This window comes from Miscanthus floridulus, chromosome 6 (assembly GCF_019320115.1).
Source record: "Miscanthus floridulus cultivar M001 chromosome 6, ASM1932011v1, whole genome shotgun sequence".
Taxonomy (NCBI): domain Eukaryota; kingdom Viridiplantae; phylum Streptophyta; class Magnoliopsida; order Poales; family Poaceae; genus Miscanthus; species Miscanthus floridulus.
Genome location: NC_089585.1, coordinates 139597904 through 139655760, shown reverse-complemented (window position 1 = coordinate 139655760; position 57857 = coordinate 139597904). Strand labels below are relative to the sequence as shown.

General features: G+C 44.7%; 3 protein-coding genes and 4 pseudogenes across 3 annotated transcripts; 3 read left to right on the top strand and 4 right to left on the bottom strand.

Annotated features, from left to right (window-relative positions):
* The first annotated feature begins 1285 nt into the window (after nt 1-1285).
* On the top strand, nt 1286-5130 carry LOC136457130 (U-box domain-containing protein 43-like). The gene is made up of 3 exons (XM_066457173.1): nt 1286-2140; nt 2477-2777; nt 3227-5130. Exons 1-3 carry the CDS (start codon nt 1886-1888, stop codon nt 4681-4683), a joined length of 2013 nt encoding a protein of 670 aa, XP_066313270.1. The 5' UTR covers nt 1286-1885; the 3' UTR covers nt 4684-5130.
* A 49-nt stretch (nt 5131-5179) lies between these two features.
* Nucleotides 5180-8573, top strand: LOC136457128 (pyrroline-5-carboxylate reductase-like). The gene is made up of 7 exons (XM_066457171.1): nt 5180-6132; nt 6267-6315; nt 6504-6595; nt 7271-7343; nt 7599-7719; nt 7802-7907; nt 8188-8573. The coding sequence occupies exons 1-7, from the start codon at nt 5902-5904 to the stop codon at nt 8368-8370; spliced, it is 855 nt and encodes a 284-aa protein (XP_066313268.1). The 5' UTR covers nt 5180-5901; the 3' UTR covers nt 8371-8573.
* Nucleotides 8574-8877: 304 nt separating this feature from the next.
* On the bottom strand, nt 8878-11414 carry LOC136457129 (uncharacterized). Its single transcript, XM_066457172.1, has 3 exons — nt 11081-11414; nt 9949-10213; nt 8878-9278 (listed from the first exon to the last, which is right to left on the bottom strand). Exons 1-3 carry the CDS (start codon nt 11331-11333, stop codon nt 9029-9031), a joined length of 768 nt encoding a protein of 255 aa, XP_066313269.1. The 5' UTR covers nt 11334-11414; the 3' UTR covers nt 8878-9028.
* Nucleotides 11415-12700: 1286 nt separating this feature from the next.
* Nucleotides 12701-14802, bottom strand: LOC136459892 (cytosolic sulfotransferase 5-like; annotated as a pseudogene).
* Nucleotides 14803-17814: 3012 nt separating this feature from the next.
* Nucleotides 17815-39481, top strand: LOC136461355 (wall-associated receptor kinase 5-like; annotated as a pseudogene).
* A 4508-nt stretch (nt 39482-43989) lies between these two features.
* LOC136459891 (cytosolic sulfotransferase 10-like) lies at nt 43990-45001 on the bottom strand (annotated as a pseudogene).
* A 3097-nt stretch (nt 45002-48098) lies between these two features.
* LOC136459890 (zinc finger BED domain-containing protein RICESLEEPER 2-like) lies at nt 48099-50071 on the bottom strand (annotated as a pseudogene).
* Nucleotides 50072-57857: the final 7786 nt, after the last annotated feature.

Here is a 57857-nt window from a genome sequence, read left to right as displayed (position 1 = left end):
GGACGACTCCTTCGTCCACCAACGCCCGCCGCACCTCCGGCACCGCCAAGAGGTTCCTGAGCGCGCCGGCGCTACCGTGTCCGACGACCGTGCGGACAGGCGCTGTAGCGTGAGCGCGGCCTTCTCGCGCGCTACGAGGCTGCCGGACTCCGCCAGCATGACGAGCAGCGGCAGGACGCCCTCCGCCTCGTCCCGCTCCGCCCCTGGGAGCCGGTGGCGGACGTCCAGGTTGTTGATGACGGCCTGGTAGCAGGTGATGGTCTGGAAGCAGCGGAGCTCCTGGGAGAAGTCCGGGAGGCCGATGGTGTGGTGCAGGATGCGGTTGGTGCCGTAGTCGTTGGAGAAGTCTAAAGGGGCTGCCTACAATTTTACCCAATGCCCTCCACCCTCACGTGACGAGCAGATGCTTATTGATCCAACCTGGACGTCACATGGACATCCACGTCGGTTAAAAAACTGGAACAAAGCGGTATGGGTCAGGAATGCGCCACTGACAAAGATGATGAACCCAAAAACCCACTTTTAGAGTTGATGGACCTAAGTGAAACTTCGGTACAAGTTGATGGACCACTGTTGCATTTAACTCTTTATTTAAAACATTTCGTACCATTACGCCTGATTAGAGTAACTCGACGCACCAGCACCACTGCTCCTTGCTCTGCCCATGGTTTTGCCACAACCTGTATTATAGCTTTTAGGCTGTGGCTATAAAAGCATGCTCTTAAAAAGTATCACTAACAAAGCACATGAAATGCTTAGCGAAGATATCCAAAGCCGCCGTCTCTAACTCTAGCCCCACTTCAACCTTGATGTGTCGCTTTTCATTTGGAGAATGGTCTGAAAAAGAGTTCAGTATATAGCCTTACAAATAACCTGCAAATACGATTGGTTGTGTACATAACTCGTGCTGGGATAAAAATCCTGTTTCTAAAAGAAATTGTTTTGCCATAATTTATATATAATAAACAAAAAATGCAGAGGACCAATGGTGCAAAGTTGACGAAAGCGAGCACGGAGAAATGCAAAATGGGCTTCCGCTGTAGGGCTGTCTCGGCCTACTTGGCCGTGAGTCCATACGTACACAAGCTAACACATTGGGCTTTTCAACCTGGGCCTCCGCTCCAGGACGCCAATCAACGTCGCCGTACATGCGCCGTGGGCTCTTGGATGGCACGCGTCAATTTTGTCGTCTTGGGTTGGAGCTTCGACTCACGACGGTCGGCCCAGTCAGCACGGACGGACCAACCGAGGTGTCAGCTGACTTGGTCAAACTCCGGAACTTCGGGGCTGTGTGTGCTTGCGAAAGCGAATGACACGAAGACACATGGGCGAATCCGCCGTATCTTACTCGCGATCGCGACCTGCTACCTACTAGACAGTACACACCTGCCCAGGTTGCTCTGCTTGCACGCTCTGTGAATCCATTCAATTGCCGCCAAATCTAAATTTAACCGCGGTTCGTCGATCAGAAAAGCACGAGCAGAAAAGGTTAAAACATGAAGATATTCCACAGAGTGCCTGCCTGCCTGATTCGCACTGCGACCGTGATTTATCAACTGATGAAACGCCACGACCTCCCTTTCCCCTGCGGCTGCGTGTCGTAAAAATCGGAGGCCGCGGCCCGCGGGACAGGCAGACAGCGACCGACGACGCATCCATCCATCCATCCCCGGCCGCGGCCAGGTCGTCTCCCATCCTCCCGTCCCCCTCCGCCCATGGACGACTTGACCGCTTCGCCGTGCGCACCGCTGCCGCCCCCTTACTCCACCACTCCCACACTTCCTCTCGGTTCCCACCCAACAAAGCCACCGCCTTGGCAGCAGCGGTGACTCCCACCGCCTGCCGCCGCCGCCGCCGCCTGCTGATTGCTCACCTGCCGCACGCGATGGCGAGGGCCGCGGTGGACGTGGAGGACCTGCTGGTGCGCGTGAAGACCGGCGCGGAGGACGAGCTCGCCGCCGTGGCGCGGGAGGTGGCCGCGCTGGCCGGGGACGGCAGGCTCGGGGAGGACGACGACGAGGACGGCCTCCTCGTGCCGGCGCTGCTCGCGCGCCTCGCCGCCGCGGGCACCGCTGACGCCAGGGTCAGTGTCATGGCCGCGCTCAGGAGCCTCGCGGGCTGCGTCGCCGGCGAGAGCAAGGTGAGTTGAGTGAGGCCCACGCACCCGCCCCCGGATCCCCACTCTTCCTTTTCTTTCTTGCCTACGAAATACGAATACATACACGCCTGCGCGCTCTGTGTTCGATGCTATGCTCGTACGCTACTGCTTATACTAGTATAGTACTACCTACGCTACGGTAGTAAATTTCGAAAGGCTTCGGTTTTGGACGGTCGACCTCACCATTCCTCTTGCTGCACTTGTGAGTGCTGCCCTCTCACCAAGCTGCATTCAACTGATTATCGGACTTGCATTGCTTCTTCTCCATGATCTCTGTTCTGACAATCAGTACATTCACTTCTCTCGACGGCACCTCAGGAGAGGTTGGCGAGCATCGAGGCGCTTTCCAGCATTGTCCGCTCCCTGTCCAGAGACGTCGACGAGAGGAGGGAGGCGATCGCGGTGCTGTTGGACCTGTCGGACATCCCGCAGGTCCGGCAGAGGATTGGCAGGATCAAAGGGTGTATCGTGATGCTAGTCACGCTGAGGAATGCGCATGAATCTGGCACCGTGGACGATGCGGAGAAATTGCTCAGCATTTTGTCGTCCAACCCGCAGAATGTGCTGTTGATGGCGGAGGCTGGGTACTTCCTGCCGTTGATACAGTACCTCAAACAAGGTATTATGATCTGGCATACTATGTCTCAGATTGATTTTTTTTAGTGTGTGTGAACATAAGTTCTTATGGTTTTCTCCGTATCTTGAAGCCTTTTTAACAACACAAGTACCTACAATAAGGCAGTACAAATTTTCCATTTTATTGTAAGGTCCAGAAACTTCAACTCTTATAAGAACAATAGCCTCTCGGAGAAAATGGAAGAGATATTGCAAGTAAAACGATGCAAGAGAAGTAACGATTACTTCATTTGTCAATTTAACTACCAAGAATTTTGGTTCCGTCACTTCTGTTCAGCCCTTTCTTATCCATCAGGCTACAATATTCTGAGAAAAAAGTCACTAGATTAACTTCAGCCTATAAATTTGGAATTCAATGTAGAATTCAACTTTCTCCACTCTATCTAACCATATCATCACCTAATAAGCTTTGCCCTCCTATTTACTTTGCAGGTTCTGACATGAACAAGGTCCTTATGGCAACCGCTATTTCAAAAATGTTCCTATCTGAACATATGAAATCTTCCCTCGGCGAGGATGGAGCTATTGAACCCCTCGTGGACATGTTTAAATATGGAAACCTTGAAGCCAAGCACTCGGCCTTAGGCGCCTTGCGTAATCTCTCTAGCTCTCTACAAAATGCAGAAATCCTGATAAATTCTGGTGTAACAGGACCACTGCTCCAGCTCCTTTTCTCTGTGACATCAGTGCTCATGACCCTCAGGGAGCCAGCCTCAGCTATACTTGCAGCTATAGCACAATCTGAGCGTATTCTACTTCATAAAGATGTAGCACCTCAGATGCTCTCGCTTCTTAATTTATCGAGTCCGGTAATTCAACTTCATCTTCTGAGGGCCCTAAACAGCATTTCCGGGCACGCGAATGCTAAAAGAGCCAGAAGTAAAATTAGGCAAAATGGAGGGGTACAACTGCTTCTACCTTTCCTAACAAAAAAGAATGTGGATACCAAAATTGCTGCGTTGCATTTAATGTTCCATCTATCGAAAGATTCTTCTCAAGAATTGGCTGAACAGCTCAGGGAGACCCATCTAGATATTTTGGTAAAGATCATCTCTTCTCCTACTTCTGGAGACGAGAAGGCCGCAGCTGTTGGTATCCTAAGCAACCTCCCAGTGATAGATAAGAAGGTAACTGAGATTCTGATGCAGGCAAACTTGATTCCTACTCTGATCACCTTGTTTGAAGCAAACATCGCCGCTTCCGTGACACCTCAAAGAATGTGGTTGCTTGAGGGCATTGCCGGTGTATTTATTCGGTTCACAGTTACCTGGGACAGGAAGCTCCAGAGTTCAGCAGTTGGATATGGGGTGGTTCCTTGCCTTGTTAAGTTGCTTTCAGACGGATCAGTGGACGCCAAGTCTAAAGCAGCGACATCCTTGGCCCAACTATCACAGAGCACAATGGCGCTGCGTAAGTCAAAATCGCCAAGGTGGCTTTGGGTTCCTCCGTCAGCTGAATCCTACTGTATAGTCCACAGCTGCCAGTGCACTGTCAAAAGCACCTTCTGCTTAGTAAAAGCCGGCGCCGTCAATCCTCTGGTTCAGATACTAGAAGGTGAAGAGCGCGGAGCAGATGGAGCAGTGCTGGAAGCACTGGGTACTCTTATGCAGGACGAGATCTGGGAGAATGGGAGTAGAGTGATAGAGAAGGCATCAGGCATCCATGCTCTGCTGAGGATTGCCGAAGCCGGAGAGCTGAGTTCCCAGGACAAGGCGTTATGGATGCTGGAGCGGATGTTCCGGCTCGAAGCCCACAGGGAGCGGTACGGCGAGATCGCGCAGGCTTTGCTCATCGATCTTGCCCAGAAAGGTGACCCTGCCCTGAAACCGATGATCGGCAAGATACTGGCTCACCTTGAGCTGCTGCAAACACAATCTAGCTACTTTTAAGCGTGCAGGTGTTACTGCAGAGATATTGGCCATTTGCAGTTACGCTGGGCAATGCCATCTGACCGGGCAATGATCTGAACGAAATGGTGTACCAGATTGTGGGCCGTGACGTTCGAATCACTGTAACTTCAGGCTGTGTTGTTTATAGCAGATTGTGCGAATATTTTGCACAGCCTCCCTTGTTCTTTAACATTTGATGTTTGGTCGGTTCGAAATAGAACCGATCAACGTCAAATGTTAAAGAACAAAGAGAGTGTTGTTTTTTTTCCCCTTGTAGATCCAACGAGTTTTGCTTCAAAAGAGTGAGAATATGTAGGCTGTATATAGTTAGCCATGTGTACTCCTGTAAAGTTGTAAAGTGGTGACAATGGCAATAACTTAGATGGAGAATATATTGCCATTTGTACAGCAAACTCGTTCAGCAGAGAAAGTTGAGCCGTTTCCATTCGCATGTGAGGCGTTAATGACTCGTCGTGGCTCGTGAACGTCAGAACGTGTCATATCTGTTCTCCTAGATAGAGATGTGCGTTTATCTGGAGTGGTATGCTTTTCTGAGGCCGCACCATCTGATTGTGTGGGCCGTGAAGTGTGCATACCTGTAACTTTAGGCTATGTTGTCATAGCAAAATGTGCGAATATTTTGGCCTGTTCGGCTGGTATTAAGCCGGTTGAAGCTGTTTTACTGTGAGAGAAAAATACTGTAGATTCTAGCCGATAAGTTCAAGCGAACAGGCCTTTTGACGTTGGTTAGTTCAAATCTGAGCTAAGTGTGGCCAAATACTAAAGAACATAGGGAGCATTATTTTTCTTGTAAGTAGATCCAACGAGTTTTGCTCGGAAGAGGAAGAAGATGCAGGCTGTATTCTCCTAGATATGCTGATGATTTTGATGTGCACTACACATACACATGTCGCATGTTATCTGGAGTAGAGTATCGTGGCAGCGAACTCATGTCCTATCGAATCCGTCAAATCCGGTGCGGTGAGTGGCAGCCAGCGAGCCAGCTTTGCAGCCAGGCGCCCAGGCCCAGGCGGCGACGGCACCCGTCATCGGTCATCCGGTGAAGTTTTCCCATAAAGCCCCTGCTGAATCGCACGCCAGCCCGTCGTCCCCGTGGCACTTGTCAGTTCGCGTTCGCCACCATCCTCTCTCTCCTCCCAAGTCCCAAGCCCCGTCCAAAACCCCCCACCAATCCCCCAAACCCCAACCTTCGCAACAATGGCGGCGCCGCCTGTCCAGCCCGTGCCACCCGCCGCGGCGGCCGTGAACGGGGACGCGTTCCGCCTGGGTTTCGTCGGCGCGGGAAACCTGGCCGAGAGCATCGCCCGCGGCGTGGCGGCGTCGGGCGTCCTCCCGGCCTCCGCGATCCGCACCGCGCCCCACCGCCGCCCCGAGCGCGGCGAGGCCTTCGTGTCCTTCGGCGCGTGCTTGCTCCAAACCAATGCCCAGGTATCCCCTCGTCGTCTCCATCCCTCCCCTCTTGCTCTCCGGTCCTCCTCTCGATTGCGCTTTTACTTACTGGCACATCACTGTGGAAACTCATCTCATCTCGTACGCGAAATTTAACCCCCCGTTCGTGCTAGGTCGTCGACGACAGCGATGCTATCGTCATCTCCGTGAAGCCTCAGATCGGTAAGTGCCGAGTGTGTGTGTGTTTTGAGTTTTGCTTTCTGGATCCAAGGAAGTTGATTGTGCAATCTTATGATGTTTAATTAATTTCGTGATCCATGAACAATCCTTCGCTGTGTCCGATTTGTTCTCGTGGTATTTGTTTGTGATTCTACCCATTTTTTTAATCATGCACACACATCGAATTGCAGTGAAGCAGGTTCTACTTGAGCTGAGGCCACGGCTGTCAGAAGAAAAGCTTCTCGTGTCCATTGCTGCTGACATCAAGATGCAAGATTTGCAGGTTAATATGCTTTTGCCGTCTCTATTGACATGATTTATGCGGATGCAGTAGAACTAAAATGGTCCAATAGAGAATGCATTGTTTAAAATATTATTATTCCAGTTTACCAGGAATACTGATAACATGGTGGTGTAAATGGATAGTTCAGTATGTAAATCATCTGCTCATGCGCATTCCCAATCTCTTGATCCGGTCTGAACAGAATAGAAGAATTGCATATTGGATGAATCACACTATCATGATAGTTTCGTCCTGAATTTATATTTGCAAGGTTCTGTTTCCTACAATTTTATATTTGTAGAGGGATTCTTCTTGTTTTTATAAAATTGTTTTTATCTGTTGGGTGGAGCAAGGCCATGATTGGATTCTCTGAGTAAAAATTGTCATACACATCTACAATTTACAGTATGTTCAAACAATTTCCTAATACATCAATTGAATTTCTCATTCTATCTTTCAGTTAATTGGTAGTTCTTACTTTATCATTCAGTTTCTCAATATGATAATTGCCCCGAAAACTACAGAAAACAATAGTTCTGCTCTGTCAGTATTTCAGCTGCTCTACTATCTCAGCGGTCAGGGCTATTATATTATTGTTTTCTCTAGGTCAACACGTTGTATGCTGTGTTGGAATTCTATTTCCTGAGCCCCCACATCCTTCTCCTTTCATTTCAGGATTGGTCTGGTCAACGACGTATTATTAGAGTAATGCCCAACACCCCTTCAGCTGTTGGACAAGCTGCATCAGGTAGAATTTGCTGACAATCCATCAGCTGTTTTTAACCTATGAATAATACATGAAATGTGGTATGCTTTTTATGAATGAAAATTTGCTTGGCAATCTCTGTCATGGAATGACTGCTTTGTGTGCTTAACATTTATGATTATAGAAAATTTGGATGCACTGAAATTTTTTGAATTATCTTTCATAGTGCTATACTAAAGTAAATTATCAGGGGAGGTAACAAGATGAAACACTGTCTGATGTTTTTGCTTCTCACAGTCATGTGCTTGGGAGAGATGGCAACTCAGGATGATGAAAACCGTGTAAGAAAACTGTTCAGTGCCATTGGAAAAGTTTGGACAGCAGAAGAGAAATATTTTGATGCTGTAACTGGCCTGAGGTATGTAGTTGATTATGTATGTGAAATAGGGTGTCAACATTCAAGAGTGAAAATAATTCCTGTATTTTTAATGTTAATATAGTGGTAGTGGCCCAGCCTACATTTTCTTAGCAATAGAGGCCATGGCAGATGGTGGAGTTGCTGCTGGGCTTCCTCGGGACCTTGCCCTTGGTCTTGCATCTCAAACAGTGAGTGTTCATTCCATTAAGATATGCTGCGATCCACTCTTTGCATATGCTGTGTGATTCTTTTAAGTCACCATCTCCTGGTAGACGTTTGTATTCTTCATTAAACTGAGTTCCTTTATGCATTACTGTATCTTGGTTCAGTAAAACTGAGTTCCTTGTGCATTATACGTACTCAGTTTACTCCATCGTTGTCTTTTTTTTTTTAATATTAATATAGTGATTTCTGTTTATCGTCTGCTCTTTCTCATAGACGTTTTGGTCTATTATATATGTTGTTTAGGTTCTTGGTGCTGCAACCATGGTGAGCCAGACAGGCAAACATCCAGGGCAACTGAAAGACCAGGTCACTTCTCCAGCAGGGACTACCATAGCCGGGATTCAGGAGCTCGAGAAGGGCGCATTTCGTGGAACGCTGATTAGTGCTGTTGTTGCTGCCGCAAAGCGTTGCCGCGAACTGTCATAGAGTTCGATCCATATTCATTTTGGCGGATTTTGACAAGGATGCATTTTGTTGATATACATGCGTTGGTCTGCAAGGTGCAAATTGTTTGGAATATTAGATTAATAATGTATTGGTGGCTTTAGAGCGGCGAGATGTAATCATGGTATTTTGCAGAATCAAGTGACAGTTATGATGTTTCCTTGCAAAGCTTGGTGTAACCATTATCATCAAACGTCGAGCCTTAACCATCAATCTAGAAACTAGGGCAAATGTTTTATTCAAGAATGCCACTTTTTTTTTTAGTTTTTCTCAGCCCAGAGAATTAAGCGCGCATTTTACCTTATTAAGTTGTAATAAGGACATTCACTATTGAAATACGTGCATAAGCAGACACATCGGCCACAGTTTTATACTGCGGTGTTAACCACACACCGCAGCATATAGGCATATAGCGTCAGCTAAAAAATCTTCAAACAGTATTAAGGTTTATACTGCAGTGTTAACCACAGTATATAGGCATATAGCATCAGCTCAAAAATCTTCAAACAGTATTAAATTGGATCACAAAGTTGGAAATACAGGACCTTGACAAGATTTTCACAGCAATCTGACATACAAATCTCATAGTACCGTGTTACTATACAATCAACTTTTAAGCCTTTGGCTACAGCAGAAAAATTCACATGTAATTCCTTGAATACCATCGATCTTCTGGAGTCCATTTATCTTCGTATCTTCCAAGCGAGTATCCCACAGCAGGTACATCAGCAAGATGTAGGGGATCTGGTTCTATGCCATAATCAGTCAGTGGACGGTGCTCAAGAACCTTATCATGTTCAATAACAAAATCTGGAATTTCAACTTCTCCCTTTCTTATATCGCCCCAGAGATACTCCAGTCGACTAATGTACTTGATTTTCCAATATAACCTATAACAGAATAATTAACAGAGGTAAGGAAGTTGTTTGTTAATGTTCAAAACTGAATAAAAATTTAGCCACCAGCATTAAAAACAAAAGGTCAATGGATCAATAATATTCTTGGCAGCTCAGATGGAACGACTAGAAGAAAATTGCAGCATTCTACCTTGCCAACAATATCCAAATATTCAAGACTTGACAGTAAATAAAGAATAGAGAGCAGTAAACAAGACAGCAAGTAAATAAGAGTTTATTGTAACATTGCAGTCCATTTGAACTCTATTTTCTAAAAATAGGGACTGCTACAACAGCTGATGACACGCTTACTTGTCTGTTTAGAGACTGTACTCATTCTGGATAATGCATGTAATGAGTATTCAGTATACTGCATGCAATGAATATTCAGTAATGACTGTTTATTTCCATTTTCCACATTTACCTTATTAAGAAGAATGTAATTTGCATTCTACTTTAACTGTCTATAAACATATTTGTCTTACACAAAGAAAAGTGACCAGTTGAACTTTATTTGTGTACAATATATAAGCATGACTATTGAGTACAGAGAGGATTATATAGGCATGTAGCATCCTTGTTTTGTTTACAATGTACGAACAGCTTCGGTAGCTGCCAGCTTATATAACAGTAATGCCTGAGAACAAGATGAAAGAATACTGACCCTCCACTTAAAAATAGCCTACCAAGTGTGGCGATGGTCAGCCTGGAGCGAAGCCCAGGATGCAAGAAGTAGAAAACTTGAAGCCTTTCCTTGTATTCAGGTGGAAGCTCCTCATAAATGGTCCTCAAGATTGACATCCCAGGGTTGTTATCATCAGACTGTACAGTACTGTGCATGTACAAGATGCAGAATGGACCCACAGGCAATTCAGTGCGGAGTTTGTAGAACACATACTTCTTCAGACGTTCACCATCAATTACTGAAGCTGAAAACCCAAATTCCAAGTAAATGCCATGTAAACATTGACACCAAGAATAGTCTGGGAAGCAATAAAACTAAGCTTGTAGCAACAAACAACAAGGATAATGAAGCTATCGAGGCCTTATTCAGCTTGTTGGCTTGTTAATAGCAATAGTGAAAGAATAAAAAAACTGGACTGGCACTAGCCTTTTTTCTTTCTTCGTCTAATAGAAATCACGGCAAAGCTTTTGCCGTCCTTTCTAAAAAAATATAGTGAAAGAATAAAAAACTGATCAGGTCTACTGATATACTGGCTGGAACTAATAACTTCATACAATTCAGCAAACAGATTGACCATCCATCCTTAATTTAGAATGACCAGAAGAAAATATACACTTTGCTGGTAGAGGAGCTTCAATACAATAAAATAAGCTACAGCCTACATCAGATCTTGTACTTGAAACATGTAAATAGGTGTGGATGTTACGCTGGGAACCTAATTATGATAAATTCAATCAAACGATCCACATATCCGAATTTTGTTTTTGGATAACGCATATCCGAGTTAAAAAAGGTAGCATATGATCTATCATCCATTGAATAAAAGTTGGTTGGTACGTAGTCCTCAATCTGCAACACAAATCGTTACTGTAGGTACTTGCTGGATGGGATTCTGATTTCACCTAAAATTTCACTTCAAGTCAGATATAAACTATCAGCCAGGAAGAGATCTAGTTTGAACCAATCAATACTAGGAAGCTCACACCTAAATAAATCATCAAATACTATAAGCGCATGAAGCATCCCCAGTCACGAATTGACAAAAACCCCAAAGAGAGCGGTGGAAGGACTGCAGCTGTAAGGGGAGCAACTACGTGGTGGATTCGCGCACCCGGGAAGAACTTGCCGACGATGCGGACGATGGTTCGGCCGGCCCGATCGGTGCCCTGGACGCGCACGACCTGGCGCTCCTCGAGGTCGTAGAAGCAGGCGTCCGTCTCGGCGAGGTCGGGGAGGCAGTCGTGCCACACCTCGCGGTCGGTGGGGGCGAGGAGCGCGGCGCTGGCGTCAGTCGCGAAGTCGGAGCCCACCACGACCACGGAGAAGTCGTTCCCGCCGCCGCTGCCGCCGGAGCCCGACGCCATCGGTTGGCTTGGCTGCCGCCCGTAGCTTAGCACTCCGTCTCCGTCTGTCTGACTCGGCAAGCCGGCCGTCCATTTCCGACCGACAGCCACAACTCGGGCAGAACGAGGCTCTTCACTGTTTTGGGCCGTGACGCGATTTTGGACCGGAGGCCCAATGGTGGACGGAAGCGAGTGGGTTTTGGCCCATCTTTCAGAGCCGAACAACTACGGTTTCAGGGATGGCCATTTGCTAAGAACTCTCTATCTTTGCCCATGATTCTATTTCTAGGAAGTACGCCTTCGCTTAGTTAGTGTGTCCGATGATGTGGTTGGAGCGTACACCATGCTAGCTAGCCAGCGGGTTTAAGTTTTCTTTGATTTGAGTATGAATGTTTTCATCTTTTTGAAAACAAACAAAAACCTTATTTCTTCCTGTTGGAAGAAAAGAAGTCTAAATGAAACTCTAGGCATTATGCAAATTATTATCTTTAGGTTTGACAAATTGGTTACAGTGACTAATCGACATTGAGTGATACATTTCCTTTCTCCTTCCTATAGGAAGTGTTTCCTCTCACAACATTTCAACATAAGCATCAGCATAAGCCAAATTTCAGCATAAGCGAACAGGATGCCTCCATGCAACTTTACTTGCTCGCACGGCTCATCTTATTGGAGTATATGTTAGCACAGGACATATATTACTGCATTAAAATAATATAATTTTTAGAATTATCATTACGGAGAAAAAAAACCCAGTATGAGGCCGGTGCAATCAGACGAGGAACAATTTACAGCATCCAAGATGAAATCCCACGCGTTCCAGTACATGTAACAGGTATCACGTCTAAATCAGCCAGTAAGCTAACGACCTGAACAATCCGCCAGGGAAACAAAACTACTGGCCAAAGACACAAGCCTTACTCAGAAGGACAGCTTCTTCCCTGCAGCAAACAACTTCTTCAGGTCTGCCCGACCCTGATCCTCCAATCCTGCATGGTCCTCGCCACTTCACCTGGGGGTTCTACTCTACATTCCAGTCACCATTGTGCTTTGCTAGGAAGTCTGTCACCTTCTTGTCCACGCCGACACTCACCAAGTAGGCCAGTAATCTGCCCAGGTTTGCTTGCCATCAACTGCAGCTTTCTCCATACACTGATCGATGATTTATGATGAACTTTTTTGAAAGAAGATTTATGATGAATTTTATTAAGACAAATATATTCAGTAATGATACATGGCTTTATTTGGAATCTTACATAGTAATGCATATGGTTTTGGCGTGACAAGATGCCACAAACTATGGTTTGTAACAAAGTTATACAAATGAATTGTACAAAAATTAATTTCCGGTAAGATGATTAGATGCAGTCCATATTTTCCCTCCAACACTGAAGAAGAATGCTCACCATGGGTGGTATGATCTCCAACCAGCAATACCGATAAAACGAGTTGATCTTGGCATTCTGCAGTTCGCAACTACTATGAGCGCAGTGGCTCATGCCATGCTCGCAAAGGTGAATCCAGTCCCTTGCAATGCATCCTCAACGACCTTGTCTAGCCTCTGCGCCATCTCTGGCGTCATGTGATTGATCCAGTCCGCAGCAACTCCCTTCCTGAGGTAGCTTTCGTTCTTGACCCCTGACCTAGTGGTTCCATTTTTATTCACCTCCATGTCCTTCAACTTGCGCAGGCTACACAGCTCCACGATTGAGCTCACCACCCCTCCCTCATCCTCTTCCTTGGAAAATTCACATCCCATGAACTTTGCTAGCTTCTTGACGTGACTCACTGGTTCAAGCAGCATATCCTCGTACCTAAGGAACAATACCTTGTCAGGCCTCCTCAGGTTCTCCTCCCAGTACTGGAGAACATGCTGCCACTACGGGCCGGCCGGACAACGGCCTTCACAGAACAGCTCCAAAGCCTCCTGATCGTGAATGACTGGGCGTCAACTCCCCTCGTTGGCGCCGCCTTTCTGGTGAACAGCCAGTAGGAGACCAGCGCATCCTTGGGGTCCCAGAAGATGTACACGATCGGACCCCCTGAGCGCTCCTTTGAGATGCTGCTAGGCAGCAGGGAGTAGGGAAGGTGCGTGGCCAGCACACGCGGGGACGCGAGCGCTTCAAACTCATCCTTGTTCTCGTATGGTAATGGTGGGGAAACTGTCAATGATCAGAATACCAGCTCTTCTACACAGCAGGAGCCGGTTATCCCTCAAGTTCCTTCCAATATTATTGAGAATGAGTTCGATTCCACTTCGCCACAAGACCCAGCTGCGATAGTTAAGGAAATTACAATTGATGGTTTCATAGCCTCAATTTCTAAATCTGTACCGGTCCCTGTAATCCCACAACTACCAGAAGCAATTCACGAGAAAGAACCCAATGATCCTGAAATGGGAAACACATCTGAACCACCTCAAACCCCACCACCACCACCAAGACCCTATATGTTTACCCCACAACGTAAAAGCATTAGGTTAGCAAACAAGTCCAAAATCAAACAAGGAAAAGGAGCAATCCAAGTTGCAGAGGAGCTGCTTGTCAAAAAGCTAGGAGACTTATCGCCACCAACAACACAAGAGGAAGTTGATCAATTTGATTTTTATGCACAACATCTCGAGCGTCCACTCACCAAGGCCAACATGGATGCCATCAAGGTGCTAATTGAAGTGGGAAAAAAAAACAAGAAGAGGGGCAAGATAACCAAAGTGGGATATGGAAATATTCTCAATGGCTTGATGGAAGTACTCATCGGCAGCTAGGATGGGTTGTTGTGCTCGGTGCTGGTTGGTAGAGATAGTTATTTTTGCTAGTTGGTTCTAGGGCTTAGTTGTTCTTAGTTGCTTTAGTTGTTAGATAGTCGCCAGTGCAGTTGAGTTGCTACTTGGGTCGTTTTCGATCAAGTTGGCTCAGGTTGAGCAAGTACTGCGGCGAAGTTGTTAGTTGTTCGGACGATGTTTTAAAGTTGGTCGGGATGAGTGATGCACTCTCCCAGTTGGTGGTTTTTGGGCCTGGTTTCCACTCAAAAAACTGGACCAAACACTTGTATTTTTAATTTCTCCGTCTAATAAAAATTGTGGCAAAGCTTTTGTCGTCCCTTCGGAAAAAAATCAATTTCGAGGGACCTGACACAGTCACGAGGGTTGCAATGGTGCATTGGATGGTCGTCGTAGAACGGCAGGTGGATGGAATGCTTCAGCGTCGCGAAGGCGAGGGCCTTGAGCCAAGTGGTGCCAGACTTGGAGAAGCTTGCGAGGAACATGTCGGTGGTCTTGGCTTGAAGCAGGAATGGACGTCGGGGACGCCTGCCTTCAATGTTACCTCAGGCAGCCAAAAGCTGGCATACCGGCGAAGCGAGAACGGTGGCCGCCTGACCTTGAGGGGCAGCAAAGAGATTATCGCGGCAATGCTGGTGTGAGGAGTCGCCAATGGTGCATTGGTGCTGCCCCTTCTTGTGCATTGTTCTCTGACTGCCTGGAAGCCATCATCCTATTGGTGAATCTCAAACGTGAGGTCACTAGTGGTGCGTGCCCAGTCCAGTTGCTTGCCGCAGCCTGTATGTGGGCGAGGGTGCACAAAAAGGATTACACGAGAGAAAAAACTTATCTCAGTTTAAAGTTAACAGCGAGAAGTTAAGATATAGGTTACAGAGAAACCAAGTTTCACTGAAAGATGATGGTACACAAGTTATCATCATATGATCAGGAATCATTCAGTGAACATTACCACAGGAATTGATTGCATTGCAAGTCACTAACAATGGAGTAATACTACATCTCCAACTCACATTAAGAGGTACCAGGAGGTGTTGACACTCAAATTTGTCCAAGTGCTTATAGTCACCCAGTTTGGAAGGCCAAATGCTTAAATACACTCAGCTTGGATGGCCGAGTGCATATATTCACTTCGCTTCACTGGTTAAACACACATGGTTACTCCACTTGGTTAACTGAGTGTACATGGATATATTTAGGCCAGAGCCAGACAATATGATGTCTTCTGAGAATTATTTGGTTATCTAGAGTTTTGTTTGTCCTCACAAGAAAGATGTCTGCACCTTCCAACAATTATCAAGATGTTTGTATGGGATTTTCGGATTTTGTCTATCCTTTCTAGAGACAATGCGGCATTTTGTCGGTCCTATATGTCCACCTGCAGGGATTGTTGTCTGCTCTCTAGGGTGCACAAATGCTTGCTGCAGACTGCATGTGGACAACGGTGCACAAAAGAGAGAATTACTCGTTCTCGCTTCCCCAGAAGTCAATATTTTTTTTTAACTTTGATCAATTATATATAAAAGAATATTAATATTTATAATACATAATTAGTATAATTAGATAGATCGTTGAATATACTTTCGTAATAAACTTATTTGGAGATTTGAATGTTGTCTCCATTTTCTACAAATCTAGTTAAAGTTGAGAAAGTTTGACCTACACACATCCCATAACATCATTCTTTTTGGGACGGAGGGAGTACATGAGAATGCCTTATCTCAGTTTATAGTAAATAATTGCGAGGAGTTATCATGTAGGTAACAGAGAAACCAAGTTTCACTAGATGATGATACAGAAGTTATCACAATCTGGTCAGTAATCATCCAATGAATATTGCCACTGAAAAAATAAAGGTCGAAAATAAATGCAAGTTCTTCCTCTGGTTACCAGCGGATCGAATAATTAAGTGGGGAGGACAAGCGAATCCGGTCTGCCAATTGTGCATGACAAGGAATGAATCGATGACGCACGTGGTGGCGAATTGCTCTTACTCCAAGAGAGTATGGCAACTAATAGAGCAGCAAACAGGTCAGCAGAACACTCATCCACAACAACCCGTCAGCTACTTGAAATCATGGTGGTCTGATCTCGTGGGTACGGTATCGCTCGATCCGGAATACAGAAATCAGATTATCACCTACACGACATGGAACATTTGGAAAGAACGATGTCGCCGAGTTTACGATAACAAGGCGATGACGGAAACACAACTGGCGGCCTTGATACGGCAGGAAGTGGCGGCGTTCAGGCAAGCCATGGAGACGCTGGACATCTAGCAGGCTAGGAAGCCGTTTATAGCTCTGTACAGCTCCTTTTTAATTCCTTTTCATTCTTTTGTCTTGGTTGTTCTTCCAAACGCTGAGACAAGTATGTAAATGTTTCTTTCCAACTCTATAATGAAAAGGCAGAGCACCTGCTGTTCACCGCTCAAAAATATTGCCGCCGAAATTGATTGCAATGCAAGTCACTGGTGGAGCAATACTACAGCACCAACTCACATCAAGAAGTAACCGGGGGAATAAAAGGCCAACTACAAAGTGTTCAGGCTTTAAATTACAAGGTGTTGAGAAATTTTGCACAAGGCTGGTTTTTTTGTCAAGATTGGATTATTGCTCCAAAGTAGGCAAGCCGACTCAAGTCAAGGTCAAGCATCAGGTTATTCTGAGCTACATTTGTTAACCTTCCCGAGCAGTTTGACATAAGGAACAAAAATCTTACATGCGAGCTACCATTCTGAACCTTGTTCCAAGTTAAGATGAATAGGACCCAACTGCAATTTTTTTTTGTTACTTAGCAGCTAGCACAGCCAAAATCCTAATTGTCATAGCTCAACGTCAAATGAAGAACAGAATAAAGTGAATTGGCTTTGGGAATTTCTTCACAGCCCAACTGTCCATTTTGAACTAGAATATAGGGATTAGGCCAGTCTCAATGGGGATTTCATAGCCCTGTTACCAATGCATCCATATTTTAGAAATAGTGCAGAAGAGTTTCATCTCCATGAAACTCTCGGCCTGTTCGCTGGTTGGTTTCTGGGCTGGTTTGGGCTGGCTGGTGCTGGTTTATTGTGAGAGGAAAACACTGTTGGCTGGCTGGTTTGGGCTGGCTGAAACCAACAAGCGAACAGGGCGTCTCTCTACTCCCATGAAACTCTTATTATCTCTCTCTTCATCAATACGGTACCACATCAACCTATTTAATGCCCATGAAACTCCATTGAAACGGGCCTTAGGACAATTCTTGCTTGCAAGAAATTAATTAAACAGCTAATAGGATACTGTAACGGTGTCGCTATCTATTCACTGACTTAACTCTAATTTAGGATAACACGTGCGACCGTTCCGTTGTCAGTGCTTAATTTTTATACTATACTTTCTCCCATACTTTTTTTTATTGTTATAGGAGACTTCCACTCAACGGAAAGATTGGCGGTACGTGATTATTTATGAAAAAAAACCAAATGCAAATACGTTGACAAAACCTAGTTCATACCCTCACTAGGCACTAGCAAGTCCATGCACATGCCTCATCCTTATGGCATCATGTGTCCCCAACCGACGCCCCAAGTAGCAGCTAGCGAGAGTTTTCTTCAATCCGCATAGGCAAAGGCCTTGGAATGTATGGATCGATTATGGAACGGTGGGAGAGGGGGAGAGATTGACTGGAAAGGGATAGAGATTTTGCGCACTGAGGAAGAAGATGCCGGCGACGAGGCGGCACAGGATGCCGGTGTTGGTGCCCGGCAAACTGGCCGCGTTTCCCTCCCCGAAACGAACGAATGCAGCAGCTCTTAAGAGTTTGGAGACAGAGGAAGGCGTCCGCGGGCGCGGAGTCGTCCTCGCGGCCAGCGTGGGAGAGCAGAAGTTGGGGCCCGGCACGATGACTGGTGAGGTCGCCGGACGCCATGTCGTCGTCGGCTAGCTAGCGTCCGCTGCGCTGCCCCACAGGCACAGCTCTGCTCCGTCACGTGGTGCGGGCGTGCGGGACAACTGGGACAGGCCACCGGGCACATCTTTTTTCATGGGCCGCCGCGCTGTTTGCGAAATTTGCAGTGCAGTAGTTGGTCAGGATACAATGGGCCGTCCTTTTTGGTTGGTCGGTTGGGCCTTATCTTTAATTTTTTTTATAGGATCCCTTAGTTAAGAGGTTGTAATAAGCTCTTCTCTCTGTGTAGGAAAAAGGACACGCTGTGTGATCTCAAACTTCAGATAAAAAAACATGGTTTGGATTAGTTGATGCTCGATGCTTGCTCACAGAATCAATCAACTAAGTGCTCGTGAAGCAGCAGCATTGTTTCAGTGCCCGCAGCAGGCACCAGATCGATAGGCTACGGTTCAACCAAACATTGATTCATATATGAAAACACAAGATGCATGGGGGGAGGTTCCATCCTCCAACATCCTGCGAGTACATGAAACACTTCCGAAGCCTAGCTAGCCTGCCATTGATCGATGACTCAACGTTGTCTATACTCTTGACAGGTGGGCGCACGTAGCTTCCTAGTTATTGCGTTGGGAGTTTTCTATGGCATCGATCGGGGAGTCTGTCTACGCAACGACGGAGTGTTTTAGAAGCTTGTGGCACCTGATTTTTTTTCATACATTTACACTGTCTTTTAGCTATATTTACACTGCCTTATTACTATGTTTACACTGATTTCTTTAATGTAATTTATTGGACAGAGTGATGTAATTTGGAAGATTGCATGTCTCAGAGAAATATATGCCAATTTTTTCAGAAAAATTTTCAAATTATTTCTATGAATTGCAGATATCATAGAGATATATGTCAAATTGTTGATAAATTATAAACAAATTGTAGAAAAAATCTCAAATTAATCACAAATTGCGGTGGGACCCATACTCCCCAACCTTTCCCTTCCCTTCCCTTCCCTTCCGTGAGCCACACAGGCCCGACGCCGGCGAAGCCGCTGTGGCTGCCTGGCCTTGGGGCGGCGACGCATGGAACGAGGCTGTTGCCGGCCACCGGCGTCATTGAGACAGGACGAGACGGCTGCGTCGAGGAAGCGAGCTCGCCGGTGCGGGTGGCCGCGAAGCGCGCACCTCTCACTTCCGCGACGACGTACGTGGAGGAGGGGACCCGAGCATGCCCCTAAGCCCCGGCTGGACACAGCAACGGACGCGATATTGAATCCGTGAAAAGCGACGGCTAGAGAAATCGTGTGTTAAAAGCGGGCCAAAACACTCGGTCTGAATATTATATCAATCATGAACCGGCCCCAACTGGCAAGAAGTAACATGCGCCGCCATGTTCATACCTGTCGTGCCACATCGCTAAGAAAGAATTCGAATTCATGCATGCCAGATATAATTAAGGCCTGTTTGAAGTGGGAGTACGTTTCATTTGTATCTGTAGGTTCCTACGCAAGTACGTCAGATGATATGACAATGTTTTTAAGGAGAGAGAAAGTGGCTCAATTTCTAATTCTAAATGAGTCGTAGAATTAAATATCGATAATAAAATGAAACCATGCATCGAAAATTGTTACTTTACCTATATTTCCGTATATTCTATTTGTCGTGGCATTCTTAAAAACAGCGTTATGCAGCCCCCGCTGACAATGACCTACTCGATCATAAGGCCAGTTATTATCTAAATGTCTAGCTAACAATTAGCTAGTCTATTAGTTATACCTGTTTAGATCTAAAAAGATAATTATTAGCAGATAACTACTACCTACCTATAGGGATCGGCTAAGTACTTGGGAATGCACGCTATCACCTCGTTGATTTACTTGGCTATTCACTCCATCGTGGTTTGCGATCATAAAACAGACTTCGAGTCGCAATTCGTCCTCACCTTACAACGTCAATTATTGCCATTTTTCATTTGGCATGGTAGGTACGCAGAATGTCAAAGCATATGAAAACACAAGATGAGGGGAGGCCATCCTCCACATCCAGCGAATGAAACACTTCCGAAGGCTAGCTAGCTTCCCATTGATCAACGACTAAACGTTGCATGTCTAGACTCTAGACAGGTGGGCGCACGTAGCTTCCAGCTCATTGCTTATTTCGAGGAGGAAGAACAGCAAGAACCGTACCAGCCACTAACAGCGTGGTTGGTTTGCGTCAAAGGTTGAGAGTTTTCTTTCTATATGGCATCGATCGGGATATAAGTACGTAACTACGTAAATCAATCATGAACCCCAATTGGCAATAAGTAACATGCGCCACCATGTTCGTATCTGTTTGTGCCACACTGCTAACAAAGAATTCGAATCCGTGCTATAGACAATTGAACTGTGCGTTCCATTTTTATTTAATAAGTTCCTACATAAGTACGTACGATGATATGACAATATTTTTAAGAAGAGAAAAAAGTTTTTAAGAAGAGAGAGAAAGGTCGAGTTTCACGTAGATAAACTTTCTTGGCTCGATTTCTAATTCTAGATGAGTCATGCATTTAAAGGTCTATAATAAAATGAAACCATGTATCGGGAGTCATTACTTTATCTATATATTTCATTAGATTCAATTCTACTTGACGTGGCATTTTTAAAAATAGCATCACTCCCCCCCCCCCCCCCCCCCCCCCCCCCCCAAACCATGCATCGGGAGTCGTTACTTAATCTATATTTCATTAGATTCAATTCTATTTGACGTGGCATTTTAAAAAACAGCATTACCCCCCCCCCCCCCCCCCCCCCCCCCCCCACCCCCCCACACACACAATGACCTACTCGATCGTAAGTATACTTCCAAAAATCATGGGCTTTTCAAACCTGCTACTGCATGCATGCCGCCACTATTAGAGAATGCTACGATTTGAAGGGATTTTCCATGCATGATATATGTTTGTCCCATGAAATTTGAATCTTTTAAATCTTCATTAATTATAAATATCTCCATGCATGATATATGTTTGTCCCATGAAGTTTGAATCTTTTAAATCTTCATTCATTAAATTACGTAGCACCTCTCTCTCATGAAAAAAAAAAGTTACAACATGTACATGTTCGTTGCAAATTATGCTTCTCATGGTCACTCACGCCATGGCGGCTATCATGGTTCTAGTCATGTGCGATCCTCTTATACTATGGCCGGTTACTTATCTCCTATAAAATGTTTCTGAACAAGATATCGGGTGAGCTATTTCGGTGAATGGTCTATAGTTGTTTGGGAGTAACGTGGCAAGGCTCTACATGTGAAGCCTTGAATAAGTCTTTCTAACCTCTACCTGATAAGAAACACATAGCCACAAGACTAAAAGGAGATTGTACATTCTAGTAACTACCAATTTGTAAACTAGATCATCATCCATGTACCTCAGAGGAACTATCCTTGGCCACCTGCACCAACTGCTAAGAGACCACCACAACCAAATCTTGAGAAGCCATCTTCTACAAAATAGCCCTAAGAACGTAGACAGTGGATAACCAAATAGATAACCTGCACAAGTAAAACATGCCTTTTCTTTCAAAGACAACACTATTTCCGCTAAACCAAAGTGATCAACAAGTAGCTGTCGCCCCTAGCAGAAGTAATGATTTTAAATCTTTACTAAATCATCCTGAAGGACCAAAAACGGCGACCAGAGGGGGGGGGTGAATGGGAGCCGTAAATTTTCTTTCGAAACATTTTCAGCCACTGTCCCAAAATCACCGCCAATCTCGCAAATAAAACACCGTGATGTCCACGACTCAAATGAGTGGGTTGATGTTCCCTAGGAACACAACGGGACACCACGAAACCAACCAAAAATGAATCGGAACTCAAATGACCGAGCTGCTGACAAAACAACAAGAGCTGGACACCATCACCGTGTGACACACCTGCAAAACATACTCAGATGGAGAGAGCTGGATTTGCACGGCACTCGAAGGTGCACAGCCTACCAGCAGCAATGACAAGCCTGCCTTCTCCTAAATGGATGAGCACAAAGCACACTTGCAGAAGCAAAATCACATATAGATACAGTAACCAGCTAACCAAGGGAGATCCAGTAAAATGCAATGATGAGCTTGAGACCAAATTTAATATTCAAAGTACTGTTGCTTGATTGAGACATTTCCTGAACACCATTTCAATTCACGTGATATGCTCTTGGAGCTATGCAGGCACAAGCTCATGGTCGAGCATTGATTTGTACTGGGCAAATAAAAAGCAGAGAGAGGAACAGGTAGCTCAGCTTGGAATCCTGCTCGTCCTAGACTGGGAGGGGCATAGGCACTGCAGCGACGCTGCTGGTTCTCCCTGCTCTAGGACACGACGAACACAGAGAAAAGAAATAAATAGACTCGGAAGAACAAAGAAATTAGCGAACTTGGCCTAGGAGCTTCAAACGTTCAAACTGACGAGACTTGAGCACGCGCTGCTCATCTGAGCACGCTCAGTGCAGGAGCACTGGCGCTGGTAGCGCTGCTGCGTTCACCCATCAGACAGATCCTGCACGAACACAGACCGAAAACGAAGAACAAAAAAACCAGCGGACACGAAATTGACGCAATCCGACTCCACACTCGATGATTCGCTCCCAAACTTTGCACAGATCAAATTTGACTTGATAAAAATCTATTCCCGAAAATTCATCGCCTGGGATTGACTCAAACTCCGGCAAAATCAGATCGTAGCAAGAACGAAAAATGGGGAAAAACTTAAGAATACGATGAACGAAAATCACAGCTTCAAATGAGGAATCCAGAGGACACGAGGAGGATTTGGGGCCTCCATTCCCACTCCAAATCACAGCATAGAACCACAAATTCTCAGATTTTTGACCTCTCTCAAGAAACACTAGAAAACCTAACCCTAGGGAGAAGGGGGGAATGAGAGTGGGAGAGAGGTGAGGGAGATGGGGGCTCCCTCATCCTATTTAACAGGGCTATTACACATTCTCAGTTTTGCCCCTGGATACAAATGAGTTGAACTGCTAAGCCCAAGGGCATTGTTGTCCAACCCGGTGTAATCTTGATCCGACGGCCACCGCGCCTTCTCACCGGTAGCTTGGCCTCGACGCGAACTCCCCGATGCCGCCACGTGCCGTCCGTCCCTCCTCGGAACCTCCGCCCGGGTTTTGAGGCCCAAACCCGTAAACCGTCCATCCGATGGTTTTGAGGCCCAAACCATCAAACCGTCCGCGGGTAGCGTACTCCATACGCATCCCCCACCATCCGACGCGTGTCACCACCGTCCTCGACTGGCCAGCCCGCCAAGTCCTCCTGAGCCTCGCTCGACTCACGCGTCTGCCGTCTTGACCCGGTCAACACCATCACTCCATGTCTTCTTGCACTTGTCGATGTCCCAAGTGTCAGCCACCGTGGCTAGTCACCTGGCCTCTGGGTCCCTCGGTCCAAGCCTCACGCCCGTCCTTCACCGCTCCCGGTCTATCGGCACGGCACGTCCTCCTTGACCTTCACCTCGCCATCGACCACCGCATCCAAGCTCCACACCTGCACAACACAAGCCAAAAGACATGTCGCACACATAGCTTTCGCCATGGTAGGGTTAGTCACCACTCAACCCACTTCGTGGATCACATTGACAATCACTCATCACAAAACGAACACACAAGGGTACTTGTCAACCTTGTGTTCGCAATCTCCCCCTTGATGAGTGCATTGTCAACACCAATACACGAACAGCTTGAGCAAAAGAAAAAAAGAAGAAGAAGAGAAAAGAAAGAACTCACCCAAATGACCAAAAACCAAGAAAAGCCAAGAACCGGGTCATTTGAAAATGAGCAAAACTTGGTCCCCAAAGACATGAGCAACAGCTCGACGCAACCAAGTAAAACAAAGCTAGCCCTCAAGAAGAGGCAACGGGCTCAACACCACTAGCAAAGCTCGAAAAGCCGAAAAACTGCTAGACCCTCCAGAAGAGGCAAAGGCTCAACACATCTAGCAAAACACCTCAAATGTAACTCCCCCTGAACAAGTGCCATCTCTCTCAAATGAATGCATATCTCTCAACTTTAGGTGGAATTGGAAGTTTCTTCCTCTTTTCTGAATATTTCTCCCCTTGTGTCCCCTTGTGACATTGTGAGTGTGGAAACTTCTCCCCCTTGTTGACACATGCACTTATCAAGCTAGAGCCCAAGGATTGCAACTCCTCCTCAAAACAAGCTATGAATGCAGAAATGCACAAATGCAGAAGCTTCAAGATTATAGCAAGCAGATTGAAAGGATGCTCTAGTGGATGCTGTCATGTATATATAGCAACACATACAAGTGCTAGCAAATGCTCAAGGTGACCAAATGAGACGAAATATGGCATTTAAGCAAGTTTGATCAAGTTTGAGCAATTTTAAAAGAGGGTTCACCACCAAAGGAGCACATAGCAAAAATAGACAGGAGATCGACCTTGTGCTACACATGTATGCAAAGTGAACTACCCCAAACAAAGTTCACACATCATGTCATGAGACAAACTTGTGGTTTGATCAAATTTGAGACACCAATTGAAATTTATCAGAGTTATGCAGCTTATTACCAAAGTTTGTCAGACAAGTGTGTGCGGGAGGTTATCTGTGCCATCAAAAACCTGACTTAGCGACCATGTCAAGCCTATGCCAAAGGCAATCAGAAGCTTAAGACAATGATCTCGGTATCCATTACAGAGCTCAAGTTCACCAATAAGTGCAATTTGGAGCTGTCTCGATACTCTGACATAGGATAGTACAGACCCATCCCGATCTTTTCAAATCACTTAGTTTGATTTTCAAGTTTTAGCACAAATTCAAGTTTCTCAAGCAAGTGTGTAACTCAAGGTATGAGCCATAGCAACTAAGCATATATATGAAGCAAGAAAAAGATCTCGACACATTCTACACATGCTAGTGCCACAAGTAGTGGTGAACACATTTCATGTTTCAACAAGTTTTAATCAAGTTCACAATTTAGAAAACAAGCTTAGCTCATAACATGTATCAATTGATCAAAAGGAGCCTAAGCCAAAAGCACATCATTGTATATCCATAACATCCCCAACAAGAGCATAGTGTCAATCTAGCTACTATAAGGATGAAGCTCAGGATGCAATATGATACATGATGATATGATATGCAAGAATGATATACAAACAAAAACAAAGGCTAAACTACAAAGAAAAGCAAAACTAGACTACAACAACCAAAGTTCCCCTCCTCTAAAAAAGGAAACAAACTCCAAGCTCCCCTCGCAAGCGAGCAAACTGGGCTTGGTCAAGTGGTTTGGTGAAGATATCTGTGAGCTGGTTTTGGGTATCAATATGGTGCAGATCGATATCACCTTTCTCATAGTGGTCACGCAAGAAGTGAAAGCGAACTTCTATGTGCTTTGTCTTTGAGTGAAGGACTAGGTTTTTGGCTACACTTATGGCACTGGTGCTATCACAAAACAAAGGCACTCGCCTAAACTCTAACCCAAAGTCTCTCAGGGTAGCTATCATCCAAAGCAACTGGGAACAACAAGCAGCAGCAGCAATATACTCAGCTTCTGTGGTGGATTGAGCGACACTAGACTGCTTGCGAGAAGACCAAGACACAAGAGAAGATCCAAGAAACTGACAAGTCCCCGAAGTGGACTTCCTCTCAACACGACAACCAGCATAATCCGCATCAGAATACCCACAAAGAGAAAGAGAGGAGGAGGCTGAAAACCAAAGACCAAACTCGGGTGTGAAACAAAGATACCTGAGGATCCACTTGATGGCTTGACGATGAGACGTGCGCGGCGAAGACTGAAAGCGCGCGCACAAGCAGACTGTGAACTGGATGTCCGGTCTCGTTGCCGTTAGGTACAGCAGGGACCCAATCATGCTTCGGTATTCCTTCTGGTCCACGGCTTCTCCCTCCTTGTCCTCATCCAGGGCCATCGTGGTTGACATGGGCATCGAAAGAGGCTTGGCCTCACCCATATCAAATTTCTTGAGCATGTCCTTGGTGTACTTGCCTTGGTGCATGAACGTCCCCTCATGAGTTTGCTTGATTTGCAGCCCAAGGAAGAAAGTCAATTCGCCCATCATGCTCATCTCAAATTCCCTGCTCATAGTATCTAAAAACTTGGCAACAAGAGCATGAGAAGAGCCACCAAAGATTATATCATCCACGTATATCTGAACCAAAAGGATGTCTGTGCCTTGCTTGAGGAGGAACAAAGTCTTATCTACGGAACCCATCCTAAAACCCTTATCAAGCAAGAAAGCTTTTAAACGCTCATACCAGGCTCTCGGGGCTTGTTTCAAACCATACAAGGCTTTGTGGAGTTTAAAAACATGGTTGGGGTACTTTGGATTTTCAAAGCCAGGGGGTTGCCTCACATAAACCTCTTCCTCTATGTACCCATTCAAGAAGGCACTCTTTACATCCATCTGATACAGCTTGAACCCTTTCGAAGCTGCAAATGCTAAAAGGATCCTAATGGCTTCTAGACGGGCAACAAGAGCAAAGGTTTCTTCATAGTCTATTCCCTCTTTTTGGCAAAAACCCTGAGCCACTAATCTCGCCTTGTTTCTCACCACCACCCCATCCTCACTCTGCTTGTTCTTGTAAACCCACTTTGTACCTATGGGGTGGCACTTTGGTGGAGGTGGAACTAAAACCCACACTTGGTTCCGCTCAAAGTTCTCTAACTCCTCGTGCATAGCATTAACCCAATCGGCATTAGATAGTGCGTGTCCAATATCTCGAGGCTCAAAAGAAGCTACGAAAGCAGAATGAGCGAAATGGGAAATATGATAAGAGTTGGAACGCGTTACCCTTTCGTCGATGTCGCCGATCATGGTCTGAGGAGGATGGCGTCGCTGGATATGTCGAGGTGCACCCAAAGACGAAGTCGCCTCCCCCTCATCCACAGCTAGGGCCTCCTCAGTCGATTGAGGAAGCGGCTCGCACGGACCCCATGAAGCAGAAGTGGAGGGCTCGGGGCCGTGAGCTGAAGTGGTCGAAGCTGGCTCGATCGGGGCAGCTGGTTGAGATAGCTTGGGATCATCCCAATCGACGTCATCGTCATCCTCAACGAAAATGCTATCACCCATCTCTTCATCACCTGCACATTCAAAGACAGAACCAGAAGAGGGCATGGTTTCGTCGAAGGTGACTTCACAAGTCTCCATGACACGGTTAGTCTCAAGATTAAGCACACGGTACGCATGTGAATGAGAAGCGTAACCGAGAAATATACCGTCCGAAGATCTAGATTCAAACTTGTCAAGATTACCTTGCTTAAGAATGAAGCACTTGCAACCGAAGACTCGAAAATGACTCACCTTGGGTGGACGCCCAAACCGCAACTCGTATGATGTCTTCTTCAAGAAAGCACGAAGAAAAATGCGGTTTGAAACATGGCAAGCGGTGTTGATGGCTTCGGCCTAGTAATGCCTAGGAGTCCTATGCTCATCGAGCATCGTCCTAGCCATTTCAACCAAAGTCCGATTTTTGCGCTCAACAACACCATTCTGCTGAGGGACATAGGGCGAAGAAAACTGATGTTCAAGACCCAACAAAGCACAGAAGGTGTCAAACTGTGAGTTTTTGAACTCAGTGCCATTGTCACTACGGACAGCTCGTATGGCATTCTTTGGTAACTCAGTTTGCAACCTCAAGATCAAGTCACGAGCATGAGAAAACGCTTCGTCCTTTCCCTCCATGAAAAACACCCAAGAATAGCGAGAAAAATCATCCACGATCACAAGAACGTACCACTTCCCTCCCTCTGACTGAACCCGAGCCGGACCAACAGTGTCCATATGGAGTAGCTCACCGGGTCTTGTGGTCATGACCTGAGTCACTGGAGGATGGGAAGCAGCCACCATCTTCCTGTGACGACAGGGATGGCATACCAGATCCTTCTCAAACTTAAGTTTGGGCAATCCTCGGATCATGTCAAGAGAACTCAATCTCACTAGGAGATCGAAGCTCAAGTGACCAAGTCTCCTATGCCACTTCCACAAATCAGAAGAAGATCCAGCAACCAAACAGCGAGAAGAACCGAAAGACTGAGAGAAATCAGCTCTGAAAACTCAGCCGAAAGGAACGATCTGGAAAACTAGATGTCCCTGAGAATCGAGCACACGAGAAAGTCCTGTCTTAAAGCGCACCTCAAACCCATCTTGAAGGAGTTGCGAAACAGAGAGCAAATTGAAATGCAGGCTTGAAACCAAAGCAACGTCCTTCAAGATAAAAGACTCGTTGACCCGAATGGTCCCATGAGACAGAACCTTACCTTTGCTATTGTCCCCGAATGTGATGTACTCCTTGTATTGCATGGGGTCGAGGCTGGAGAACCATTGGGAACTTCCGGTCATGTGGCGCGAACAGCCAGAATCAACAAGCCACGTGTTCTCCAGGCCTCCGCTCTGCATCAATAGAAAGACAGGGGGTGAGCAAATGGCACAACACTGGGGTTAGTGAAATGAGGAGAATACCAGTGTTGAGTCATTTGCCCTGGAAAAATGTTAGGAAAAACACCATACATGCCATGTCTCATTCGAGAGAAGCGATCACCACGTGGGGGAAAACGTGGTCCACTAGGAGTGTGGGATCGAACGCCACCGTCGCGAGGTCCAGAGTCATATTGATCATGACTTGGGCCACGCCGGGCATGACCACCACGTGGTCTCGCCACCTAAGGCCTAGCACCTTGAGGCATTGCACCTCTAGGCCTAACACTGTGCCTCTGAACAGGTGGTACATGTACGCCATGTGGAGGACGGTACATGTTCCGGTTGTTCAACTCGTACTCGCGCCGCTCATCTCTCTTCCTCCTAAAGCAAAACTCAGCCAAATGACCATCTCTATGGCAATAGTCACAGTGGTACCTCACCTCTCTCTTGGGTGGTGGTTGACTCACTCTCTTGTGGGTGTGGTTCACTCTCTGAGGCTTTTTGGCTTTAGGAAGGGGTGCACTAGAGATGTTGGGTAGAGTATCGAGTGAGTTCCGAAAGTGGTTCGGTTTGGGAACCCAAACTTGCTTGGATGGTGGAGCTTTTGGTGGTTCTTCAAACACACCATCTTTGATCATAGGCTTGGTAGGCTCTGGTGGAGGGATCTTGATCAATTTGGGAGTGTTGGTGGGTTTTTCACTTGGGTTCAAACCACTATGTTCACCAACCTTGCCATAGACATGCTCACCCTTCCCACTTATAGCAAAGCCTACTCCCGATGAGTTAGTTCCCCGCCTGAACTGGCTCACCATCATGCCCAACTGGGGCTCACTGCACGACACCCAGCTCAAGATGGACCGAAGTTGTGTGTTTTCTTCCTCGGTTCCCATCTTATCATGCCTGCAGGACTCAAGCTCCAACACCAAAGCTTCACATCGAACACATGTAGTGGTGGTGCTATCTGAGTTGGCCTTCTCAAACTCAGCAAGTTTGGCAACCTTCTCTGCCAACTCAGATTGCAAGCCTGAGCAGGACTTGCATGCACCGAGCAACCCAGAACGAGACTTCAGCTCATCACATTCATCAAGCAAAACAGCATACTTGGATTGCAAATCAGAGAGGTTAGACATGTGTATAGCGCACTCATCGCATTCCTCCTCCTCTGACACCACTACACCACTCTTGGCAAGCTCCAACTCCTTCAAAGCAACCTCTAGCTGGTCCTTAAACTCTTTTCTCTCGCGGGCAGCATGCTTAAGCAACTTATCTTGACTCATCAATGTATCATTCATAGTATCAAGCTCAAGCATAAGTGAGTCAAGTGTGGGCGGTACCTCATTTTCGTTGTCGTCGACGTCGACGTCCTTTTTGAGCTTTGCTCCACCGTCAACCGCCATAGTGCAAAACCCACCACGGTTTGCACCGGCGACAAAGCAGAGACCATTGAGCTTGTCCTCGCGCTTCTTCTCGGACTCATCGTCGGTCGAGGGAGAAGAAGAGTGATCATCGTCGGAGTCGTCGTCGAGGTCACTGAGGGAAGCGAGGAAGGCGCGTTCTTGAGCTTTGGCCTTCCTGCGGTATGACTTCTTGATCGCCTCCTTGTCGAAACCGCCCTTGGCCTTGTGCTTGCCGGAGGTGTAGTCGCACTTATCCTTGCGCTTGCCGGAGTCGTACTTGTTGGTGAAGGGCTTCTTCTTGGGGCAGTGCACGACAAAGTGGTCTGGATCTCCACATCCATAGCATCCCTCCTTCGTGCCACCACTGCGTCAGCGGTTCAGATGGTTGTTGTGAAACCAAGAGAACCGACTGATGACGAGTGCCAACTCATCATCCCCAAGAGACTCCAGCTGCTCCTCTGTGACTGACATCAAGCACGACAAAGAGAAGGAAGCTTGTGAGGGGTTAGTCAATGAACTTGAACCACTACCTGAGACCAAAGCCATGGTTGGTGCAGAAGGATTCTTGAGCTTGGCTTGAGTTTGGTAGTCGATCTCTATGGACTTGAGCTTGCTGAAAAGCTCATCAACGGTGAGGGTGTCGTAGTTGGCCGACTCGATGATCGCCGACACCTTCACATCCCATACCTTTCGATCAAGGGCATAGAGAAGCTTGAGCGCCCTCTCATGATCACTATAAGGTAGGTTGGCCTTGTTCGCTTTCATTTTGTTGACGATAGTCTGAAAGCGGGAAAACATGGCATCGATGGACTCACCATCAAGCTGAGAGAAATTCTCATACTCGCGCTTGTACGTCTCGTAGAGTCTGGTCTTGACCTGTGCGGTCCCTTCATGATAGCTCTGAAGCCTCACCCAGATCTCTCGAGCTGTAGTACAATCGGAGACACGCTCGAACTCAGAAAGCGAAAGACTTGAGAAAAGCACACTGCGAGCTTTGCTATTTGCGTTGTGCCGATCCTTGTGATCCTGGGTGGTACGGGCCGCAACAGAGAGCACAACGTAAGTAGCATCCTCGCAAATTTCCTAGACGAGCCAATCAATCCCCTAGAGATGCGCAGACATGTGGATCTTCCAATAAGGATAGTTGGACCCATCAAAGTGCGGTGGTTTGCCGGAACCACGCTCCATGTCGCCTTCGTGGATCACGGACCGATTAAGGTGGAATGATCCTTAACCGGCTCCGATACCAATTGAAGGACCAAAAACGGCGACCAGAGGGGGGGGGGGGTGAATGGGAGCCGTAAATTTTCTTTCGAAACTTTTTCGGCCACTGTCCCAAAATCACCGCCAATCTCGCAAACAAAACACCGTGATGTCCACGACTCAAATGAGTGGGTTGATGTTCCCTAGGAACACAACGGGACACCACGAAACCAACCAAAAATGAATCGGAACTCAAATGACCGAGCTGCTGACAAAACAACAAGAGCTGGACACCATCACCGTGTGACACACCTGCAAAACATACTCAGATGGAGAGAGCTGGATTTGCACGGCACTCGAAGGTGCACAGCCTACCAGCAGCAATGACAAGCCTGCCTTCTCCTAAATGGATGAGCACGAAGCACACTTGCAGAAGCAAAATCACATATAGATACAGTAACCAGCTAACCAAGGGAGATTTCCTGAACACCATTTCAATTCACGTGATATGCTCTTGGAGCAAAATCACATATGTGTCTCCTAAATGCAATGATGAGCTTGAGACCAAATTTAATATTCAAAGTACTGTTGCTTGATTGAGACATTTCCTGAACACCATTTCAATTCACGTGATATGCTCTTGGAGCTATGCAGGCACAAGCTCATGGTCGAGCATTGATTTGTACTGGGCAAATAAAAAGCAGAGAGAGGAACAGGTAGCTCAGCTTAGAATCCTGCTCGTCCTAGACTGGGAGGGGCATAGGCACTGCAGCGACGCTGCTGGTTCTCCCTGCTCTAGGACACGACGAACATAGAGAAAAGAAATAAATAGACTCGGAAGAACAAAGAAATTAGTGAACTTGGCCTGGGAGCTTCAAACGTTCGAACTGACGAGACTTGAGCACGCGCTGCTCATCTGAGCACACTCAGTGTAGGAGCACTGGCGCTGGTAGCGCTGCTGCGTTCACCCATCAGACAGATCCTGCATGAACACAGACCGAAAACGAAGAACAGAAAAACCAGTGGACACGAAATTGACGCAATCCGACTCCACACTCGATGATTCGCTCCCAAACTTTGCACAGATCAAATTTGACTTGATAAAAATCTATTCCTGAAAATTCATTGCCTGGGATTGACTCAAACTCCGGCAAAATCAGATCGTAGCAAGAACGAAAAATGGGGAAAAACTTAAGAATACGATGAACGAAAATCACAGCTTCAAATGAGGAATCCAGAGGACACGAGGAGGATTTGGGGCCTCCATTCCCACTCCAAATCACAGCATAGAACCACAAATTCTCAGTTTTTTGACCTCTCTCAAGAAACACTAGAAAACCTAACCCTAGGGAGAAGGGGGGAATGAGAGTGGGAGAGAGGTGAGGGAGATGGGGGCTCCCTCATCCTATTTAACAGGGCTATTACACATTCTCAGTTTTGCCCCTAGATACAAATGAGTTGAACTGCTAAGCCCAAGGGCATTGTTGTCCAACCCGGTGTAATCTTGATCCGATGGCCACCGCGCCTTCTCACCGGTAGCTTGGCCTCGACGCGAACTCCCCGATGCCGCCACGTGCCGTCCGTCCCTCCTCGGAACCTCCGCCCGGGTTTTGAGGCCCAAACCCGTAAACCGTCCATCCGATGGTTTTGAGGCCCAAACCATCAAACCGTCCGCGGGTAGCGTACTCCATACGCGTCCCCCGCCATCCGACGCGTGTCACCGCCGTCCTCGACTGGCCAGCCCGCCAAGTCCTCCTGAGCCTCGCTCGACTCACGCGTCTGCCGTCTTGACCCGGTCAACACCGTCACTCCATGTCTTCTTGCACTTGTCGATGTCCCAAGTGTCAGCCACCGCGGCTAGTCACCTGGCCTCTGGGTCCCTCGGTCCAAGCCTCACGCCCGTCCTTCACCGCTCCCGGTCTGTCGGCACGGCACGTCCTCCTTGACCTTCACCTCGCCGTCGACCACCGCATCCGAGCTCCACACCTGCACAACACAAGCCAAAAGACATGTCGCACACATAGCTTTCGCCATGGTAGGGTTAGTCACCACTCAACCCACTTCGTGGATCACATTGACAATCACTCATCACAAAACGAACACACAAGGGTACTTGTCAACCTTGTGTTCGCACATCCTAACCAACCACTAAACAAAGTGGGAAACACTGCAAGGTTTAGTTAGTCCAGTAGCCACCTGAATCATTGACCAAATAGAACAAGCGAAGTAGCATTAAAAGAACAAGTGTCTAATTGTCTCATCTTGTGCGAAAAGCAACAAGTTTTACTGCCTTACAATTGTGATTGTATATATTATCCTTGGTCAGTACAACTCATCTTTGTAAGTGCCATAAAACAACTTGATTTCTAATGTGGGACCTTCAATTTCAATCTTTTGCTAACATTGGGAACATCAATATGAATTAATGCCTGGTAATGTGATTTCATCGAGAATTGTCTATTCCAATGTAAATTCTAATGAAGCACATCTGACTGTTAGGTCAATTGTATGTTAGCAATGCATGGTAATAGATCATGCTACTAGCTTAGGACCTATAAGATCCATGCGCCAATAGAAATTTGGTGGAGAAACGCCAAGGACTTCAACTATAGTGATATGATTAGTCTTGACTATGTTGTAAACACATGGATATTGATCTTGCTCAAAGTTGTGTTTCCTAGCTGTTTGTCTTTCCAGAACCTCACTTGTGATTCATCCTTGATGATCTATAGTGGGGAAAATCATGCTTGACTTTCATGAGACAAGACCAAAATGCACTAAAGATTTATTACCTAGATATTTATTTCATAGGATCTGTAGCCAAGTCCCATCTGTAGTGAGGAGTTTAAACAACCATTTGCTAGGAAAAGGTTTAGAACCAATATATTTATTTAAAGGATCTGCAACCAAGTCCCATATGTGGTAATAAGGAGTTTAAACAACTATTTGCTAAGTAGAGATCAAAATATTTTTAATGTTCAGATCGTGAACTCCAAGGCCTCCTTGGTCTTTGGGCTAGCACAAGATGCTCCACTTAGGTAAACGATACTTTTTCTTCTATTCATCACCTTTCCAATAGAATCTAGAGTGTAAATAATCTAGCTTCTTTGTAACCTCTTTTAGCAAGGGGAACAAGGAAATCATATATATTGGAAGGCTATGTAGCACTGAGTTTATCAGTGTTAAATGTCCTTCATTGGATAGTGTTTATCTCTCCAACTACCCAAATGCTTCTTAAAGTATTCCTCCACACTTCTCCAATCCGCATTTCTCAGTTTGCTATAATAGATAAAAGTACCAAAATATCGGATTGGAAACTCACTAGACTAGCTTGCAGCCAAAAATAGCTTTGTCTATTATTGTTCCATCTCTTTTTGGTCATCTCCAAACTAGAATAACTCACTCTTATGGAAGTTGGTATTTAAGCCTGAAACCTGCTCATCAAAAGCACATAGCAATAGTTTCATGTTTTGAGATTTATCCCAATCATGATCCATAAAGAGAACTGTTTCATTTGAAAACCACCGTCAAGGTGTGGCGCTTCCCAGTGATATGCCCCTCCGTATCTCTACTTATTAGAACACCCAATATATCTGCTACAATGTTAAAGAGTAAAGGAGACAATGGATCTCCTTGTCAAAGGCCTTTTTTGGTTTGAAAAAAATGCCCAACGTCATCATTAACATTAATAGCTATACTGCCACCTGGTATGAAAGATTGCACCCAAGAAATCCACTTTGACGAGAATCATTTCATATCCAATGTCGGAATCAAGAAGGGCCATTTGACTTTGTCATAGGCTTTTTTTAAATCAATCTTGAATATGACCCCATTTTGTTTTTTTTCCCAATGTAGTTCATGAACTGTCTCATGCATGCAATATAACGACACCCTCCATGATATTTCATCCACCCATGCATAAAAGTAATCTGAGATGGATTAATAATATGGTCTACTACTGAATTTATTCTATTGGTTGCTACTTTATTTGGTGAGAAAAATTAAAGCTTGCATTTAGCAAGTAAATTGGTCAATTTTGTTGTATCACATTAGCGTATTGAACTCATGGCAAAATAAATAAATAAATAAAATTGAAACTATGGTACCAGGGGCTTTACTGTGGTACCTCCAAATAACTGTGAGCCGTTCATTTTTTAGATCGAACGGTTATGATTACCTATTACCTCACAGGAGGTAATATGTGAAATATATTTATTTAATTTTTTATTTTGTAAAGTACGATAAACAAGGAAAGTTAGAGATATAAAAAATGTTTTTTCTAGATTTGATTGATGCATGTGTGATCTGGAAGATATGGTAGATTTTTTTTATTTGGCAACTTTAGACTTGATATATTATGATTACCACATATATATAATTTTGATTATGCATGCGTTGCTATGTTGCCATATACGTATATACACGGTACACGGACGTGCACATGTACCGTGTTGCCGTTTTGCCACAGGTGATTTTGGACGTGCTTACATGTTACCGTGCTGCTATACAAAACGTGATAGCATGTATAGACATGCACTACTAGACAACAGACTTTAGAACGATGTCCTAATTTAGCATTAGCCTCGGTATTTTTTACCCCTGGGACTGAAGGATCTTTAGTCCCGGTTGGTAATACCAACCGGAACTAAATGTTTCTTTACTCCTGGTTGGAGCCACCAACCGGGACTAAAAAGTCATCCAACCTTTAGTCCCGGTTGGTAATACCAACCCAGACTAAAGGTAGACCCTTTAGTCTCGGTTGGTAACACCAACCAGGACTAAAGGTCCTCCGATGGGTTAGTTCAAAAGGAAAGCATCACATCCATTGTCAGATGTGTTGTGTAGGTGGGGTGGTAAGCTTCGCGCGAGGTAGTGTATGAGGTCTTGGGTTTGAATCTCACGGGGCGCAGCGGTGGAAGGCATTATTTTTTTTAAGCTGGGAGGATCTTTAGTCCTGGTTGTGGCAAACCGGGACTAAAGATCCCCACCTTTAATCCCGGAATGCTGGTCCCGGTTGGGAAACCGGGACAAAAGGCCTTTCCCAACCGGGACTAAAGCCACGTTGTGTAGTAGTGATGCTTTCTAAGATACCACATAAATGTTTTCTATTATATATTTATTATCTATACCTACCTAATTTATATATTAATTAAAGAGCCAAAATTTCTATCCCCATTCTTTTAGGTCCGGCCCTCTCTAATTAACTCTATGAATGTAAAAATTGTCTCTGTTTGTATGCGTGTTGGGATTTATTAAAATATAAACGTAAAAGGTCTTGAAAGTTGAAACATATTATCAATGAATATTTCCTTAATTTTTTATCTTCACAGAAAAGGAAGGAGGCAAGCAGCCTTTGTCTCCGCGACGAGGTCACCGTGACTTGGGGATTTGGCAATTTTTTTTTCTTTTTCCTATGTCAATTAATTAATCAATTAGTCTAAAAAGTTTTAAAAATCAAGGGTTCAGAGTGTTTTTTTAACACACTAGAATATTTCTGAACCTAGTTCAGCACTTTGAAACCTGTCAAAAATTCATAAAAACTTGCACAATGCAATTATTTCTTGGAAACTTTGGGAAAATATTATTTAGAACGTTTACATTGGCAAGATCAAATGAATGTTCACTAGCTAGTAAGTTCGTGTATATGGACATTGATCTTGTTTCTGTTTTGCATAAGGCATGGATCGGACTATTATATCTGTAGAGTTTCCTAGAAAAAAACTTATTTCATAGACTATTCATATTGTATAAATAACAGGTTTCCTGTCGGTCGGCTTTTCTCGTGCCATCCCTATGATTCCCGGCGTCGATGTGTACAACATGTCATGGATGGCACCAGGCCGGTCTTTTACTGCCTTGAAAGACATACAGCTAAACTTCACTGGATGTGACTTCGATACATATTGGCTAGATGAGGAGAAATCAAGGACTTTGATATGTACGGTTACCTGCCCCAGCGAAGGAATCACGGAAACCATTGCCAGGGAACAGTGCAACGGCACTGGATGCTGCGGTCGTAGGTTTCCAGATGATGCTAGGTTGAAATTCCAGTTCATCAGGCACAACCGAAAGATTAAAGGTCAAGCCAAAGCTAGAGGAGAGACTAATGCGAGCTCTCTTTGGGACAGAATCAACGTTGACACTGATGAGCATCTGTCTCTTAGATGGGGTGTCATTCTAGATCAACCAATGAGTTGTGCAGCCGCGGCAAACAACAAAACCACTTATGCTTGTGTTAGTGAGCACAGCACATGTATAGATCAGGATGAGGATGGAGTAATACGCCCTTCTTACAGGTGTGGCTGCGATGATGGGTATGTTGGCAACCCTTATGTGCCTGGTGGGTGCTTGCCTGATCGAGGTAATGGTTCTAAGCATTGCAATGTTTGATTATTATTATAATTACAGTTTAACTAACTTATTATTCTCCAAACAAGGGTATCATCTAAAACCATGGAAGACGAGTTGTCGTCGATCATGTGGAACATCAGTGTTCCATTCCCATTCGGCCTAGAAGAAGGCTACTCTACGAGGGAAGAATTTCTTCTCAATTGCACTGACATGGCATCCTCCACGCTTATGTATGGAATGGAGCAATACGTATCGAACATCAACATTGGCAAAGGCGTCATGGTCACTAGGGTTAACAGTACTATGGGTCTGGGATTCGGAGGTGGTAGTAATCTCGCCACTGTTTCTGCAGTCACTGAGGATGTGTATTGGGCGGTAGCCCGTCTGAGCTGCCAACAGGCTCAACAGGATATCATTGCATACGCATGTGTTAGTCCAAACAGTACATGCTTGAATGTCAGCCCAGCAACAAATGGACTTGATCCTAGTTTTATGGACATTATTGGCTATCGATGCAAATGTGTTGATGGCTTTGATGGAAACCCATATATCCAAAACGGTTGCCAAGGTCCACCCTCACATACAAAAACTTCACATGCATACTCTTTTTATTGGTTCAATTTTCCATCTTATAATTAAAGTGCATGTGGATGTCGTTGCAGATATTGATGAGTGTGAAACAACACCAAACATTTGCAGAGGACGACCATGCCATAATACCATAGGAAGTTACAACTGCACAAATTGCCCTAGCAAAACACAATATGACATAACAAGAAAGCAGTGCACTCGACCAAAAAGGCAAAGAAGTCTTCTGTTAGGTGAGTTTGTACTCCATTAAATTCACAATGAGTGTGTCCTACAAGATATTGAGAATTATAACTTTTCATTATAGGTATTGTGATTGGGTTTTGTGTTGGCTTTGGAATTCTACTTCTTGGCATGTCTACGACACTTTTTGTCAGTAGATGGAGAAGAGAAGTTGAAAGGAAACAACGTAGGAAATATTTTCAGGAGAATCAAGGCCTTCTACTTGAGCAGTTAATATCATCAGATGAAAATGCAAGTGACAAGACAAAGATCTTCACTTTGGAAGAGCTAGAAAAGGCCACAAACAACTTTGATGAGACACGTATCCTTGGTTGTGGTGGGCATGGTATGGTTTACAAAGGGATATTATCTGATCAACGTGTGGTGGCTATAAAAAAGTCAAAGATAATTGAGCAAAATGAGATCAATCAATTCATCAATGAGGTTGCCATTCTTTCCCAGATAAACCATCGGAACATTGTTAAACTATTTGGTTGTTGCCTTGAGACCAAGGTTCCACTATTGGTATATGACTTTGTTCCCAATGGTTCATTATTCCAAATTCTTCATTCAAATACAAGCAATGACTTCTCTTTGTCATGGGTTGATTGCTTAAGGATTGCCACTGAAGCTGCAGGGGCTCTTTGTTACCTTCACTCCGCAGCTTCAGTATCAGTCTTCCATCGCGATGTCAAGTCATCTAATATACTCCTCGATGCAAACTACACTACCAAAGTTTCTGGCTTCGGAGCTTCTAGATTGGTTCCTATTGATCAAACCCATATTGCTACAAATGTTCAAGGCACATTAGGCTACTTAGATCCAGAGTACTACCATACTGGGCAACTAAATGAAAAGAGTGACGTATATAGTTTTGGTGTAGTTATTTTGGAGCTCCTTCTTCAGAAGAAGCCTATTTTCACTGATGGCTCGGGTTCAGTACAAAACTTGTCAAGTTACTTTCTATTGGAGTTGAAGTCAAGGCCAGTCGAGGAGATAGTTACTTCTCAAATTCGTGAAGAAGCTACTAAGGAAGAGATAAAAAGTGTTGCCTCCCTTGCTGAGTTGTGTTTGAAACTTAGAGGTGAAGATAGACCTACCATGAAAGAAGTTGAGATAGCATTGCATGCCTTGCAAACTAAAAGGCCAAAGTTTTGCGTAGCTGCTCCTAAGATGCAACTGCTGTCACATTCAAGAGTTCAAGGTATTACAGGTCAGCTATTGGCCACCACTACTCACGTGGACCAACCAACCCATGAATGCTACAGCTTGGAGCAAGAGTTCTTAGCATCTTCGGGCCTGCCATGATAAATTTTCCCACAAGCTTCTGAATGTCCTTAGTCCTTACGAGATGGTTTTCCTTTACATTATCCTGCATTTGAAGTTTGATGTTCAGACTATAATTATTGTAGTTTTGTGCCATGATTTATTCTAAGAATGGTATTGCCTCAATGTAGTTTTGTACTACTTTTAGAGTCTATGAGTGACTCGCGGTGGGCGGTAGTAGAGGGCATGGTGTAAGAACCAAATTTCTCAAGAAGGGTGTGGAATTGGATATTAAGATTTAAAGCAACAACTTTAGCCTATGCAAAACCAAAACCCCTTTGTACTTTGACATCTAAGTTTTCTACGAAAGCATACTAGATATTCCTTAGGGCCAAATTCTAAACATGCCCTTAACATAATAACTAAAGGAACCGTTAGAATGTGTAAACGTGCTATGGCACACCTGTCTCGAGGGCCTGCTATTCTGGCTCCCCACCATGCCTATATGTACACACCACCGGTCTCTAATTAATGCATCGCTCATTTACCCAATTCTATTGCACTTTCATGGTATCACAGACGGTTCGCTCCTACGATCGCGCTTCTGCATACCCTGGCCGCCCCTGACTCATCGCTGGCCGCCTACCCACCCACCGCCTTTCAATGTAGCCTTCCACCTATCTATTAGGCTGACACCCTCCACACTGCCACATATCTTTTTAATCATCATCCCACTAAGACCTTAGGAGGCCTCACACCATTTTTTGCTCTTTTCGGTACTCACCCATCTTATACACATCCTCGTGTTTTTGGATGTGCTTGCTACCCAAACCTGTCTTCCACAACTCCCCATAAACTATCGCCCCGTTCATCCTTGTGTGTCTTCCTTGGCTACTCCTCTAACCACAAGGGGTATAGATGTCTCAATCTTCATCCCAACAGGATCATTATTTCTTGCCAAGTCGTATTTAAGGAATCCTTGTTTCCCTTCTCCGAGATGTTTTCAACCTCGCTATTGGATCCCACCAGCTTGGAATTTTTGGACCATGCTGATGTTTCCACTATGCCCATTGGGCCTAGTGCTGTGGTTGCAGGTTCCTCCACTGCTGCTCTTGGCATGCCAGCTCCTGCTACGCCTGGTGCCAACGCGCCAGCGCCTCGTGCTCCTCACCTGTGCCAGCGCCTAGTGCCCACGGACTCATGCCTACCTCTCCTACTCCTGCACCCGTGTAGCGCATGCCTGCCATGGAGCTTAGCTCTAGCCCGGGCACTGCCACCACGCTAGGTGCTGGCTCCTCAGGCGCCCACACTACGTCCGGTTCTCCTGCCCCCGCGGACACCTTATCCCGGCCTCTCGGGTTGCTGCTAGCAGAACTGGCCACACCACCACCACACTGCCACAAGTTGTGGTTCCTATCACCAGTAACCACGCGATGCGGACTTGAGGCAAGTCCGGCTTCATTTAGTCGGTTGATCGCCTAAACCTTCATACGACGACTCTCTCTCCACCCCTGAAGACCTTCCACTCAGCATTGTCTGACCCGAACTGACGTGCCGCTATGCAGGCTGAGTTTGATGCGTTTCTGGCCAACGACACTTGGACACCGGTTCCCCATCCAACCGACGTGAACATCATCACCGTCAAATGGATCTATCGTGTCAAGTTTTTGTCTAATGGTTCTCTTGATCGCTACAAAGCCAGGTGGGTTCTTCGTGGTTCACCCAATGACAAGGGATTGATTATGAGGAGAGCCTAAGTCCGGCCATGAAGCCAGGTGCAGTCTGGGTGGTTCTTACACTGGCTCTATCTCGCTCTTGGCCAATTCATCAGTTGGATGTCAAGAATGCCTTTCTTCATGGGACTTTGACTGAGACAGTCTACTATGAGTAGCCATCAGGTTTTGTTGACTCCTCTCGGCCCAATTATGTGTGTCGATTGAACAAATCGTTGTATGGATTAAAGTAGGTCCCTCGCGCTTGGCACAGTCGCTTCGCTTCTCACATCACCTCTCTCTGCTTTGTTGAGGCAAAGGCAGACACATCCATGTTCATCTACCATCAAGGTGTGGACACGACCTTCTTGCTTCTCTATGTGGATGATATTGTTCTCACGGCCTCATCCTAGAGTTTTCTTAGGTAGATTATTGTAGCTCTTCTGCGGGAATTCTATCATGGTCCTAATTCACCAGGAAGGTTTAGAGGTAGAATTAGGGGATTAGAGGGGAGGAACGGTAGCCCTAGGGCTAGCCACCCCTAGAGAGGGAGGGAACGGCGGTAGCAACAAGCTATAGCCGCCTGGCGGGTGGTGGAACGGTAGGCGTTGGAACGGCGAGCGACATGGGGTGGTGGCAGCGGCGGCTACCCTTGCCTATTGCAAGGGAGGGTGGCATGGCTAGGGCAGGGCGGGTGCGTGTGCGAGCAGGAGAGGAGAGGGAGGTAGAGGGTTTTACCCCAAATTATGCTTGCTTAATTGAAAGGATACATCTCCCTTTATATTTATAGAGAGGACTCGACTCGACTTGACTTACAAGCAAACCTAGCTTGTGGACTCTTCCTAAATCTAAATCCAAATGGGTCATGCAATGCGCTACAGTGCATGTTGCAGTACCTACGCTACAGTACCCTTCACGCTGGGCCTCACACCTTCTAGCCCATCACGCTGTCTTCACATGCATGATCCGAGAGAGCCACACCTCGCCGCCATGAAGCGCATCTTGCGCTATGTGCAGGGTACCACGGATCTTGGTCTTATCTGCTTCCCACCTCGCCTATTGATCTCACTGTATATTCTATTGCAAATTGGGCTGGTTGCCTGACACCCGTCGTTCCACCTCTATGTACGGCATCTTCCTGGAGGACAATCTCATTTCCTAGTCTTCCAAGCATCAAGCAATAGTTTTTAGATCCAGTGCGGAGGCTGAGTATCGAGCAATTGCCAATGGAGTTACCGAGGCATGTTGGTGGCATGTGCCAACTACTACAAGAGCTCCATTGCCCTCTTCAGCGGGCTACTATTGTGTACTGCAATAATGCCAGTGCCGTTTACTTGTCCACCAACCCCGTTCAGCACCAATGAACCAAGCACGTTGAGATTGATTTGCATTTCGTCCATGACCGCGTCGCCCTTAGAGAAGTCTGTGTTCTACATGTTCCAACAACATCCCAGTATGCCGATATCTTCACCAAAGGCTTGCCGACATTTGTTTTTATGGAGTTTAGATCCAGACTCAATGTTCGCGGTGCTCCCAGTTTAGACTATGGGGGAGTGTTAGAATGTAAACATGCTACGACACTTCTGGCTCATGGGCATGCCGTTCTGACTCCCCAAGACGCCTATATGTACACACCACCGGTCTCTGATTAATGCATTGCTCATCTCCCCAATTCTACTACACTTTCAAGAACAAACTAACCAAGTCCATCAAGACCTTCACACATCATTCGATACAACCAATAAGATACAAAACTAAAGTGGAGCAGCGTCGACGCCATGGTTTGTAGCAATCAGATGAATGCATCCTATGTGCCCAGAGTTCGGAGTCTATGGATCGCCTTCTACTTGGATGTCTCTTCAGTAGAGAAATCTAGTCCATGATTCTGAGAAGGCTTCACCTCAGTCATCAACGTTCACCAAGAAAGCTTCTTCTCCTGGTGGTTGCAGGCTAGCGGGGTTTGATTCATTGGCGTTCCTCGTCGGTTGGTCAATTTGCAAGGAAAGAATCATGAGAACTTTTGGTGGACCAAGTACTCAGCCAATGCAACTACTCGACGAGATCGTGGTCTGTGACGGGATATGCATGCCTTCGGACGTTGTTGGTGCTCCTCTAGTGGGAAGGATAGTCTGCTGTCGCTTAAGCTTTTATGTAATAGCACTGTATGTGTTGCCGGTTGAGCTACAGTCTAGTAATCTTGCGTTTGCCATTCTATTTGCTCTTTTTTGTGACTTTGTATTTGGCCTTTTCTACCTTCTCTTAATGAAATATGTGCCACGACACGGTCACAAAAAAAATGCTCATGATCACACTAAGATAGATGTCCGTAATTGCAACAAGTAACCCTATGCTAAGCACACCCACAAATCAATCCTAGTTACCACACAAAGGAACTTGCGATCAATGAGAAGTAAAGCAAGCAATGAGCAAGGACAAGAGACAACCAAATTTTTCGGTGGTATTCAATTGTTGCCACAATCCCCTAGTCCACATCGCTGCACCAAAGAGTCTCCAAGACTCGATTAAGCCCCGCTTCACGTGAATTTATGGTGTATTTACATAGTAACACATGATTTTTCTTTTTACAAATTATACAATAGATACACAAACACTCATACATACACATACACTCGATGTGACAACATGTCACAAACTACAAATTAGTTGTACATAAATTAATTCCCTATAAGGTGAAGTCCACAATTTTCCTCCATCATTGAGAAGCAGAATATTCACCATATGGGTGGTATGATTTCTACAACCAGCAATACCGATAAAACTAGCTGATCTTGACATTCGGCAGTTTGCAACTAGTACCGTACATGAGCCAAAAGTGGCTCATGCTGTGCTCGCAAAGGTGAATCTAGTCCCTTGCAATGAATCCTCAACGACCTTGTCTAGCCTCTGCGCCATCTCTAGCGTCATGTGATTGCTCCAGTCCCTAGAAATTCCATTCCTGAAGTAGCTTTCATTCTTGATTCCCAACCTTGACCTTCTGTTTCTGTTCACCTCCATGTCCTTCAACTTGCCCAGGCTACACAGCTCCACGATGGCACTCACCACCCCTCCCTCCTCCTCTTTCTTAGAAAATTCATAGCCCATGAACTTTGCTAGCTTCTTGACGTGACTCTCTGGCTCAAGTAGCATCTCCTCATATCTAAGGAACAGTACCCTGTCAGGCCTCCTCACACTCCTCCCAGTACTAGAGGACATGCTGCCATTGAGGGCCACCTGGACAATGGCCTTCACAGAACAACTCCAAAGCCTCCTGGATCGTGAAGTCAAGTCCAGGCGCCAACTTCCTCGTGAACAACCAGTAGGAGACTAGAGCATCCTTGGGTTCCCGGCAGATGTACATGATCTGACACCCTGAGTGCTCCTTGGTGATGCAGTTAGGCAGCAAGGACTAGGGAAGGTGTGTGGCCAGCACACGCGGGGAAGGGAGCGCTTCAACTCATCCCTTGTGTTGAATTCAATTTCGAGGAACCTGATGATGTCTTGGGGGCTGCAATGCCATAGTGGATGATCGCCATCAAATGGCAGATGTGTGGACCGCTTGAGCGTTGCAAAGATGAAGGCCTTGAGCCAAGTGGTGCCAGACTTGGGGAAGCTTTCAAGGAATACGTCAGTGGGCCTTGTCTCGAAGCCTCGAAGCACGAATGGACGAGTGGAAAGCCTGTCTTCAATGTTACCTCAGCTAGCCAAAAGCTAGCATACTGGCGAACCAAGAGCGTTGGCCACCTGGTCTCGAGGGGCAATGAATGGATGATCCTGGCTATGTTAGTGTGAGGAGTCATCAACAGTGTTGCTCCTTCTTGTGATTGTTCTCTGAGTGCCTGGAAACCATCATCCTATTGGTGCACGATTGGATGATTGTTCACTTAAAGATGATGGTACACAAGTTATCATCTGATTACGAATCATTCAATGACATCACCAAATAAATTGATTGCATTGCAAAACAGTGGAGTAATACTACATCTCCAAGTCACATTAAGAGGAACCTGAGAAAAAAACTACAAAGTGCTCAGGCTTTAACGGTGTTTAGAAGTTGTGCACAATCCTAGTTTTGCTCAAGATTGGATTTTTGCTCCAAGTTAAGACAAGCCGACTCAAGCCAAGGTCAAGCATTGGGTTATTCTGAGCTAGATTTCTTAACCTGTCTGAACAGTTTGTCATAAGGCACAAATATCATTCACGCGAGCTACCAATATGAACTAGTTCCAAGTAAGATGTATATAGCTCGGCAGCATTTTTTGTTACTTGGCAGTGGGCACAACCAAAATCCTAATTGTTAACCTCCTGTAAATATTGCTTTAGCTATCTACTTAATGAAGCGGCAGAGAACCTGGCCATTCGGCTAAAAAAATCCTAATTGCCGTGCTCAACGTCAAATGAAGAACAGAATAAAGTGAATTGGCTCTAGTAACTTCTCACACCCTAACTGTCCATCTGAACCAGAATATAGGGACTAGTACAATTACTGCTTGCAAGCAGTTAAACAGCTAATGAGATACTATAACTGTGCCTGCTATTCCATTCACTGACTTGACTCCAATTTAGAATAATACGTTCAACCAGTAACCTCTATGTTTGTTCCTTTGTCACTACTTAATTTTATTCTATACTATTCCCCATACTTGAAACCTTCTATTGTTATTCGGGAAAAAAACTTCTATTCTTATATGTATCTTCCACTGAACAGAAAAGGATCAGCAGTACCCCATAATTGTGACTATTTGTTGGCCCAAATAGATCTCAGATTCAGATTTGGGAACTACCAAAGGATGGCTTGACCCTTGACCGCTTGGATTGAAATGAAATGCAATGGCTTATTTTTTTACAATGACACTCCCTTGCCCTTTATAGGCAAAGGGGACTCCCACTTGCTACAGCATATTCTAATCACTAAAGTGGATACTGAGCATATTCCTAACACTAGGCTTGGAAGCCAAGAAAAGTAAAAGTATAGGAAAAGTAAGATATAAGTGCTTTAGCACTAGGCTTATCTATCAATTCCCCCCCTAAGCCTTGTGCCGAGCACTGGAGGTGATCTGTTGTAGCCTAATCCTCTCCCTCATCTCCTGGAAATTGGACTTCCGCAGTGACATGGTGAGAATGTCAGCCAACTGATCAGTAGTGGCAATGTGGCTGGCCTTGATGCTCCTGTCCTCCAAGCAATCTCTAATGAAGTGGTACTTGATGCGGATGTGCTTGCTTCTCTCATGGAAGACAGGGTTCTTGGCTAGAGCTAGAGCAGACTTGTTGTCCACCTTCAGCTCAATCACATCCACCTTCCTGCCAAGGAGCTCTGTCAGCATCCTTGATAGCCATAGTGTTATAATAATAAATGTTATACTATGATGTACATGTAAAGTGATGTAAGAAATTGTTAAGAACGATGTAAGCTTTATTCTCTCATTTGTGATCCTGATGAAAAATGTGGATTTTTAGGTTCTCCCCTGGGGTGTTCCTGATGGGACCGTGTAATTTGGTGTTCTCCTTCGAGTGCTTAGTGTCTAATAGAAGACAAGCACTCCTGAGAGGCATTAGATTAGGCAGTTCTACCACACTATACCCCCAAGAAAGACAAGGCGGCCTTTGCTCCTCACAAGACTAGTTTTGTGAAGAACAATTGTTGATTTTACACTAGTTGCAAGCAAGTTGGTCATAAAGAGCATGAATGCAACAACAAGAACAAAAATGCTAATGTATCCTCCATTAAGCTTGATTCTTTCTATATGCTTACCAAGGGTGCAAATGGTGTGAAGGCTAAATTCATTGGTAAACCATGGATGGGCTCAAAGAAGAAAGCCATTTGGGTACCAAAGAGCTTAGTGACTAACCTTCAAGGACCTAAGCAAGTTTGGGTACCTAAAAAGAATTGATCATCTTTTGTAGGTTAATTACAAAGCCGGAGGAAGGCATTGGGTTCTTGATAGTGGGTGCACTCAATACATGACTGGTGATGCAAGAATGTTCAACTCAATCAACACCAATAGCAATGATGGTTATGATAGTATCACATTTGGTGATAATGGCAAAGGCAAGGTCAAGGGGCTTGGTAAGATTGTAATATCCAATGACATGAGCATTTCCAATGTGTTGCTAGTAGAGAGCTTAAACTTCAACTTGCTATCCATGGCTCAATTGTGTGATCTTGGATTCAAATGCATATTTGAGGTAGATGATGTAGAAATCATAAGTGTAGATGGCTCTAATTTGATCTTCAAAGGCTTTAGATATGAGAATCTATACTTGGTTGATTTTAATGCTAGTGAAGCTAAATTATCCACATGTTTGTTCACTAAGTCTAGCATGGGTTTAAAGCTGGATATCGAGCTGGCTCGGCTCGGTCTGGCTCGGTAGGATAACGAGCTGGCTCGGCTTGGCTCGTTATACCTAATGAGCTAAAAAACTTGCTCAGCTCAGCTCGGGAAAAAGCTCGAGCTAGCTTGTTTGGCTCGTGAGCTAGGGACAAAAAAATGTAAAATGAAGACTACCATACATTTCAATGAGTCATACATGATACACCACATATTTATCCATCATACATGCTAGCAGCTAGCATCATATGCATACGCATGTAATAGAATACAAATTAGGTCCATCATCCATGTCTCCATCACATATTCATCCATCAACTGTCATCCATGCAAATTGCAAAGTACGACATCAGCTAGATAGGAAGGGCGCATAAACATAAGTACATAACATAAGTTAACATAGCAGAATGACACATTGTTGAAGTTCCATCATTCTGTATTTCCATGCAAACACACAAAAGGCATGGTTAGTTAAGACTTCTCCATGGCAAAATGTCCCTTGTTCAGTCCTTCCCTCTTTCCTATAGGTCAATAACAGTACAACAAACAACACTGTGTTAACAAGATGATAAGCAACAAGAAAAAAAATGCACAAACTGAGCACATGTACCCCACTAGACACTAATTGCTTGACACCATGCATTTTGGGAATTCAGTAGACTCGACATCATCTTCATCATCTCCAACCTAAAAATAGAAAAAATATTAGCATGTCACAAGACAAACAAAGTTGAACAGAGAGAACAAGTTATATACTTATATATATGAATCCATACCACGAGAGGATGATTGCTGTCATCATAAGTGCCCCTTATCTAGCTAGATGCACACACTAATGCCTGAACTATGGCCGGCTTTAAAGAGCTTCTATAGTCATCAATAACTCGACCTGCATTACTGAAGGTGCACTCTGATGATACACTACTCACTGGAACAGCCAAGAACCTCTTTGCCAAGCTAGACACAACTAGAAATCTATGACAGTTCACATTCCAATATCTGAGTAAGTTGAAATGCTTGTTATCTATGGGCTCGTTTGGTTCATCTAGATAAATCAGCAGCTCAGATTTTGAACTTTCTGTAACACTAGATTGCAAAAATGACTGGAAATCACTTGCAATAGAAGTCATTGAGCTGGTTGTATCAAGTGAAGCTAAGGTTGATTGCTTGTTCGTGCCATTGTCACCCATCTTTTGCAGATTTAATATCTCATACTTGTTATAGAGCCTTTCCAACTCTTGGTTGATGTCATTAATCTCAATTTCACACCTAACTGGGTCAAAAATCTGTGCAAAACACCATTTAATGTACCTCAGCTTGAACCTAGGGTCAAGAATTGTAGCAATAACCATAACATTGTTCTTCTCCTCCCAATATTTATCAAATTTCTCCAACATAGCAGCAGCCATACTCATCAAATATGTATCTCTAGATTGCTGCACTCCTATCAATGCTCTCTTAACTTTCACTATGTAAGGATAGAAACAATTGGCGGTTGGATAGAGTGACCCAGAAAATGCAGTAGTGGCCTCTACCATTGTTCCTAATATTGGCCTAATTTTTTCAAACAATACCCAATCTGAATCCGAAGGTTTCCAAACATAGCTGGTGTCTATGTCTTCGTAATAACCAAATGCATCCTTATAGTCAATGCACATATCTAGCATTTTATAAGTTGAATTCCATCTTGTTTTAACATCCAAAGCTAAACATCTTCCTACTTTGACAGAATAATTGTTGCATACTTCCACAAACTTATACATGCGAGATGGAGACCTCTTAAAGTATTTCACTGTGTTCCACAAGCAAGTTATCAAATTATCTATTGGTTGGAGGCCATCATTAACAACCAAATTGACTATGTGAGCAGCACAACGAATATGAAAGTAATTAGGATCAAATACTGAATTCTTTCTAGCAAGAAGCTTTGCCTTCAAATTTGTAACAACCGTATCATTGTTTGTAGCATTATCAAGAGTTATTGTTGTGACCTTGTCTTCTATTTTCCATTCTACCATACACTCAAAAACAGCCTGAGCTATGACAATACCAGTGTGGGGAGGATCCACCTTGATAAAGTTCAAGACACGGCATTGCAAAACCCAATTCTCATCTATATAATGTGTCACCAAACACATGTACTGAAGGTTTTGATTAGACATCCATAAATCAGTGGTTAAACTTATTGATTCTGCCTCTTTTAGACTCCTCTTGAGTTAGTTTTTTTCAGATTCATAAACCCTCATGCATTCATTTTTTATAGACTTCCTACCAATAAATTCATAGTTACCATTCATCCATTTCATCAAGATATTAAACCATTTATGCTCTACCATCCTAAATGAATACTCATGAGCAATTATCATCTTGGCAATCAATTCTCTAGTGTGCTCATGATCATATTCAGTAGGATTAACAACAAGAGAATTGCCATAATCTGGACCAAAGTTTAGTGTACCTTGAGCTTTAGCCTTTGCCAACTTGTTCTGATATTGTGTGCAATTAGCCAGGTGCCGGTTCAGAGTTGTTGTAGCACCACCTGGATGGTACACATAACTCCTATAGCAGAACTTACACTTTGCCTTTGTCTCCATGACACCCCTCTCCTTCTTGGATGGGGCATTGACAACCTTAAAATGTTTCTAGCAATTAGCCCTTTTGCCTCTTGCTATCTTGCACTTGGGAGACAATGTAACACCAGCTTTTTTCCCTCATGTCTTTGCCTTCTTAGCCTTTGATGTGCCATCATCAACCTCATCACCCCTCTGGCTTCCACTTCCACCATAAACTGTAGGTAGGCTTTTAGACATATCATCCCTATGGTCAAAGCTGTTATCATCATCCTCCTCATCTTCTAAAACTTTCTCCAATGGATGCACAAAGAAACATACATGTATTAATGTATAGCTAAATCATTGCTATTGTATTAAAAATAAAGTATGACATTCTTCATTTTTGGGGATAAATTCATTATCTGGATAGCAATAATTAAATAATCTGGATAGCAATGATTCCTATAACTATGGACCAATCAATGAATCAAGCAAATTCAACTTTCAAGTCTGTACTGTACGAGCTAGTATTTGGAAATTAGATAACATACCACCACATCCATGGATAGAGTGGGATTCGATGAAGACTGAGTGCTAGTTTGTTGTCCACAAAGCTTACTCCTTGACTCCAAACTTGGAGGACGCGGCGATGCACTATTCTCACCCTCCATGGCCGCGGCTGACATGGCACAAAGCACTGCTTATGTTTTGTTGTTCATTCTAGGAATTGCAACATCTTCTGTTTTTATATGGCTGTTTGGTTGTGTGCAAGGCTTATTTTCTACTCAGACATTCAGCAATCAATCTACTCAAATCCTTTTCTTATAACAGAACAAAAATCAATCAGCTGTTCAGAATTGATGTTACAACAAATGCTTTCCACTCAGCCAAACAGAGAAACGCACCCTATATACCCATTCGCCAGAGTCGGGATTCCAAAACTGAAAATAGATCAGAAATCCCAGCAGTCCAAAACTGAAAATAGATTAGGAATCCCAGCAACCCATTCGGCACAGCCGGGATTCCAAAACTGAAAATAGATCAGAAATCCCAGCAAAGGAGCAAAACTTCATCTGCGGCAACGCCTCCATTGTTCAAAAAAGATTGTTCAATTTGCTAAGCCACGTGGCTTGTTCCTCTTAGCCAGAAGAACATCCTTCCATGCCTCGTACAACACCCAGGTGATGCCAAAATCTGGCATGACCTTCAGGCAGCTTGCCCCCCACCCATGGTAAAGCCCTAGGAAGCCATCCCCCCAGATCACCTCTGACAAAGCAGTAATCGGCAGAGGAAGATCTAGAGGAAAAAGGAGAGAGGAGTGACCGAGTGAGGACCAGAACCAGACCTGCTCATAGACTGAGAGCCGTTGGTCGCAGCCGCCTGAATTGCGGTCGTGGCGTCGGGCGTCTCGCTTGCCCCATCGTCACCGCGGTCACGTGCTGGCCCTGCTGCAGTCGTGAGCTTGCGGCGGCTAGGCGGCTGTGCGTGAGCCCTTGAGGAGGCTTAGGGTTTTGTTCTGTTCGCATGGGCCATGGGCTAGGGGCTTGTGGGCTGTGGACTGCGGAAATGTGGCCTGCAGCCTTTCCTGGAAACATAGCTCGTTGAGCTCGCGAGTAGCTTGCGAGCTAGCTTGGCTCGGCTCATTATACTAACAAGCTAAAACCTAGGCTCAGCTTGGCTCGTTATCCTAACGAGCTGAGTCAAGCCAAGCCGAGCTAGCCGTGAGTCGAGTGAGCTAACGAGCTTCGAGTTTTCCGTCCAGCTTTACATGGGTTGGTTATGGCATAGAAGGCTTGGTCATATTGGAATGAAACAATTGAATAGATTGGTTAAGCATGACTTGGTTAGAGGCTTGAAAGATGTTGTGTTTGAGAACGATAAGCTTTGTAGCTCTTGTCAAGCCGTCAAACAAGTTGAAAACATCCATCCTAAGAAAAGTATGATGATCACTAGTAAAGCATTTGAGTTATTACATATGGATTTGTTTGGGCCAACACAATACACTAGCATTGGTGGTAACAAATATGGTTTTGTGATAGTGGATGATTATACTAGATACACATGGATATTCTTTCTACTGGACAAAAGTGATGTGTTTGCAACATTCAAATCATTTGTGAAGGGAATTCACAATGAGTTTGAAACAACCATCAAGAGAGTTAGAAGTAACAATAGTAGTGAGTTCAAGAACACTAGAATTGATGAGTTGTGTGATGAATTTGGAATTAGACATCAATTCTCGGCCAAGTATACTCCACAATAAAATGGCCTTGTTGAGAGAAAGAATAGAACACTTATTGATATGGTAAGGTCTATGTTTAGTGAGTACAATATGAGTCAATCCTTTTGGGATAAAGCTATCAACATGGCTTGCTGTTGTAGCAACCGCCTCTATTGTCACCCATTGAAAGAGAAGACACCATATGAGCTCTTGAATGGTAGAAAGCTCAACATTGCATATTTTTGGGTCTTTGGTTGCAAATGTTACATCTTGAAGAAAGGCACTAGATTGGGCAAGTTTGACAAGAAATATGATAAAGGATTCCTACTTTGATACTCAACAACTAGCAAAGCATATAGAGTTTGGAATTTGGATAGTGGTACTCTTGAGGAAGTTCATGATGTTGAATTTGATGAAACCAAGGGTTCACAAGTAGAAAATGAGAACTTGGAAGATGTTAGAGGCATTCAACTTTCAAATGCCATGAAGAACATGGATATTGGTAAATTGAGGCCTAGGCAAGTGAATGATGATGAAGATGATCAAGTGCAAGTGCTCTCTAACTCAAATGCACAAGATGATACAAATCAAGCTAGTATAAGTGGCTCTCATGATAATGAACAAGATCAAGTGGCTAGTACATCATCTCAACCCAATGATCAAGCAAGTTCAAGCAATCAAGTTCCAATCCTCCAACCAACCAATATTGCAAGGGATCATCCATTGGACACTATCATTGGTGATATTTCAAGAGGTGTGCAAACTAGATCAAGATTAGCTTCATTTTGTTAGCATTTCTTATTTGTGTCATTCATTGAACCAAAGAAGATAGATGAAGTATTGAAGGATGTTGATTGGGTGAATGCTATGCATGAAGAATTGAATAACTTCACAAGAAACCAAGTATGGAAATTAGTAGAGATACCAAAGGGACACAATGTAATTAGAACCAAATGGGTCTTTAGAAACAAGCAAGATCAAGATGGGATAGTAGTAAGGAACAAAGCAAGATTGGTAGCACAAGGATATACACAAGTTGAAGGTCTTGACTTTGGAGAAACATATGCCCTGGTTGCTAGATTGGAAGCAATTAGAATCTTGCTAGCTTATGCTTATGCCCACAACATCAAACTCTATCAAATGGATGTTAAGAGTGTATTTCTCAATGGTTACATTAATGAAGAAGTATATGTTGAGCAACCTCCCGGTTTTGAAGATGACAAAAAGCCCAACCATGTGTACAAGTTGAAGAAGGCATTGTATGGCTTGAAGCAAGCACCTAGAGCATGGTATGAGAGATTGAGGGACTTCCTACTCTCTAAAGGGTTCATGATGGGCAAGGTTGACACCACTCTTTTCATCAAGAAGATTGGAAAACATTTATTTGTGTTGCAAATCTATGTAGATGACATCATATTTGGATCAACCAATTAAGACTTTTGTGAAGAGTTTGGAAAGATGATGGCTAATGAGTTTGAGATGTCCATGATTGGAGAGTTGAGTTACTTCCTTGGTCTTCAAATCAAGCAATTGAAGAACGATACATTTGTGAGTCAAGGCAAGTATATCAAGGAAATAATCAAGAAGTTTGGCATGAATGATAGTAAAGCCATTAGCACACCAATGGGAACAAATGGCAACTTAGATAGTGATGCAAGTGGAAATATGGTGGATCAAAAATTGTATCGGTCTATGATTGGAAGCCTACTCTATGTGACCGCATCAAGGCCGGATGTCATGTTTAGTGTATTCATGTTTGCAAGATTTCAAGCCTCACCAAGAGAAAGTCATTTGAAGGCTACAAAGATAATATTGAGGTACTTGAAGCACACATAAAATGTTGGTTTGTGGTATCCCAAAGGAGCAAAGTTTGAGCTAGTTGGTTACTCTGACTCGGATTATGCGGGATGCAAGGTTGAAAGGAAGAGCACCTCGGGCACATGTCAATTGTTGGGAAGATCACTTGTTTCATGGTCATCAAAGAAGCAAAATAGTGTTGCATTATTAACCATCGAAGCTGAATACATATCCGCCAGTAGTTGTTGTGCACAAATACTTTGGATGAAGGCCACTTTGAGTGACTTTGGAATCAAGTTCAAAAAAGTGCCATTGCTATGTGACAATGAGAGTGCAATTAAGCTAACCAATAATCCGGTTCAACATGTAAGAACAAAGCACATTGATGTCCGCCACCATTTCATAAGAGACCACCAACAAAAAGGGGACATTTGCATTGAGAGTGTAGGCACTGAAGATCAACTTGTCGATATTTTCACTAAGCCATTGGATGAGAAAAGGTTTTGCAAGCTAAGGAATGAGTTGAACATATTGGATTTCTCAAATATGTGTTGATGCATCCCCCACTCATATGGCATGCCTCTTCTTTGAGCAATCCAAGGTAAAAGTTGATTGGCATGGCATACATCCTTGCTAAGGACATGTTTAGTGCATCTAGTCATCTCTCACATTAAATAGGCTCATTCATGAAAATCAAATGATTTTGATGATTGTATGGTACCACTATTGCTTTTATGCTTATTTTGATCTAGTGGTAGCATATGACATGTTTGTGGGCTTGTAAATCTAGTGTTTGATCTAGAAAATGAGCTCTAAGTGTTTAACTCAACATGGTACAAGATAACCCTTATTTGGAGGTGTGAAGAAGCTTGTTCTTGGATCAAACCGAGTTAAATATCTTTGGCAAATGATCTAGATTGGACCAAATTTTGGAAATTAATCCTAACTCCATTGATTGACATTGATAAATCTCAACCTATTCATTTTTTGAACCTTTGTGGTCATTGATGACAAAGGGGGAGAAAACAAAGATATTAGTGCTATTAGTACATGGGGAGAAAAACAAAGATATTAGTGTACTAAGATAGTGAAAAGACAACAAGGGGGAGAATTTGACATTTGACATAGGGGGAGAGATATGACAAAGGAAGGGGATCAATTAAATTTTGAGCACACAAGTAGGGCGAGCAAGCTCATGAACTTGTATGGTGCATTTAAATGTGCATTTTATATGTTTGCTTGCATGGCACAAGTTTTTAAATTTTAATATCCATGCTTGTGTGGTGTATGCTAGTTGTAGGCTTGAATGATGAAATAAAAAACTAGCATGCATAGGTTATCTAGTGATTTTATTTCCAAGTGGTATCGAGCTAACCATGGTGCTAAGGATGGTATATTGGTGCACTCCGATTGGTATCACGCTTCAAAGGTCCACCTTTTATACCTTAGCATCATTTGGTAGACATTGTCTCCTATATTTCCTATCTAAGCATATGTGCAAGCTACAATCCATACTCTTAGCACATATGTAGGGGGGGCAATTGCTATCATACGGGGTTCATGAAACTTGTCCATGTCCTTTTACACATGATAAATATGCTTGGGCAAGCAACATGGATGCAATTGAATTTCAATTCATATCTTTGTGAAAGGGTTGTCATCAATTACCAAAAAGGGGGAGATTGAAAGCTCTAGTTTGGTTTTAGTGAATTGATGAAAACCATAAGTGCTAACCTAGTTTATCAAGTGATCATAAGATAGGTAGCAAATTCCAAGTGGTGAAGCAAATGAAGATCATGACATGATGGAGATGCCACGGTGATGATCAAGTGCTTGGACTTGAAAAGAAGAAAGAGAAAAACAAAAGGCTCAAGGCAAAGGTATAAATGGTAGGAGCCATTTTGTTTTGGTGATCGAGACACTTAGTGAGTGTGATCACATTTAGGATCGATAGCCGTACTATTAAGAGGGATGAAACTCGTATCGAAATGCGGTTATCAAAGTGCCACTAGATGCTTTAACTCATTGCATATGCATTTAGGATCTAGTGGAGTGCTAACACCCTTGAAAATGTTTGTGAAAATATGCTAACACACATGTGCACAAGGTGATACACTTGGTGGTTGGCACATTTGAGCAAGGGTGAGAAACTTCACCGGCAGAGTGTCCATCCATAGAGTGCGGATAGTCCGACGGTGCCACCGGCACCCTATATAGAAAAAACAGGATTCAACAAAGTGACCGGACGCTGGGTCACTTTGTGACCGGACGCTAGATGAGTGCGTCTGGTCCCACTGGTGTGGCAGTGCACAGAGGAGACTGTGTGTGTCCGGACGTTGGGTGAGTCCGATCGAGCATGACCGGACGCGTCCGGTCGTGAGTGGAGGCTTACTGGAAATGACCGGACGCTGGGTCCTACATCCAGTCATGATCTAATAGACGTGTCCGGTCATAGCTGGAACCTTACTGGAAGTGACTAGACATTGGGGTCATGCGTCTGATCGTGGCACTATGCCGCGTCCGGTCATCACTTGACCATTGGGATCGGGCGCTCAGTATTTGAAGAGAGATGACGTGGCAGCCATCCGTTGACCAGACACTGGAAGGGTGCGTCCGGTCGATTTGACCAGAGCGTCCGGTCACCCCGAGTTGTGCCCAATGAAGAGGTACAACGGCTCTATTTTGTGTGAGGCTTCTTTTTAAGCCCCATGGCCGGCTCTAGTTCACTCTCTTGGTCATTTGCATTGACATAGCAACCTTATGAGCTTAGCCAAAGCCCTCCCACTCATCTCCATCATTGATTCAACATCTTTCTGAGATTGGGATTGAATCCAAGTGCATTGCTTGAGTGTTTGCATCTAGAGACACTTGGTGTTTGTGTTTTGCTACGGGATTCGCTTGTTACTCTTGGTGGTTGCTGCCACCTAGATGGCTTGGAGCAGCGAGGATCGTCGAGCGGAGGTTGGTGATTGTCTCCGACTCCGATCGTGGTGATTGTTAGGGGTTCTTGACCTTTCCCCGATGGAGAGCCAAAAGGTACTCTAGTGAATTGCTTGTGGCTTGTGTGATCCTCATCTTGTGTTGGTTGTGCGGCACCCTATTGAGGGTTTGGCGTGTGATGCCAATTAGCGCGTGAACCTCCAAGTGAGTGAATCGCCACAACGAGGACTAGCTTGCCGGCAAGCAAGTGAACCTCGGTAAAAAATCATTGTGTCATCATTTGATTTCATAGTGATTGATCTTCATTGGTATTCATTCTTGTGATTGATTGGCTCCTTCCTCGACACGGTGGTATAACCATCTTGCTCACTCTCTTTACATTACCGCAAACTAGTTGTCAAGCTCTTTAGTGTAGCTAGTTGTGAGAGCTTGTGAGTTTGGTTAGTGTGGCTCTTTAGTTAGCATTTGAGAGCGCACTAACTTGGTGTAGTGACATAGCTATTGTGTGGATAGAAACTATATAAACTAGAATTGTGGTAGGCGGCTTGTAATTTTAGTAGGCTAGCGCAACACTTGCTTCGCCTCATAATTGTCTAACCGGTTTGGTAAGTGTTGTTGTAGAAATTTTTAATAGGCTATTCACCCCCCCTCTAGCCATTAGGACCTTTCACTATCATGCCGCCAAGCTCGAGGATGCACTTGGTGTAGTGGGTTTGGCGGAGGGCGATCCCGCTGGTGTCTTGGCGCACTTCGATGCCGAGGTAGAAGTGGAGGAGGCCGAGGTCACTCATGTTGAACGCCTTCTTCATCTACACCTTGAACACCTCCACCTTCTGCTCTTCAGCTCCGGTGATGATGAGGTCATCGACA

Coding starts and splice junctions, on each gene's coding strand:
- LOC136457130 (XM_066457173.1), top strand. CDS start 1,886: ATGGCGAGGGCCGCGGTGGACGTGGAGGACCTGCTGGTGCGCGTGAAG. Junction 2,141..2,476: donor GCGTCGCCGGCGAGAGCAAG/GTGAGTTGAGTG, acceptor ACGGCACCTCAG/GAGAGGTTGGCGAGCATCGA. Junction 2,778..3,226: donor GATACAGTACCTCAAACAAG/GTATTATGATCT, acceptor TTTACTTTGCAG/GTTCTGACATGAACAAGGTC.
- LOC136457128 (XM_066457171.1), top strand. CDS start 5,902: ATGGCGGCGCCGCCTGTCCAGCCCGTGCCACCCGCCGCGGCGGCCGTG. Junction 6,316..6,503: donor CTCCGTGAAGCCTCAGATCG/GTAAGTGCCGAG, acceptor ATCGAATTGCAG/TGAAGCAGGTTCTACTTGAG. Junction 7,720..7,801: donor GATGCTGTAACTGGCCTGAG/GTATGTAGTTGA, acceptor ATGTTAATATAG/TGGTAGTGGCCCAGCCTACA.
- LOC136457129 (XM_066457172.1), bottom strand. CDS start 11,333: ATGGCGTCGGGCTCCGGCGGCAGCGGCGGCGGGAACGACTTCTCCGTG. Junction 10,214..11,080: donor CGTCGGCAAGTTCTTCCCGG/GTGCGCGAATCC, acceptor TTGGGTTTTCAG/CTTCAGTAATTGATGGTGAA. Junction 9,279..9,948: donor AGGCTATTTTTAAGTGGAGG/GTCAGTATTCTT, acceptor ATTCTGTTATAG/GTTATATTGGAAAATCAAGT.